We start from the raw sequence: 71,376 nt of genomic DNA, 5'->3' as shown, positions 1-71,376 counted from the left end.
TTCTGGAAGAAGACAGCACTGAGGTGAGACACTCATTACAGAAATATAAGTAGTAGTAATTAGTCTTGTCAGGAAGTGCTATTACATATTATATTAATAGTTTTTACTTGGGGAAAATACCATATAAGCTAAAAAAACAAAACAACGAATGAGTGTTTTGTTATTTTAAAACGTATAAATATAAATACAATCTGTCAAGGGAACAAGCTTAAAGTTGCTTGTTCAGATATCTTGAAATAAAATGTTTTATAAGTTATTTTTTCTAGAAATAAGATATGTATACTTGTCAATTTTTTGCAGTTATAGTAATATGAGACTGTAGATATAACCTGCATAAATAAACTTGAAGCACAGAAAATAAGAGTACTCATAATGGAGAACGACTCATTTTAGAATAATATAAATTCAATTGTGTAATTATAATTATTGATGATGGAGGCTAATTTCAATTACTTTACCATCTCATGGGTAAAGTTATCAAATTAACAAAAAACTGAATAAAAATTATCCAATTATATCTTTGCATGAAAAATGACTGAAACTGTCAAATGATAACTTGATTTTGACATGCAAAAGTCTTAATTTGTAACTTGAGACCAAAGCTCTCAGATAAATGTAGTGAAGTCAAGGTTATTAATCATTTCCCAGAACAGAAATCCTCACCTCTCTCTGTGTGTGTCTGCAGGTTTCCACAATGGAAAAGTTAATGTGCCAGAAACTGGACCAGTCCAACATCATCCAGTTCTTAGGCTGGTTTGATACCAGTGTTGGGAAGGCCATGGTGTTCGAGTCTCTCGACATCAGCTTGGAGGACTTCATCCGAACGGGAAAATGTCTCCCCATGCAGCTGAGTGATGTCAGTTTTATTATCCAGCAGGTAAGAACACACACAAACTCTGAAATAAACTATAATATATCAATATCTGAAATACACAGAGATAATGCAATGTTTCTCAAAATAGCTGCTGCATAAGAATAACAGTGCATGATTATTATTTGACTATTTATTTATTATTTTTTAACTATTTGGTTGTTTTAATTCTTTGTTATGTATCTGTAGACATTTTGTGTTATTTCTGAAAAAATATTTCTTTCTTATATTTCTAATTTTCATTCATTCATTAACCTTATCTGCTTATCCGCACTCCGGTTGCGGAGGGCTGGAGCCGATCCCAGCTGACATTGGGCGAGAGGCGGGTTACACCCTGGACTGGTCCCCGGACCATCGCAGGGCTTATATAATATAGATAAATAAATATAATTTATGATAAGAACACTTTAAACCATCGTACTTCCTCTGACACGCGTCCTTTTTGTCCTCACAGCTCGCCACGGCGTTTGACGCTCTAAAGGGCATCGGGCTGATTCACACTGACTTGAAACTCGACAACATAATGATGGTGGATCACACGAAACGACCTTTCGGGGTCAAACTAATCGACTTCGGCCTGACCATGCACCGGTCAAAGGCCAAGCAGGGGACGACCATGCAGGTGGTTCCTTACAGGTAAGACTGAGTTATCATCAGAAGAGAGCGAGCTGTCAGTCTGCACACCGTCTGCTCCGTTAGTTTGGATCCTTGAAATGTGGCCACGTCCTTCATTGTGCTGTTCTTTCACATTCAGGGCTCTAGAAATAATGTTGGGCCTCCCGTTCTCTGAGGCCATCGACATGTGGTCGCTGGGTTGCGTGATGGCCGTTCTGCTTTACGGCAAGGAGCTCTTCTCAGCAGACACCGAGTATGAAGCAGTAAGTCATCCATTGGAGCTGGACTCCACTCCGTCCCTGTTCTCCTCAACAGACTATTCATTCACAGCTTTAAGTTTTCTTTCAGTGTCACAGCAGGATTTAGTTTGATGTTTAGTCATGTAAAGAACATTTAGAGCAAAAGAGAAAAGTTGTTGCATGTGGTGCTGATGTGATGTTTTCTGTCCAGCTGCATGAAATCACTGCTCTCCTGGGTGTACCACCGGACCATCTACTAGAAAAGGGACGCAAGACTGGGAAATATTTCACCAAGTCTGAGTGCAACACCTGGAGACTGAAGGTACCACAATAAAGTCATTTCATCTCTCCTTAGCATGTCGACACGTCTCAAGATTTATCAATCTTTTAGAGGAATATTCATGCTGACTATCTTCTTTCAGACCCATCAGGAGTATTGGCAGGGACACGCAAACTCTCATCCACAGTACCAGCCAAAGGTGCGCTTCAGTCTGGACACCCTCAGGAGGGTGAGTGTGAAGCAGCTGCTGCTTTTTATCGTTTTGTTTTTTTTCATAACTCATTTGGATGACTTAACTGAGAGTTTGTTTCTTGAACCAGGCGCATCTGGAGAGTATTGACAAGTGCGAGGCCCTGCGGACAGGATGGGCCGTCGACCTACTAGAGGCCATGCTGAGCCTGGACGAGGCCAAGAGGATCACTCCCAGCCAAATACTCACTCATCCGTTTATCACCAGAGGAATATACAGCCACCTGTAAGTGTGTGTGTGTGTTTGACACAATTTAGTGACTGATTGGGTTATGGTGCATTAGGGTGAGATAGTGCAAGCAAAAACATTGTTTTTTCAGGCACTGTTTCTTTATGGTCATATATATATATATATATAAGTTAAAAAATGACTCTATTCACCTGTAGTGTCATTAAAGTCCTGTTTCCTGTTCCCAACCCAGAATCAAGAAGAGGTTCACCTGGAAGACACAGAGAACCACACAGGATCAAACAGAGGTTCCAGCAGGTGGTACCCTTAAGGAGAACATTCCAGCAGGTGGTACCCTTAAGGAGAACATTCCAGCAGGTGTGATCCTGGTCCGTCCTGCAGCAGCTGAAAACAGGCTGCTGCAGGACGGACCAGGTGGGATACTCCCAAAGAAGGACATTCCAGCAGGTGGTATTCTTAAGCAGGACATTCCAGCAGGTGGTACCCTTAAGGAGAACATTCCAGCAGGTGGTATCCTTAAGGAAAACATTCCAGCAGGTGGTACCCTTAAGGAAAACATTCCAGCAGGTGTGATCCTGGTCCGTCCTGCAGCAGCTGAAAACAGGCTGCTGCAGGACGGACCAGGTGAGATACTACTTGAGGAGGACATCAGGTAAGATTATCTTCTCTCAGAAAAAAAGGTGTTTCTTTAAAGAGGTCACGACAGCAACAGGGACAATACCCTAACTCCGTGTTTGTTTGTGAGTAAGTGAGGAGCCTCCTATTAATCCACCCTGACTGGTGGATATAGTGATATATTACTGTCTTCCAAGTCACTGGACTCCTTTGACAAAAGCAGTAATTTTAGCAGACAGAACACAGGAGTCGTTGTTTGTGGGTTTGGCTGTGGATAATGATTTATATGTAGCTAACATCATCATCCACAAACCTACATCAGGTCACGTGGGTGTAAGTTTCCATGAAAATGACAAGAATAATACACTAACTGTGTGTGTCTCTTTCTCTTTCTGTGTGTGTGTTTGTTTAGATTGCACAAGACTTACTGTGTGACAGTGACTGACACCGGGACTACAGACATGACGGCCATGACAACATCTCCCACAGACATTCCACCAGGTGTGATCCTGGTTTCGCCTGCTGCAGCCGAGAACACGCTGCAGCTGGATGACGAGGAGAGAGCAGACAGGTAAGACACTCAACCTGCCTGCAGACAGGAGTTTATGATGTCTTCCAGAAGATGTGAACATTTGCCTTTCTGTGGACATCATGTTAGGTCCGATCTCATAGTCACACAATACCATAAAGAAACTAGAAAATTTCCTCTGGGGAAATTTTGAAAGGGCCACGGGGGCTACTGCCGGTGTGTGTACACTATGATGAGACTCTTCAGAGATTTCAAACTATGCCCTTTAACCTCAAAATGTGTGTGTGCGTGTGTGGCAAAAATCGCATAAAGTTACGTGTCTGTGTGTGTGTGTAGCGAAAATCGTATGAAGTTATGTGTGTGTGTGTAATTAAAATCACATAAAGTTACCTGTGTGTGTGTGTGTGTGTGTGTGTGTGTGTGTGTGTGTGTGTGCGTGTGTGTTTGAAGCATGTGTATGCATGTGTGAGGAGTGTGAGCACTTACGCACGTGTGTGTGTGTATCTGTAACTGTATTCACATCAAAGATCAAAGCAATCAACAGAATTAACTGACACCTGCCAGTGACAGCAGCCAGAGGTGAACAGAGCTCCAGAGGTGGACTGGAATTTCTGGCCTCGAACAGAAAGCATTTTTGGCAAAACCATAATACCTATCACTGATCCGACTTCAGCGTCCTGAGTTCTTCGAGAACGTCTACATATGTTTTTTTTTTAAGAAAAATGAAAAAATGGCTTTGTTAGAGCGATCTAAAGAAACTGTTCGATTTCCCTTATTCCGAAATCTTCCTGCGTTTTTAATATGGGAGCCAATGAGGCTGTTGGTGGTTTTGGTGGCGCATCTCTGCATCGTACGCCCAAACTATAACTCTGACAGCTTTACCAGAGGATTGTGAGTGAGAAGACAAATTTTCCTACATTTCTATGCATAAATTATTTCTGTAGAGTGGAATTTGCGGCCTGGAGCGCAGTTTTCAAATTTATTTTTTGACAGTTTTTTCTCTCCCTCTACACTCTGGTGATGATGTCACACACTCTGACACGAACATTCCGTGCAATACGCACCCATTATAATCTCAGAATTTCTGCAAAAATGATCATGGTCATTGAACAGGGATTGATAAAAAAACTGTATGACCTATCGAAACATGGATTTATACACCGATACACAAGACTTGTGCCTACTGTTTAAAGTTTAAATGGAGTCTCTAGGTGAAATTATGCCGGAGAAGTAGACGTTTAAAAATCTCCAATTATTGTTCTTTTTCCCTCATTTTTTGTCGGCCGTCCCATTCATTTCAATGCAAAATTTTGAGCAGTTTTTCGCGACTTACATCGCGAAAAATTCTTAGTCTGTAGAGAAAAGTAATAGCACACCGAGCCCGATCAAACCGCAAGTTTTGATATATAATTTGTCCTGCAACTCTTTAAGTTGTAGGACTAGTAGCAGGACGAAAAGCGTCCGGAAGAGGAAGAAGAAGAAATCCACAGTATAACAGTAGTGCAGCACTGGTCCCTGCAGATATTGCTGTATGGGACCAGTGCTCGGTGCGATTGCCCTGAGGCCCTAATTAACTGGGCTCTATCCGGTGATGTAAAACTGCTGTTTTTGTCAATGGAGTCTGGTGTTTGAAGAAAGCATAGATAACAGCTTCAGTTCCCGTCAGAAAGAGCTGTCTGACCGCAGCTAACATTTAAACTAATATTGATACTTTTTAGGTGGCTAAAATCTGTTTATCTGCAGCCCTGTCCCCAGAAAAACATATCACTTTCTTCAAAGCAACCAGACTCCTTTGACATAAGCAGTAATTTTAGCAGACAGAACACAGGAGTCGTTGTTTGTGGGTTTGGCTGTGGATAATGATTTATATGTAGCTAACATCATCATCCACAAACCTACATCAGGTCACGTGGGTGTAAGTTTCCATGAAAATGACAAGAATAATACACTAACTGTGTGTGTGTCTCTTTCTCTTTCTGTGTGTGTGTTTGTTTAGATTGCACAAGACTTACTGTGTGACAGTGACTGACACGGGGACTACAGACATGACGGCCATGACAACATCTCCCACAGACATTCCACCAGGTGTGATCCTGGTTTCGCCTGCTGCAGCCGAGAACACGCTGCAGCTGGATGACGAGGAAAGAGCAGACAGGTAAGACACTCAACCTGCCTGCAGACAGAAGTTTATGATGTCTTCCAGAAGATGTGAACACTTTTTCTGTGTTATTTCACAAATATCCAACAACAGAAGTGATCAATGTGGCTGCATGAGTTCTTGCAGAGCAGAAACATGTCTAGGTAGCAAAACTAATCACAGCACAGAATGCCTTGCTTTGGACATCATGTTAGGTCCGATCTCATAGTCACACAATACCATAAAGAAATTAACTGAGGTCTATCCGGTGATGTAAAATTGCGGTTTTTGTTTGAAGAAAGCATAGATAACAGCTTCAGTTCCCGTCAGAAAGAGCTGTCTGTCCGCGAGGCAAAAAGGATAAAATATTATGAATACAGCTAACATTTAAAGTAATATTGACATTTTTTAGTTGTCTAAAATCTGTTTATCTGCAGCCCTGTCCCCAGAAAAACATATCACTTTCTTCAAAGCAACCAGACTCCTTTGACAAAAGGAGTAATTTTAATAGACAGAACACAGGCGTTGTTGTTTGTGGGTTTGGCTGTGGATAATGATTTATATGTAGCTAACACCATCAGCCACAAACCTACATCAGGTCACGTGGGGGGAGATGTCATGATAATGACAGGAATAATACAATAACTGTGTGTGTGTGTGTGTGTGTGTCTCTCTCTCTCTCTCTCTTTCTGTGTGTGTGTGTGTGTGTTTAGATTGCCGGTTGGACTTTACACAACCTACTCTGTGAAAGTGCCGGACAGAGACACAATGGACAGAGTTACGACAGACAAAGACAAAACGGACAGGACACATGGTGAGGAACATAAACGGTCACTTTTTCTTGAGTCTTCTGTTCATTTAAAGGACGTTTGAGGTGTTAACACTTTGATTTTTACAGACGGTGCCAGGACCCAGAAGAAGTCAAAGCAGAAGAAGAAGAACTGCATCCTTCGACTCTTCTCCTGGATGAAGAAGACCTTCTGCCCCTGCTGCACCGCCACCGTCCACCCATATGACCAGGACTACTAAGACAGAGAGGGACACAAGTGAAGCTCTGTGGAGGTTTTTTGTTAGCTTCAGCAGGGCAGCACTATGGGCACGGCAGGAGGTGCTGACCCTCCTCCTCCTGTCTGTGGAGAATCTTTTCTCTCACAATGACTACATGGGTTTTCTCCGGGTACTCCGGTTTCCTCCCACACTCCCAATACATTTTAGACTAAAAAAAATTGCAAAAACTCCACCATTTATTATAGAAAGACACTGTAAAAACAGATATTATTATTAATATTATTATGGAGTTTGAACTTTAAGACAGACACGACGGACAGAGACACGACGGACAGAGACAAAACGGACAGGACACATGGTGAGAAACATAAACAATCACTTCTTCTTGTGTCTTCTGTTCATTTGAAGGATGTTTGAGGTGTTTAACACTTTCATTTACAGACAGCGCCAGCACCTAGAAGAAGTCGGAGCAGAAGAAGCAGAAGAACTGCATCCGTCGACTCCTCCTGGATGAAGAAGACCTTCGGCTCCTGCTGCACCATCCACCCGTATGACCAAGATGACTAAGACGACGAGGGACGCAAGTGAAGCTCTGTGGAGGTTTTTAACTAACAACCTCCACAGAGCTTCAGCCGGGCAGCACTATGGGCACGGCAGGAGGTGCTGACCCTCCTCCTCCTGTCTGTGGAGAATCTTTTCTCTCCCGGTGACTGCGTGGGTTTACTCCGGGTACTCCGGTTTCCTCCCACACTCCCAATACATTTTACACTCTGAACCCCACCATGCCAAAACAATTGCAAAAACTTGGGGTTCAGAGGTTTAAAATGTCACCAATTTTGATCGGGAACAAATACAATTTGAAATAAATAAATAAATATTGATTGAACTTGAATGGAATAATGCTTCTTACTGTACATTCTGTATATAATATTCTGTATAGAATGTGTGACTATAGAAAACTGTACAAAGATATATTATGTGTTACTTGATGAACTTCATGGAATGTATGCTCATTCTGAATTTGCCATTGAGAATTCATGGATTTTATTTGATGAATATGTCAATAATTGACTCACTAATAGGACTAAGACTAATATATCCTATAAAAAATATATTTTTACATAAAGTCTATTTTTATGTTCAATTCAGTAAACATGTTCTTAAGTTTGCACCAGTACTCCCCAATATGATTAATGAAACATTTAAATTATCTTGATTCATTTTCCCTTGATACACAATAAAAAATAAATGATTTAGCAAAATTAGGTTGGTGATGTCTTATCAAAACAACCCAACAGAAATTTGATTAATATTTCCTTGACTGCGCCTAAAAAACCTCAGTGTAGGAAAATTTAGCCAGGGCTTGAAGACCTCCGGCACGGTGCCGGAAATCCGGCTCGGGATTTTTTTTGGTGTTTTTTTTTTTTTTTTTTAATCATGTTTAAAAAAAAAAAAAACACCAAAAACCCTTAGTTAGTTAGATCTGGGTATGACTGGGGAGGGCAGCAGTACAGTGGATAGCGTATAGCCTGCCGGAGAAGAAGGCGGCTCATCGGCGAGCGTGCTTTAGACCCACGTCATTACTATTTCTCAAGAAAGTGACTGGAGACAAATCCAGCGACTCCTTCTTACTCTCTTTTTAACGACCCGCTCGGAGGCCGGCTCGTTAAGAAGAGTTAGAGTACTGCTACAGAGTTAGCTCTCTAGCAGTACAGTGTGTATGTTGGATACAGGCTCGACTGCATCACTCCTTCACCCAGACCTCCTGCCAACTGGGACCGAAACCCAAGCCACTGATGTTCCACTCACCACAGTTACCGGAGATAAGGCTTCCATGCTGGGGAGGTGGGAGGCTCTGATTGAAATAGGGGCCTACTCAGCCAGCCAACCAGTCTGGGTCGCTGAAATAAAGGAGGACTGTCTGCTTGGAATGGACTTCCTGTGTGCGGCAGGGGTGACACTGGACTTCAGAGAACGGACCGTTAAGTTCGAAGACGGGACATCCATCCCCTTCCAGAATGACAGGAACAGTGACACAGAAGGGAACCCACCATGCTCTCCTGGTCCTCCACAATGGGAGGCCCCTTTTGCAAATAGCCCTCTTCCTCTGCCCGACGACAATCTCATGGCCCCAGAACCAGACACACACATCCAGTCACATACCCCTGCTGTCGTACAGACTGCAGGTGTGGTCGACCTACCCGGGGGAGAGTCAGCAGCCAATACAACTATCCGAGGCATCTGGGAAAAGAATAGAGAGGGGCTAGACTCTGAACAGCAGGGTAGGTTATGGAACCTCCTGTGTGAGTACCGACACAGTTTTGCCACTGGCCCCAATGACGTTGGCCAAATGCATCTGGTGCAGCACTCCATCAAAACAGGTGATGCACAGCCAATCCGCCAGCGGCCTAGACGGTTGCCCAAAGCCCGCCAAGCTGCTGCTGACCAGATGATACAAGAGATGAGGGACGCTGGCATAATCGAGCCATCGGAGAGTCCGTGGGTGTCGCCTGTAGTAATGGCTCCTAAGAAAGATGGGGGCTCAAGGTTCTGTGTTGACTACCGACCCCTGAATGACAGAACTGTGAAGGACTCCTACCCACTGCTGCGGATAGACGAATCCCTCGATTACGTGGCCGATTCAGCATGGTTCTCCTCATTGGACCTCCAGAGTGGGTACTGGCAGGTGGCCATGGCCCCAGAGGACAAACCCAAGACCGCCTTCACCACAGGACGCGGCTTGTGGCAGTTCACCACCAATGCCCCGGCCACATTTGAAAGGCTGATGGAAAAGGTCCTTGTGGATATGCCCCCTGAACGCTGCCTCGTCTACTTGGATGATGTCCTTGTCCATGGGCCATCTTTTGACTCAGCATTTGAGAGCCTTGCAGAGGTACTAGAGAGGATCAAGCATGCAGGCCTTAAGCTTCACCCTGGGAAATGCAGCTTCCTGCGGCAGGAGGTCTCTTTCTTGGGTCACAGGGTCAGTGGAGCTGGCATTATGACAGAGCCAGACAAGGTCGCAGCTGTCAGGGATTGGCCTACTCCTACCGACATCCACCAGCTAAGATCGTTCTTGGGATTTGCATCCTATTACAGACGCTTCGTGGCTGGGTTCTCTACTATAGCTGCCCCCATGTTTGACTTACTACGCAAAGAAACCAGAAGGCCGCCTTCCATGAGCTGAAACAGACCTTATGTAAGGATCCAGTGCTCGTTGCACCAAATATGGAGTTGCCGTTTATCCTGGACACAGACGCTAGCAACACAGGCCTTGGCACTGTACTCTCACAGCTGACCCCTGACGGAGAGCGTGTTGTTGCTTACCACAGTCGTACCTTGGATAAATCGGAGAGGAACTACTGTGTCACTCGCAAAGAACTGTTGGCAGTGATTGACGCAGTAAACCAGTTCAAACACATCCTCTGCAGCCTTCCATTCACCATCCGCACTGATCATGCTGCATTTAAGTGGCTCATGTCCTTTAAAGAGCCGGAAGGACAAGTCGCCAGATGGATCGAACAACTCAAGGCCTTTCAGTTCACCATACAACACAGAGCTGGTGAGAGTCACACAAATGCAGACAGCCTCTCCCGCCGACCGTGTGCTCCAGGCTGTCACCACTGCAATCGAGCTGAAGAACGGGAGGCAGCTAACCTACAGTCCAGAGAGGTGATCTGTCGAGCCCTATTACCCAATGATGTGAGGGGGTGGGGTGAACTGCAAACTGAGGACCCTGACCTTAAAATGGTCATGGGGTGGCTGGAAACAGACAACCGGCCACCATGGGGAGATGTGGTGGCCCAGTCAGCAGCAGTCAGAGGAAGGAGTCCTGAAGAGGCGCTGGTGTGAGCCGGCCACTGGGGAGCCACGGTGGCGGGTTGTCATCCCAAAGGACTTCCGGGACAAAGTGCTAGAGGCACATCATGAGGCACATCATCCCCGGAGTAGGTCACTTTGGGGTGATGAAGACATTGAGACGGCTGCGGCAGGCATTCTATTGGGGCCAGAGTCGAAGGGATGTTGAAGATTACTGTCGCCGCTGCGATTCCTGTACTGTCCGTTAAGGCCCCCAAGGTCAGTCCTGTGCACCTTTACAGCAGCATCGTGTCGGGGCACCCATGGACAGGGTGGCAGTTGATGTGTTGGGTCCATTTCCCCGTACCACTAGAGGAAACCGGTATGTGCTGGACGCTATCGATTACTTTACAAAGTGGGTGGAAGCATACCCCCTTCCTGACCAAGAAGCAACAACCGTGGCCGAAGCCCTGGTACAAGGAATGTTCAGCCGCTTTGGAACACCCTCCGAGCTCCACTCCGACCAAGGGCGGAATTTCGAATCGCAAGTATTCACCGCAATGTGTAGCCAGCTTGGCATTCGAAAGACCAGAACTACCCCCTTTCACCCACAAAGCGACGGGTTGGTGGATCGATTCATGCGGACCTTGGGTGCCCAATTAGCCCTCACCACCGCCCCAGATCAGAAGGATTATGCCAGACAGTTACAGGACCGCCTTGAAACAGCCCACGGGTTTGCCAGACGCCAAGCCCAGCTGGCAGGGGTCCGTCAGAAGCGATGCTATGACACACATGTCAAGGGGCGAGACTTCCAGGCTGGGGACCTTGCCTGGGTGTACGGACCTAAGAGGGTGAAAGGCCGCTGCCCCAAGCTGGACAGCAACTGGGTTGGCCCCTGCTATGTAGTGGAGAGAGTTGGCGAGGTTGTATATCGCATCAAACTGGCTCCCAGAGGTCGCACAGTTGTGCTGCACAGAGATAGGATGGCACCGTATCGGGGAAATCAGCAGCCCGCCTTCCCTTTGACAACCCCAAGAGTAAGAGTCAGGTCGTCTGACCCCAGGGGGATCCCACCAAGGTGACAACTGATTGTGCCTCAAGGAGAGGTGTTGACCCCACTTGGAGCTGTGGTACCAAGAGACATCGCTACAACATCTGGAATTCCGCTGTTGGATGGTGGAGTAAGAGGGTCACTGAGGGAACGGTGACTTCCGGGTCGTGTAGCGACCCTGCAGGACCATGGGGGGGACTGATGGGGAGTTTGTGGGGGGAAGGAGTTGCCCTAGTTCAGCCTGATAGGCCAGTTTGGGATGAGGGGGCGGGAAGCAGGAGAAAAAGAGAGTAGTTCGGAGAAACAGCAGAGGAGAGAGGCTGCTAAACGGCATAGTTAGAAAACCAGCTAGTGTTCAGCTATCAACGTTTCTTATTTTGGGCACTCTTCCAACCCCGTTCTTTGTCTGTTAAAAGAGGTAATAAAACCCGGTTAAACGTCAGCCACCGTGTCTTCATCCTTCTGCCAGCTAGCCCCCGCCGTGTCGGGCTGCAAACGCCACAATACGGTCCGTGCGTACGCTCTCCTACATTTCCGCCGCGGGTTTGCTCCGTCCTCTGCCCGGCGTCAGTTCCCACCAGGCGCGTAACGGCAGCGTAGCGAGCCAGCCGTATACACGCGAGATAACGAGAACACGCGACCATACGGGAGACCGCGAGATCCCGTGATAAACTGTGTATAAGGTAAACAACAACAACAAACAGCTTACTTTGCTTCTCCAACGTGGAAGATCTGTTGATCTGACCATCTATCCTTATAGAAAGAATATGTTATGTCATCAGTGGCGGACTAAAGTGCCTCTAGAGTGGTGAAAACAAGAGGAAGTGCCTTATTGGCTGCCCTTTACACGTGCAAAAAATTACCCTTTGATTGATTGATTGATTAATTGATTGATTGATTGCTGATCTGGTGCCAAGACGTAATGTTGATGTGAAGTTGTTTTAGGCTGCATGAACTGCGTATTGTTTTATTTTGAAAGGATTCAGTATTTTCATCTCGTTAACAAGAATGTCAGTTTTCCAGTTATGCCTAAGCATTTCTAGACAATTTAAGATTGTTGTTAAAAATCATCATTTTTAATACTTTTATATCATTTTTACATACCAAAATCCATGAACTGACGACACTAAGATGTCATTGTTGGTTCCAAAAGGTTCCCACAACAACTCCCTCCTGCTACTGTATAGTGCCACACATTAAAGATTTTATGGATCATTCATTTGTATGCATGTTAAACAAGTGTATAGATAAACACACATGCCATGTTTGTAATGAATAAGAATGGATAATATTTTGAAGCCAGAAGAGCACATGACTTCATGATTCACACAGATTATTTATTGAATCTCACTTTAAACGGTAAGACAAACACACAGTATAAAACGGACTCACCCTGCCTGGAAAAATCAACTCAGTATACTCATGTACAACAAGAAAGGAAATAGCTTATTCATGTGAAAAAACATAAATGCCAGGACTTTTATATGCAATGCACATGAATGCAAAATGTCATACCAGTAGGCTAAATATGTCAAACACACAGTGGCTTGGTTTGAGGCTGAAAAACGATGTCAAGACTAAAACAATCCAGTAGTTTTCTTCATTAACCACTGTCATCAAACGGCGTATCAGTTAATGTGTTTTTGCTTGAATTCACTTTAAGAAGCTTAGTATACAATCAACCTTTTTGTCCACCAGTTAAATGGCAAGTGAATGGTTATATTTTACGAGCCCTTCAATCACTTACCTTTTTACCACCAAATCTACCAGCCACTTATATGTTTGGTAACGCTTTATATTAAGGTCCTTGTAATAACCATTAATTAACAAGTAATAAGGCCCTTGTAAGTCCTTACAAGATGCTTATTAACATTATTGTGTGTTTATAAGCTTATATAAGTGTTAATAATGGCATTACAAACACCCATGACCCACCCATTATGTCTTTGCCATGCCTTTATTAATCTTATTTTGTTTGCTTATTGATATTAAAATATACTTTATTGCTCATCTATTATAAGTTAACTATGCTTTTTGCAACTACAGGATCTCAAGCGAGAACAATGCCTTATTACTTGTTAATTAATGGTTATTAAGGACCTTATTATAAAGCGTTACCGTATGTTTTACCAGCATTAGGCCAGTGGATGGCGCTAATTTTGTACCCTGTTTAGAAGTAGTGTGAGGTTTCAATGTCCGTGTTTATCTCTCATGAGCAGCAAGAGCTCAAGCTGTATCAACCAAGCTTTTATTTTAAAAATAACTACTGTTTATGCTGCACACTAAACGCTTGTGTCAGCAAATACAAAAGCTGCCAACGGCTATTGATCTATCTGAACATCTCCCATCACTTTATCTCAATACTGGCTATACTGAACGTGGTGTCACCCTCTCCTGCTGTCAGACCCATTCCATCTCATTGACCTTGGGGCTTGAGTCAGGGCTTGAGGGAGGCGTAATGAGACAGGGCTGTAAGGGCACTGTCTCCCCAGAGTCTTCAGCTCCTACCCCAACACAAGTCTGGGACACTCCTGCAAGGCGTAACACAGTCGTCCCCGCTGTGAACCCTGAGAGCCGTCGTGCCAGAGCTCTGGACGCCATCCTAAGCCCCCCTGCTCGTTTCCGTCTGGCTGATGCTGTAGCCATTTGCCGAGCTCCTGCCAGCTCCGTCAGAAACCCCAGGCTCTGGGACGGGAGGCTGTAGAGGTGAAGGCCGCGGAAAAGTTCTGGCAGCGGCCGAAAACCACCCGGAGGCTCAGGTGGAAGCGATTCAAACTGCACCAACATAAAGCGCTCACCAGCGCGGCCCTGTAAATAGTCTGCTAGGATACAGCTCAGTGAAGCAGTAAAAACATCGACACAGGGAGCAGAAGCAGTGCAGCCTCTCCCCGCCTCCTCTTCCTCCCTGGGAGTGTTTCTCTCCCAGCTCCGAGCTCCCCACTCCTCAGCCCTAATCCAGGCGGCCTGGGTTAGAACCAACACCACTTTGCCCCCCTGCTTTTGCAGTCGGTTTAGTCTTGAGTGGAGCCAGGGCACGGGCCCCAGTACGCTGAGCTCGGTCCGGCTCCACAGGTCCAGAGAAACGCTGAAGCCCAGGGCTTGGAGGGACGAGCCCAGGTGGCTCATCAGCTCCGGCAAAGCTTGGTCATCATCAGGTGGGTACAGCAACACCACATGACCACCACCAACAGCACCTGGAACACAGAGCAGTAAGACCTCTTAGAACATGGAGAGGAATAACTTTGAGTAATAAGCTTGAAAAAACAAAAAAACAATACCATGCTCTTATACACTACTGGTCAAAAGTTTTAGAACACACCAACTTTTCCAGAATTTAATTGAAAATGATGCAGTTTAATGTCTCAGTGTACTCTGAAATTAATGCACATTTGCAACATTTAAAATTCTTTATTGAGCATGATAGTGTTTTGAAAGTTAAAAAAAGATTCAAAATCACATTTTATGTTGGACTAAAGGACTAAAAAAAGACACAAGATGACCAAAAAAAGACACAAAATGACAAAAAAGACACCAAAAGACACAAAATGACAAAAAAAAGACACAAAATGACCAAAAAAAGACACAAAATGACTTACAAAGACATGAAAAGAATTAAAAAATAGACAAAATAGCCCAAGACTCCATAGAGTTAAGTTGTTAACCCATTTCTTGTTCCCTGAAAAAGGCCTACTTGTATCATTCTGAAATGTACATTATTTTTTACCTTTTTTTATTTACCTCTGGCCGTTCACCACTTACCTTTGTACCCTTTCAAGCTGATTCAAGCTTGATTTTCAATAAAAACTGGAAAAATTGGGGTGTTCTAAAACTTTTGACCGGTAGTGTATGTCAGTATAAAAATATAAAAAATGGCAGCCTTTCCTCTCTTATTTTGCAAACATGTCTGTGTTTTCTTCTGTAGAGACCAGATAGTGATGAGAGATACGTCCTGATTTTACCCAGAATATGCTGAATTTCATATTCATACTCATATTTAACTATACCCTTTTTGCTGAATTGCCTATTTTTTGTTATAGGATTTGAGTTCTTGAGCTTGAGACTGAGTCAATATAAACATGTAAAGCTACTATGAACACATGAGTCTGAGAAATGGCAATTTCAAATGCAATTTTAATCTGTTCTTCTGTCTATTTTGTGTGCTTTTTTATTTTTATATGAAACATGGAGGTATTCAGTATTTGTACATACATCTCCATTAATAAAAATGAGCTCACCATCTCGTTCAACCAGGTTCCATAAAACAAGTTAAATATAAAATTCAAGGCTTATTTTGGTTAGACTGACATATTTTTTAGCTAATTAGCTTCCATAAAGTAAATCCAACACAGTTTAAGCTCAGCTTCTATGATAACTTGTGCTTGAAACCAGTTTAATTTGCTCTATGTATGAATAAAAGTATAAATGTAATGTATAAAGTATAAAGGGCATGCAGAGAACAGTTGTGGCCTGGTATAAAATATAAAAAGAGTCAGGTTTTCTCATACCTTTAACATCATCTTCCTTCAACCATCTCCACATGTAGCCTAATGGAAAACAGAAGTACATCTTGAGTTATTTTGCTTTGGTAAGGTGCAATTAATACCCATTAATATTTTAATACTGACCTTTAAGGACCCCTTGAATGAAATAGGCTCCGAGTATGGACAAACACACCAGCAGCAGCCCAATCAGGAGCGGCAGGCTCCATCTCCATCGAGATGCTGGAAAATAAGTTAATTATTAAGTATGGAAGTCTTTCAAAAGCATGTTAACCCATAAGAACCTATGGTGACACCCTTGTAACAAACACTTTAAATCTTCTAGAATCTAAGATTAAACCCATTTAACAAGTCTAACCCATTAATAAGGTGTCCTGTATTGCATTTCACTTCTTCTGACCATATTTCCTGTCACAATTTTGATATATGTTATGGAGATGCAAACAAAAAGGCAAATGGTTATTTGATTTTATTTATTATCAATGTGTTACTTAAAAACAAATCTGAAAAAAATTAGTTGTTAAACAGCACTATTAATGTCACAATTTTGATAAATATTGTGGAAATGTGTGTTTCTGTAAGCAGAAAATGTCTTGTTTATTCATTTTAAAATAAGAAATATTATGAACACAAATACCATAAACGCCCAATGTAACGTTTATGTCACATCACAGATCTTTGACATTTAGAGCTAGTATTTATTTTTTTTAAAACATCATAAATGTGTTCTATGTGTCCACTTGGTCTGTGGTATATCCCCATAATTTTCCTTTAAGGATATTTGGGTCTGGGTTCTTATGGGTTAAACATTACGTCAAGTGAAAGAAGAAGAGAGTTTATTCAGCGCATTCTGATGAAAAATTTAATTTGTTTGAGTTGATAAGAGTTAAAAGGTAAACACACTTTTTTGGATAAATATTAATAGGCTCACTTGAAAATGGACAATAGGGCTTCAAGTATGAGTCCATCCCATCTATCTTTATCTGAAAAATGAGTGAAAGAGTTAAGCACAGTATGCACTGTAGTAAGAAGCAGAGCTTATTATTATATGTATCAGATTATATTTAATATTTTAGGGCAATAATCACCTGAACACAAAGCAGAGGATGTGACGAAACATTGAACTCTCCTGCTTTCTGAAAAGGAAATTAAGAAATGAATTAATACATTTTGACCAAGAAGACGTGAAGATTTTAAACATAAACAATAATGTAAAAATAAATGCAGTTTATAGTAAATAATAAAACATGTAAAACCACTATGGTCCCTGTGCTGAGACACAGACGTTATAGTTCTTTAATGTTGTTTTCTGTCTCTCTCTAGTCTTTATGCGTCTCTCCGCTTTCTGTCTTTTTGCGGCGATTTTGCGCCTGTTTCTGGTTTTCCTGTGTCACTACAGTTTTTTTTGGCATTTTAAGTCTCACCCTGGTTAGAACATTGTTCTTTAGGCGGGATCATGTTTGCACACTGTAAAAACAAACCTGTTGTTTTTACGGTAAAAAACCGGCAGCTGTGGTTGCCAGAACTTTACCGTAATAAATACGGTGCAACTTTTTGTAATATTACGGTAAAATTGTATTACCACTGTTGATTTCCCGTTTAAGATGCCATTTTAGTCCATATTTTAGCGTAAAAATAAAACGTTTTTCCATCACAAGAAACGCTGCTCTGCCATATAATTGACAAGAAATACTTTATAAATGCCAGATTTTACCATTAAATATTACAGTATATTTCTGTTGGAGATATGGTGTTTAGTACATTTAACAGTGAAAAAAAGTATTTTTTACAAAAAATAAATACAAAAATGACGGCTTGTATATATATTACAGTATATTTTTGCACGACAAACATGGTGCCAGTGTATTTTACAGTGGAGTACTGTATTTAAAAAAAAAAATGTAATACTAAATACTGTTTTGGCTGATATATACATTTACGATGTTTCATTGTTACTGAAACTTATTTAACCCATTTATCATTTTACGGTCTTTTACTGTCATGGTTCAGCAGTTTTTCACCGTAAAATCTACAGACATTTTTTACAGTGTAGTTGGGATGTCTAATGATAGATTAAATATTTAGATCCTGTACTTCAACTCACACTGTTGCTACAATATAAAGTGCTCAATGAGTCATACATTCAAAATGTCACAAATGTCTTTAAAATATCAGATGTAAAAGAAAATGTATTTATTTATTTATTGATATCATACTATATTTTAATGGGTATTAGAAGTACTTTACATTAAGGTTGTCAAAATCAATGCGTTGATCCCCACCATGTGACTGGAGGAAGGAAAACTTATTTTGACAACCTATTTAGTGTGCCTCGGACTTCTTTTTTTGCAGAGGCAAAGAGTAGCAACTGTATTTTTTTTTCCCCACATAAAGCAATCACATGACAAACCACAGAAAAGTGGAAAAAATAAACAAATAGCACAACACGCAGACAAGGAATACACCAAAATAAATAAATAAATAAATAAAATTTAAAAAAAATGAAATGAAAAATAGTAAAAAAAAAAACAAAAACATTTTTTTCATTAAAAGAAAATGTATATGCATCAATGTGTAAAAAGTACATTCATGTCGTATGTGGCTTATTAACTTCTAAAAAGTTACCATGCTTGATTATGATTGGCTTCAAAACTAAACTGTAAAATTCTCTATAAAAACTGTGCTTGCATTACATTATCAGTATTACTGCAGCTGACAAATTAAGAAAGAGAATGCTGATAAATGTGCAACTTGTGACTTATACTAGTTACTTTCACTGAGGATGTGAAACATAGTGTGTGTTGGTGTTTTTACCCAGTGTCCCCTGTTTGTTGCCCTCCAGTCTGGTTTGTGCAGCCTCTGTCTGGAGCCCGTCACTTCCTCACAGTGGTCTCCTGTCGGGTCTTTCTTGCAAAGCCTCACCTCTGCCTCCAGCCTGCAGGGGGCAGTCACGTTCCAGCTCAGGCCTGGGCCACCGTCCCTCCTCCGAGACTCCTCCACAGCAATAGAAACATTGTGCTGCATTCGTTCGAGTGCATCTGGAAAAACAAACGTTGCCATGCCGTTAAATCATAGGATGCAAATGAATCTCTCAGGTTGACCTCAGTGAACTTCCTTTACCTTGTTGGTTTTCGAAAGGGCAGTATTTATTGTTAAGCTCCTTTTCCTTCCACCGTACCTGGGGGAAAAAAGTTTGTTGTTTGTTCTTTTAAAGTATTTCCAATTAGCATCTAATTAAAAATGAACATGTCAGCTACCTGGAAGCACAGGCATGGTGCGATACAGTTTGACGAAATGACTATTTCTGTCTCTCCTTTTGGCTGCAAAAGTTAAACAGAAAGTTACAGAGATATGCACAGACAGACAGATTAGATTTTTGCCTAACAGAGCAGATCAATATGAATAGTTTAGCAGTGACTGACCCATGCAAGAACTTCTCGATGCATTTCATTCCAAAACATCTGACACATGAGTTCGTCTTGTCTGGCATCAGCGTCTTCCAGTTTTAAGACGACCACGTTCCTCTCAGGATCGGTCACAGCTCGGAGTCTAGGAGCTGAGACATTAGACATGACACATTTTTAACATAGCTGTCACTCTACAAGTAATTAAATCAAACCTGTGGCACTGCCTTGTTCATCAGCACAGACAAACCACAACCTTGCTTATATAAACAATATGTTTGTCTAGAGCAATAGTTCTCAACCTTTTTGAGTCGTGACCCCCAATTTAACATGCATGTTGTCCGCGACCCCCGCTCACTGAACACAATCTCACACGCACAGTTCAGATCACCCAAAAAAGAAAAAATGACCTAAAAAAGGAAACAAAATGACCAAAAAAGACACAAATTGACCACAAAATGACCAAAAAAAGACACAAAATGACTAAAAAAAGACACAAAATGACCAAAAAAGAAACAAAATTACCAAAAAAAGACACAAAATGACCAAAAAAACACACAAATTGACCACAAAATGATCAAAAAAAGACACAAAATGACCAAAAAAAAAAAGTCATTAAGTGACCAAAAAGACTAAACCACATGAACACTTTAACACAGTGGAGACAGAGCTGACTTCCAAAATGATTTGGCGACCCCCAGAAATCATCTCGCGACCCCAATTGGGGTCCCGACCCAAAGGTTGAGAACAGCTGGTCTAGAAAACCAACAGGTGAGATTCTATTTGTCGTTTCAGCCACATCGTTTAAATTCATGTACATTCATGTATGACATGTGCAACATGCTTCATTTTTACTGTAGAATATGTGCAATAAGATTTTTCTTTGTGTGACATGTGCAATAAGTTTTTCCTTTACAATGTGTCGCTTTTTACAATCTCTTACTTTTGTGATTTGTCCTTTTTTCCGTTTGTTTGTTTGATGGGTGCATGCCTTGTTTGGTTATTTATTTAATATTTATCTTTTTTGCACTGACGGGAGAGCTGTGCCTCAATTCTTTTGTGCTAACATATTTTTTATACTACTGTGCAATGACAATAAAGACTCTTTTCTTATTCTTTTCTATTCAAGTTAACAACATCTCTTACCATCACATTTCCTGATAGTGCGTTCCGGCTTCACGGAGCAAACTGAAAGAAAAGAAAGGAGTGCATGAGTGGCATTTGCAGTTTACTATTCAACATTTCTTTGCCTTCATTACAGTGCTAACCTCACCTTCTGTTAAAGATGGAATTGTGATATTTTGAATGTGGTGTGTTCCCTTTGAATGTTGGGGGATGTGGACCACAATCTCACTGCCCAACGGCACTTTCTCTGTCAACAGCAGCTGTATTTTGTAGAAAATATACATACATATTGTAAACTTTAATTATATAAATCACTCAGTGACAACTTGCAAGCTAAATGATACATAACATGAATAAAAGAAACTGGAAACTCGTCACTGTGCACTTGAAATAGTAGCTGTGCACGACAGTGCTTTCAGATTAATTCCTTTAAATTATCATAGTTGAAATGTATTTATTTATTTTTTAAAAAGACTTCATAGTTCAACACATTTTTATTTTATTTATTCTAATCTAATCTAACAAATAAATAACTCTGTAATTATGTTTAATGCATGTCTAATATGTTTCTAATACATTCACACATCCTCTGCTGTAAATTAATAATAAAAATAAAAAAATCCAAAGGCAAAAATACTATACAATGATATATATTTGAAGTATTGTGTAAGCAGAATTTACTGTTGAAGCTGTTCAAGACACGTGTGTTTTATCTATTTTAGATACAGTTAAGTACTTTTTGTCGTGGCTCCTGTGGTTCTATTACATAAATCTGTTCAGTAAACATAAACATTTTCATTAAATGTTTGTTTTTTGTGAAATAATGGAAAAAGTTACCCCCTCTGGCCTCAAACAGTGATTTAAATTAAAGCATCCAAAGAATATAAAGATGAAATGTTTCTTTTCGTGTGTGCCCAAACCAGATTGCTTTTTCCTAAAGAGTCTAATCTTCACATTAACATTGCTTTATTTTTTAAGATTTTCATATATTTCTAAGGTAAAATCTTGATCTACAAAATAACTGGCAACTATTTCTGTCAAAATAAATGCAGTGGAGCACAATATTTCCCTCTGAAATGTAGTAGAGTACAAGTTACCAAGTTGGATCAGTTTTGGTCTTTCCATTTCCTGTTTTACTTTGAAATAGTAACTTTCCATCTGTCTGATTGTCTGAATGTGTTCATGCCACAGCCTCAGATTTCCTTGCTTCGCCTTTTTGAGTATTCCTTGCGAGATTGATTTTTCTTTGTAGTTTATTATCAGTTTAGCACTAGGATTTAGTTTCATTGTTTCTCTTGTCAGCTGTTTTGTTTCCCTTTTGGAGTGATTTTGTGTTCATTATTTCCTTCCTTTATTCTATTTCCCAGTTCATTGTAGAGTTTTGTAGATTCCTTTGTTTTCGCTATCAGGTTTGGATCCTCCCTTTTGGAGCGCCTTTTGTTTGTTTAACCTTTTATTTATTAGTTTATCACCTTCCGAGATTAGATATCAAGCCTTGTAATTCGAATTAGGACCTTTTTGTTTTATTTGTTAGCGTAGATTGTTCATTGTGTTTTTCCTCCCTCTGAGTGTTTTTTCTCTGTTTTTATTTTCTAGCTCAGCTTCAGGAGTTTCATAGCCTGTTTGGTTTCACCTTGTGTGGATTTCTCTTGCCTCCTTCTTTGAAAATAAAGAGAGTTCAGTTCACATTCTCTGCATCTGAGTCCTAATCTGAGCCAGGCCTGACATCAGTACTGTAATGGAAATAAGTGCCTCGAAATTTTTACTTGAGTAAAACTCTCTGGAGACTAGCTAGTGAATTATTAACAACTAGATGAGGTAATTCCCTCACAACTGGCCCGTGTCACACTGTAAAAAATGTTTGTAGAAATAACAGTAAAACACTGTCAAATTGCATCAGAAATAGGTCGTAAAATTAAACATTGTACATCACCGTAGTAGATACTTTTAATTACTGTAAATCAAAGAATAGCATAAAACTTTAAATTCTACTGTCATAAACTGTAGAAAACACACAGTTTTGCTGTAAAAATATAACATTTTCATGTCAAATTAATGGAGAAATACCATGATGAAACAATTATCCTAAGTAATGGGATTATCCAGTATGAATTAAAGCTTTTGCTGATATTTACATTTACATACGCTCACTGGAATTTTTACGGTGAAGTTCTGGCAACCACAGCTGCCGGAATTTTACCGTAAATTAAACAGATTATTTTTTACAGTGTAGTTACCTGATGTGTGGGCTGTTGAGAAGTGGTTTTGTCTAAACCGGAGGAGTTCAGTTTAAACTCAAGTGTCTTGCAGATCTCGCTGGAGCCTGGAGAGCTGCGACACACCGTTATTGAAGCTGAAACACAGAGAGCAGAGAAGAAGAGTAAACTGTGTAATCAGAATGAGAAAAGTATGAAAAGTCAATCCATAGGGTACAATGTTTGTGTGTCACCTCTTAGCTCAGGCTGCCCACTTCCTGCTGCCATTTCAGTCATGCCAAATATGTCGTCTTCATCACTATTGTCCCCAGACTCATAAACCTCTTGTGTAATATTCCCTTCTGCAACAACAAAAGCAGTCAGTGAGTCAGACAGACGGCTTTGGGGTCATAAAACATTGTGTTCCTTACTGTCAGACGAGTCAAACAACTCTAAAAAAATGCAGGAAACAACTACTCAAGAGATGACTTGACAATAAAAACACTCATCGTGATAAGGAGCAGGAAAACATCCAGTTACGACATCCTTACTGGCAATGGCAAGGAGGAAATATTCATGTTAAAGCTACCTTGGACTGTGATGATAGTTTGCAGGCATGGTTCACAGTCTTGTGTGGCCGAGCAGCACAGAACGGCTTTAAGCTGCAAATGTGTAACGTCTACTGTGTCATCGGGATCATCAACAGGAAACGGAGAGACTGTGGAAACAAGTTTCCACCTTAGACAAAGGAGGTTATTAATGTGATATGACATGCACGATGTGTGTTATTTGAGTTTTACCTTTGCTCATGTGGCAGCCGGTCAGACCCTGAGGAAAGAGAAAGAATTTGGATGAGAAATGAAAGTTCAAGAAATGAAAAACATCCTCTGAGTCATGCAGGTGTTGACAAAGGTATTCAGATCATTTAAATGAGTAAAAGCAGCACTTCTCCATGAAAAGATTGTGATAATGTGACTATAGTGTATTATGTATTATTCCAATTACAACATTGTAGTCAATAGATTTTAGATTTTTGAATGCAAAGCCAAATTGGTATCTGATTTTGCATAGCTGTCCCCCAATTCTTCATTAAGAATTTGAATATTTTATACACTGACATGTCTAATATGTATACACTACCAGTCAAAAGTTTTAGAACACCCCAATTTTTCCATTTTTTTTTTTAAATTCAAGCAGTTCAAGTCAAATGAACAGCTTGAAAGGGTCCAAAGGTAAGTGGTGAACTGCCAGAGGTAAATAAAAAAAGGTAAGCTTAACCAAAACTGAAAAATAATGTACATTTCAGAATTATACAAGTAGGCCTTTTTCAGGGAACAAGAAATGGGTTAACAACTTAACTCTATGGAGTCTTGGGCTATTTTGTCCATTTTTGAATCATTTTGTGTCTTTTTTTGTCATTTTGTGTCTTTTTTTTGTCCTTTTGTGTCTTTTTTTTCATTTTGTGTCTTTTGGTGTCTTTTTTTGTCATTTTGTGTCTTTTTTAAGTCATTTTGTGTCTTTTTTTAGTTCTTTAGTCCAACATACACTGTGTTCCAAATTATTATGCAAATTGTATTTAAGTGTCATAAAGATTACATTTTTTGTTTTTCAATTAAACTCATGGATGGTATTGTGTCTCAGGGCTCTTTGGATCACTGAAATCAATTTCAGACACCTGTGATAGTTAGTTTGCGAGGTGAGCCCAATTAAGGAAAAACTACTTAAGAAGGGCGTTCCACATTATTAAGCAGATGACCATTTCCAAGCAATATGAGAAAGAATAAGGATCTCTCTGCTGCCGAAAAGCGTGAAATAGTTCAATGCCTTGGACAAGGTATGAAAACTTTAGATATTTCGCGAAAACTTAATCGTGATCATCGTACTGTTAAGAGATTTGTGGCTGATTCAGAGCACACACGGGTTTGTGCAGATAAAGGCACAATGAGGAAGGTTTCTGCCAGACAAAAACATCGGATTAAGAGAACAGCTGCTAAAATGCCATTACAAAGTAGCAAACAGATATTTGAAGCTGCTGGTGCCTCTGGAGTCCCACGAACATCAAGGTGTAGGATCCTCCAGAGGCTTGCAGTTATGCGTTATTCTATCAGTTATTCTATTGGGCCACCCCTAACCAATGCTCACAAGCAGAAACGGCTGCAGTGGGCCCAGAAATACATGAAGACTAATTGTCAAACAGTCTTGTTCACTGATGAGTGCCGTGCAACCCTGGATGGTCCAGAAGGATGGAGTGGTGGATGGTTGGTGGACGGCCACCATGTCCCAACAAGGCTGCGACGTCAGCAAGGAGGTGGCGAGGCATGTTTTGGGCCGAATTATGGGGAGAGAGCTGGTCGGCCCCTTTAGGGTCCCTGAAGGTGTGAAAATTACCTCTGAAAAATATTTGGAGTTTCTGACTGACCACTTTCTCCCATGGTACAAAAAGAAGAACCGTGCTTTCAGTAACAAAATCATCTTCATGCATGACAATGCACCATCTCATGCTGCAAGGAATCCCTCTGCATCATTGGCTGCTATGGGCATAAAAGGAGAGAAACGCATGGTGTGGCCCCCATCCTCCCCTGACCTCAACCCTATTGAGAACCTTTGGAGCATCCTCAAGCAAAAGATCTATGAGGGTGGGAGGCAGTTCACATCCTAACAGCAGCTCTGGGAGGCTATTCTGACATCCTGCAAAGAAATTCAAGCACAAACTCTCCAAACACTCACAAGGTCAATGGATGCAAGAATTGTGAAGCTGCTATCAAATAAGGGCTCCTATGTTAAAATGTAACTTGACTTTTTAAGATGATTTTGATTGAAATAGCTTTTGATTTCAGTAAATATGACCTCCAAATGCTGGAAAATCCAAAAATGAGCATTTTCAGTTCTTAAAAACCTATAAAATGTTATAAAACTCTGTCGTGCGTAATAATGTGGAACAGTGCATTTTAAGTTTTTTATTTTTTTTAAAATACTGTTATCATTGAGAGGTTTGTCCAATCACATTACAATTCATTAAACTAATGGTTGATGACTTAAATTATGCTGACTGTCATTTGCATCGACTATTTAGGAAAATCGGAGAAAAAACTCAGTTGCATAATAATTTGGAACACAGTGTAAAATGTGATTTTGAATCTTTTTTTTACTTTCAAAACACTATCATGCTCAATAAAGAATTTTAAATGTTGCAAATGTGCATTAATTTCAGAGTACACTGAGACATTAAACTGCATCATTTTCAATTAAATTCTGGAAAAGTTGGTGTGTTCTAAAACTTTTGACCAGTAGTGTATATATATTGTTTTTTTTATTAATCCCACAATGGGGAAATTCAACCTCTGCATTTAACCCTTTATCCTTTTTTACACACAAGTGAACACACCATGCAAGGAGCAGTGGGCAGCTGTGCAGGGGGGTTAGGTGCCTTGCTCAAGGGCACTTCAGTCCTTGAGCTGTCAGTACTGGGATTCGAACCGGCGACTCTCCAGTTACAGGCCCGATACCTAACCTCTATACACTGTAAAAAAAAAGTTGTTTTTACGGTAAAAAACCAGCAGCTGTGGTTGCCAGAACGTTACCGTAATAAATACGGTGCAACTTTTTTCTAATATTACGGTAAAAAGATATTGACACTGTTGATTTCACGTTTAAGATTGCATTTATTCAATTTTTTACCGTATAAATAAAAGGTTTTTAGATCAAAAGATTTGACATATAATTGACAAGAAAATACTTTATAAATGCTGCATAAATTAAAGATTTTACCATTAAATATTACAGTATATTTCTGTTAGATATGTGGTGTTTAGTACATTTAACAGTGAGAAAAAGTATTTTTACAAAAAATAAATGCAAAAATTACAGTGATGCTTTTTGTTACAAACACGGTGCCAATGTATTTTACAGTAATAGAGTAATGTTTGTTTGTTTTTAATTTAAAACCTGTAAAAATACTGTTCTGGCTGATATATACATTTACAGTGTTTAATTGTTACTGAAACTGAATTAACCTATTTATAATTTTACAGTCTTTTACTGTCATGGTTTAATAGTTTTTCACCGTAAAATCTACAGACATTTTTCACAGTGTAGGCCATGGACTGTCAAAGCATTTAATTTGAATTCTTTGTCAAAATGCTCTTTAAAAGAAACTTTACAAAAGCATTTGACGGGTCTGAACTGTTGTTTTTGTTGTGTTTACAATAGAGACGTCGGTAAGTTTTGGTTAGGTCAGAGCTATGAAATATTAAATGATCCATCTTTTTTTACGACATGTCATGAACTTCTTTTAAAATACAAAAATGTGACATTATCGGTTATTGATATCAGCTGAAAAAATACCCATAGTAATAGCGATGGAAAATACAGACAGGTGACAAATTAAATGATGTATAGTTTTTTCAGTAACCACAGTTACCAAAGTGACATCTACATTCAGAGCTACTTTTGGGAGCATTTTTGAAACCCAAAATGATGCTTTAGTCCAGGAGTCAGCAACCTTTGGCACAGATGCCACAATTACCATGCAATGGTTTAACCCAGCTATTCTCAACCTTGGGGTCGGGACCCCAATTGGGGTCGCGAGATGATTTCTGGGGGTCGCCAAATCATTTGTTTTAGTCTTTTTGGTCACTTAATGTCTTTTTTTGTTCATTTCGTGTCTTTTTAGGTCATTTTGTGTCTTTTTTTGATCATTTTGTGGTCAATTTATGTCTTTTTTGGTAATTTGGTTTCCTTTTTTGTCATTTTGTGTCTTTTTTGGTAATTTTGTGTCTTTTCTGGTCATTTTGTGTCTTTTTTGGTCATTTTGTGTCTTTTTTTGGTCATTTTGTGTCTTTTTTTGGTCATTTTGTTTCTTTTTTGGGTGATCTGAACTGTGCGTGTGAGATTGTGTTCAGTGAGCGGGGGTCACAGACAACATGCATGTTAAATTGGGGGTCGCGACTCAGAAAGGTTGAGAACTACTGGTTTAACCAATGGTACACAAGCAAAAACTGTGCAAGAGAGTTTTTTGAAAATGTTGAAGTGCCGTCTCATTTGCATGCCAAATGACCTCTCAGATAAGGATGGCTGCATTCTCATATAGGGCTCATATTTCTGAGTTTTTTTCCCCTAATTCTCCCTTTTTGACAGATGAAATGGGAACTGTGCATATAATTTGTAATCATGCAGGTAAAAAAAAGTACAACTACTTGTGAAGTTTATTTGCTGATGAACAAGATTGCTAGAAGGTTGGTAGGGTCAATGATTTCAACTCTAAAATATGTTTTCATAACCTATAAGTGCCTTCAAAAGTACCAGATGAACTAATTACCCGGTTCTTTTTCAGTCTAAATGCAGCTTTACACCCTTAAAAACCAAGAAACGACCCCTATGTTGGGAGCCATTGGGTTACAGATGTTAAAAAAACAAAAAAAAACAGGCTAAATAAAACAACAGATTCATTGGATATTTAAATTTTAATGTAGTGTCAAAAGAAATATTTAATGTTGAACATAATGTTGATATGGCACACTGATTAATGTAATAATGGCACTAAATATCAAAAAGCTTGCAGACCCCTAAAAGTCAAATTCATATAATTTTATTATCATACTGAATATAGTCTGAATGGGTTTAAAGGGATTTTATTCTTAAATCTTTTTGTTTTGTGTCACTTTATACTCCTACTTCACTTGCGCTATGCTTGCATGTATATTTGATACTACACCAAGTATAGTGATGTTCTTCCTGGTTGATTTACAACCCTGAAACAAAATTCTTAGAAAATTCAAGCTACAAAAGCTCTCCTTGGAAATGGAGCCACGGGGTAAGGTGTCAGGCATCATAGTAAATAAATAATGGACATTAAACTCTGATCCCTCTCTCTTTCTCTGTGTCCGTCTTGTATTCCTAATTTACCCCAAAACCTGAAGCATGCGGGTTCATTTTAGTTTGGGCCTATAAAATAAGGCGATAACACACTTAATTAAGTAGCAAAGTCCACATATTATCTATGAAGTAAAACTTAGTGTAGCTTTTATGTAACACAACATAAATTGTAAAATGCAACATCATATCCTGGTTTCAGGAGCCTGATTAAGACCTTATCCCGGTTTTGTTAGCTGGAGTAATACTCTGATAAAAACCAAGATACTGCAGTATTTAAACACCTTATCATGGTTTATTTGAAGCTGCAGAACATAGTGAGATGGCGAGAAACTAGAAAGAAGAAACTAGATGGAAACATGGATGCTGATATCCATGCCACAATCCTGAATCTGATCAAAAAAAGGGATACTGGTACACTGTAAAAAATAATCTGTTTAATTTACGGTAAAATACCGGCAGCTGTGGTCTTCTACTGTAAATTCAAATATAAAAATCAGCAAAAACTGTAATTTAGACTGAGTCGTGCCTTTATGTTTAGGGTGATTGTGTCCTTGTGACATTATGGTATTTCTCCATTCATTTTACATGAAAAAACTGTGTTTTCTACAGTCTAAAAGTTTTGCATTATTCCTTGATTTATGGTAATTACAAGCATCTACTACGGTGATATTACATTTTTAATTTTACCGCCTATTTCTGATGCAATTTGACAGTTTTACTGTCATTTTTACAAACATTTTTTACAGTGTGCGTATAAACGCAGTCTTAAGACTTGTTACCTGGCTGCAGCTGAGTTCAGGTGCGTCTTCAACCACCTCCAGAGCTCCTGCGGACATGAAGAGCCAGAAACGGAGCAGTGACAGCAGCAGGAGAGACACCTGCGGCTCCCGGAGCAGCCGGAGAGCCATTTCTTGGAGAGCGCGTCTGCGCCTGGCGCAGGGGAGTCCCTCTCTGTCTCTCTCCGGCTCGGCTAGACTCCCCTCACCTCACCCGGAGAGCGCAGGACGGTGTGTTGAGATCCAGCAAGCAGCTCAGCATCACAGCGAAGAAACCAGCACAGTGCTTGTCTGCTCAACTCCAGACTACTTGTGGCGCTCCAGGGATTTTGTTGCGTCCTTCCCCATGATTGACAGCTCGGGAGTTGGGGCGTGGCGCAGCTTCGGTGGAATGGGCGAAATGTTCCACCTGCTTTTACTTCTTAGTCATAAATCATGATTCATCACATCAGAATTAATAAAAATATTATTCTTTCACAACATAAACATAGGCGGGCGTGTTTGGTAGCATGCATGATGATTAATTGTTGTAAAATTGCAGTTGTGCTGCCAGTGATCAGATGCAGTTAAATATTTCTGGAGATGGTATCACTCCACTTGTGTTTACTGGCAAATCAGGTTAAACAGGCGTTATTTGTCTTCCTTGTATTTTTATAGGCAACCAAGCAAAACTAAGTTGGTCAAGGTTCAATTGATGTGATGAACTGTATCAGGCTGTCAACATATTTATTTAACATACATATCTATTCTCAGCAATTGAAAACTGTGACTCTTTGGTGTCAGGATTAAGCGACTCCATTAACTTTTAACAACCTTTGCACCGTTTAAGGCTCAGAGGCTGCTGGAATGTTTTCAGTTGGAGAGCTAAAGTTTAATTATTAACTTCTATCCAAGTGGATATCACATTCAAATCCACTGATGGTTATAGTGTGTATTGTTGCTTATCAGCTTTATGTTACCACCTGTGTTAACTGTGGGCCTGTTAGTGTGAGCAGCCATACATGTGCAAAATTATTGTGGATCTTAAATACATTTGGCTGTTTCCTCAACGACCCTGAGACAAATGAACACACTCTACAACTACTCCCATGACTAAACTGACCTATAGGAGATGCAATCTTTACATATATTTTTTTTAATTGATACTGTATTTGCAAAATAAAATAGAATTTTCACATTATATTTTTACTTTGTGTGATTTACCCCTTGAATTTACATCTTACATTTTTTTCTACCTAATAAGTTATAAAGGGTCTGGTTTGGTTCTGTGGAAGTTTCTCTCCTAACTTTTACATGCTGAACTTTTGGCATTAGCTTAATGGGCGGTTCAAGTGTGACATCTACTGTAAACAGCAGCATACTTCCTTAATAATCCTGTCAAGCAGGTCTGCCAATGTCTGAATACCAGAGTCTGTCAATGCTGTGGTCTTAAGTGACACTCAAGGAGTTAACTTAAGGACTCAAGGAACTACTGCTGCCTCCTTGAGTCCTTGAGTCCTTGAGTTAACTCTCTTGAAAACCTCTCGGGTTGATAACAAACACCCCAAAGCACCGTAGAGGTGGCAGATCAACATTACTTCCTACTAAACATGAAGGTTTCTGTTTCAAACATGTTGTGAAATGTTCAGTTTCGTTATGTAAGGCTACAAAGATAATTTTCCTCTGTATCAGGGATGGGCAACTTAAATGCTGCAGGGGGCCACATTTTTTCATGTTCACTACCACAGGGCCACATATAGGAGCATCACTTCACCAGATATGATGAAACTGACATTTTAAATATGTTTACAGTGCAGTAACTTAACATATTTCATACTCAAATGCATGTATAACAGTATGAATAGGAATACAAAAGGTTTGAAGCAAATAAAAAATAACCACTTACTGTGATTTTTTTTTTCAGTGCAAGAACAGCAGACCAACATTAATTGCAAGAAGTCATTTTGTGCATTTTTACACTGCACTTTTAAGATTTCATGCTCAAATGCATGTAGTTGTACTGAGGGCCACTTCAGGTGAGGGTGAGGGCCGTATGTGGCCCCCGGGCCTCCAGTTGCCCATCCTTGCTCTATATACTCTCTATATAAAAGAGAGTTACAAATAACAATAAATGCATGTAATCACCAGATGGGGGGTAATAACATGTGACGGGTGTAAGTTATGTTACATTACTTAAAAAAATCATACAAATAAGTAGCAAAAAGTAAACAACTTTCCAAAATAGTTGGTACGTTGCGTAAAACGTGATTAAAAGAGTGTATACACGGACAAAAGCAAAGAAGTGATAGACTGAATGCTGGAAAAAAAAACTTCAGGAATATAAAAGCAGTTTGCATTGGCAATTCTTGTAAACAAAAGCCATTTCCGTTTGAGAAGCATTTTTTTATTTTATTATTTTCCATACAAAATGTTCTAATGCCAACATTGTTGAACAGTTGCAATATTTATAAAAGGGACTTATTAAATGTTGACATGCAGAATGAATGAGGGAAACAACAAAACATTGATGATTAATACCTTGTTTAAAGAGGTAGTATGTGTGCACATATTTAATAATAGGTCTCTTTCACTAAAGGCCGTGACAGATGAATGATGACTGAATTAACTGCCAAATTGTCGAGCGCACCTCTTTGTAAATCAGTTTATCTTTACACCTGCTGCACTGGAACACTGGAAGCCATAGAACCGCTCTGGTTTAACGTCCCTGTTTACAAACTTCGATGCAAATGTACAACTTCCTGTTTTCTGCAGTCATAAAGTAGCTGTTGCTCTAACTCTTTCTCAGAATAAATGCACTTATGAAAAATGTGAGGTATAATTTGCAAACTGACACTCTGAGAAGATAGCATATTTACATACGGCAGACCAGACAGGTGTTCACTATGGCTTCAGTCAACATCGTAACAAGAAAGGCCCCTGTTAGAGGCTGAACGCAGGAGACTGGGCTCAGTGTTCAGTCTACCTATTCCCAATAAGCAAATTGAGTGGTGCATTTTTTTACATGATGGTGTTGTGCAATGAAAAGCTCATTATGGAACACCAGCTCCCCTGTCTCATGTGAACGTATCAAGTTTCAAGCTGAACAAAAGTCTGACACGTGAAACCTGAGATGAAAGTTTCTCCGGTCACCATGGTGACGCGTGTAGAGGCTCGTGCTCTGGTGCAGGTCCTGGCCGTGCCGTGTTGGCCTCTAGTGGCAACTTGAGCCTGCTCTGCCTCTTACCTGGCAACGTTTTCAGTGATGATGTGAAACTCTGTCCCTGCATTTTCTTCCCGTGCATCTGGGGCAGCAGTGTCTGCAGTCTCTGAGCCAGCTGCCGGGCCAGCCATATGGACAGCACCTTGGACAGGAGTCTGGGCCAGCAGTGCCACCTGAATTTACCCGTTTTAGTCCGTCTTCTCATCCCTCCCAGCTCCTGTATCAGACCCCTGACATCCTGTGGTAAGCAGAAGCGAGGGACCCCTCTTAAGGCTTTGGGGATGTCCCTGCTGTGGCAGAGGCCCTGGAAGTAGACCAGAGACACTCCTTGACCTTTGCACTCCTGCAGCGCCCCCTCCAGGCAGGCCAGAGCAGCTCTAAATACTGGTGCTATCACTGTAGAGGGCTCCCTCTGGTTATTCCACTCTTTATCATCAAATAATTTCATATTTTCTTTTTTTCTTCCAGCTTTCTCTTTTTTGCATTTTCCCATTCTTCTTCCATTTGGTTTCAAATCCTCTTCAACCTCTACTGCCTTTTTCTCATGTCTCACCTCTTCTTTGCTGTAATCTTTCATTTGTTTCTCGTTCTTAACCACATTCTTCCTCTCCTCCCTCCACTTCTCATAAGTCTTTGTGGCTTCAGGACTCCAAATAATCAGCACTTTTCCTTGTGCCCTCCGCACGGTGTCCCACTGGCCGTACAGCCAGGGAAGTGGACCCAGATCTGCCACTCCAGTTCCAGCCTGTGTTTGTGAGCTTTGGGCCCACAAAGCCATGTGCACTTTGGCGCTTAGCTCCCCCTGCAGGATTGAAGCTAATGCACACACAGCAGAGACATGAGCAGTCTGCTCTGATGAGCACACCAGCAACACTGGCTCCTGGATACACAGCCAACCTAAAAATATGGGGGGGAAAAAGTTTATTATTTGTTGGCTAAATATTCATTTTTCCCATAAGATTTCAAATTTAGCCCAGTTGCAGTCAGGTAGCAATCACATAACCCATTTTGAGGCAGTGCAATAGTGGAATAAAAATAATTTGAAATGTAAACAAAGAGACAAAAGCTACTGCACCAACCTGCAGCTCCACTTTTGGTGAGACGGTGGATGAAAATTCCAAGAAAAACAACAACAACTGCAAACACCAAAGCTCCCACAGCATACATGCCACATCTGTTGTGCGTGTCTGCAGAAACAGAAAAGCTGTCTTTAAATATTTGCATGAGTTGTGTGTGCATGCATGCATGCATGCATGAGTTGTGTGTGTGTATGCGTGCATGCATGAGTTGTGTGTGTTTATGCGTGCAGGCATGACTTGTGTATGCTTGCATGCATGCATGCAGTCACGACAGTCTTGTGAATCGTGACTATACTTACAGTCCGGGCACAGAATTCTTCTCCCATGAAGAGCTGGATCTGACTGCCACACCTACAGATAAACAGTTTGTAAGAGTGAGAAGAGAGAAAAGGTAACGCACCATGTTCAGAAACACCTTTCTCAGGTGTTAACTTTACCTGCAGACACGGCTTCTCAGCAACAAAGTGAAGAGGCACAGTGATCCTCGACTCAGTATTCCCTTTCTGTAAAATAGGTTTAAAAAAGCAATTTATTTACTTACATTACCATTCAAATACCACATATTCAGCTCTTTTTCTCTCAGAAATACATGCTTATGCTTACCATTGTCACTGAGTGGACCTGGCCAATGGGTAAACACTCTCTCCTACTGAGGACACAGAGTTGAGCTGAGAACTTTGCAGGAACAGAAGACCTGAGATACAGAAACACACTCTGCCTGCCCGGCCCATGATGTACCTCCCATGAAGACTTATCTGTGAAGGACGAGGAGAGAGGGAGATACATTATTACAGATACATTCAGACTCTTTACAGCTATAAAGGGAAACAAACTTTTTTATTTATCCTGTTTGACTCACCTGCCTTGAATGGGCAAGATATATTGTGGCTCCCTTGTAGAGAAAACTGTAAAAATGAAACAAAGACATGTGAATCTGCAATTAAAACAGATAACTGGACATTTTTACTGTATTTAAAAAGAAAGAAATATGGCCCCCCACTTTTGGAGGACAACTTTATTTTTATTTACAGAACAAAAAGAGGTCAAACAACTTAAACAGGTAAATAATCAAAAAAATAAAGAGTAGATATTTAAAACACCAGTTGTTGTTAACATTGATTTCTGATATTTGAGAGGTAGGAGGAGGGTTATTGTGTGGCCAGACATGTCTGCTGATAAGCAAATCAGCAGACAGACAGTCAGACAGATAGACAGACAGACAGACAGACAGACAGACAGACAGACAGACAGACAGACAGACAGACAGACAGTCAGACAGATAGACAGACAGACAGACCAATGGGGGAATTTTATGTAAATGCTTTAGATGCGTTTGTGTGTAAAATCCAATGCAAATTTAGCTAATTCTCACCTGCACACACATCTGAGGGTGTTTGTCCACTGCAGAGGTGTTGAAAACCTGTGAAAGAGATGTAAGCATTATTAAAATGAGACAAATCCTGAATAACAATCCAATGAAGGATTTCTGTATAATAAAAAATATATTATTTTGTTATTGGGAATTTTTAGCTGACATCCCCCTGGAAATTTAAAGTAACAAAAGAAGGTTTAAAAAAAAAAAAATCAGATATTTAATATAGCATTCAAGAATAACATACCAGGTTCAGCATTTCTTCTTTCTCCTGCAGAGTGGAGTTGAGGACAGGTGTGCAGACGTGTTCATTGTGCTTCCAGCAGAGGGAGGCAGAGACTCTCAGGTAAATGGCAGGACACAAGGAGCTCCACTTCAAACCTGAATCATACAGCGTGACTTCAGAGGAGCGCCAAACATCTGCAACATCTGTCGAAACAATATGGACGCAGATGTTTAAAACTTTAAGGTGCTTGAGAAACTATAGAGCAAAAAAAATAAAAAATTAGACTGACAGACAGATTACTTTATTCATTCGGTTGTCACAGTAGTCAGGTATTTAAGTACAACAAAAATACATCAGAATAAAATACTAAGGTAGAGTAAATAAAAACAACAATAGAAAAAACACAGAATAGAACAAGGACACTTAAGAAGTTAAAAAGAAGATCAGTTGGTAGGTAAGATGATCATAATTATATTGATGATATGATGGTAATAGATGGTTTCAACATGTGCTTTTAAACTATTCTAGGCCTACTTCTTATTTCAAGCCTGATTTGTGTACTTTGGCCTCTTCCTGTTTATTTCCTGTGTTTTCCAGTCATGCCTTGAATGTGAAACACCTTTGATCACATTTTGGAGATTTGGGCAATAACTTAATCTGACCCTTCCACAGGAATTTGATAACATACTGCACAATCTAACATCATTAGTGTTTTTTTGTTTTTTTTAAGATAATTTGGCCATTTTTCAAGGCTTTATTTGATAGTGTGAGAGAGAGAGCTACTGGGGCGCCCCTCATTAGTGTTTTGGTAACACTTTACAATAACCATCATTTATAGATGGTAAATAGACCATTTATAAATGGTAAACAGACAGTTTATTAAAGTTTAATCATCATTTATAAACCATATATAGGCCATTTAGAATGGTAAATAGAAAATGTATTAATGTTGAATTATAATTTATAAATGCCAAATAGATAGTATTTTTTTACATTACATTACATTACATGTCATTTAGCAGACGCTTTTGTCCAAAGCGACTTACAATAAGTGCATTCAACCTGATGGTACTAGACATAGACCACAGGAATCAAGTAAGTACATAACTTTAAGAGCTAACTGTCATTGCTACAGGAGTGCTATATGTTAAAGAAGAAAATAATAGAAAAGAAGAAGAAGAAGAGCAATTTTTTTTTTTTTTTTTTTTTTTTTTTAATATATATATGTGTTAGGTGACCATGGCTTAACCGAGGTATTGTTGGAAGAGATAGGTCTTCAGCCTGCGGCGGAAGATGTCCAGGCTGTCTGAGGTCCTGATGTTGGTGGGGAGCTCGTTCCACCATTTGGGAGCCAAGACAGAGAAAAGTCTGGAAGAGGTTTTGAGGCGAGTTGACCCACGGAGGGTGGGAGTCGCCAGCTGTTTGGCTGATGCAGAGCGGAGAGGACGGGCAGGGGTGTAGAGTTTGACAAGGTCCTGGATGTAAGTAGGACCTGAACCGTTAGCAGCAGAGTACGCCAGAGCTAGAGTCTTGAAGCGTATCCTAGCAGCCACAGGTAGCCAGTGCAGGGAGCGGAGGAGGGGTGTTGTGTGTGAAAATTTGGGAAGATTAAAGACCAATCGAGCAGCTGCATTCTGGATGAGTTGCAGAGGTCGGATGGCTTTGGCAGGCAGACCTGCCATGAGGGAGTTGCAGTAGTCCAGGCGTGAGATGACCAGTGCCTGGACCAGGACCTGAGCTGCCTTCTGAGTGAGAAACGGACGGATTCTCCTGATGTTATGCAGCAAGAATCTGCAAGATCTGGTGGTAGCGGTGATGTTTGTGTTGAGGGACAGTTGGTTGTCAAGAGTCACGCCAAGGTTCTTGGCGGTTTCTGTAGAGACAACCACTGTGTTCTGGACAGTGATGTGGAGGTCAGAGGTCAGAGCCCTTCCCTGGGAGGTAGAGTAGCTCGGTCTTGCCCAGGTTGAGTTTGAGGTGGTGCGAGGACATCCACTGGGAGATGTCGGCCAGACATGCAGAGATACGTGCTGCTGCCTGTGTTTCAGACTGGGGAAATGAGAAGATTAGCTGGGTGTCGTCGGCATAGCTATGATAGGAGAAGCCATGCGAGTGGATGAGGGAGCCAAGGGAGTTGGTGTAAATTGAGAAGAGGAGCGGACCAAGGACCGAGCCTTGAGGGACCCCGGTGGTGAGTAGACAGGGTTCTGAAACAGAACCCCTCCAAGTTACACGGAAGGTGCGGTCCTTGAGGTAGGATTTGAGCAGAGAGAGGGCAGAGCCAGATACTCCCAGGTGGTGAAGGGTGGAGATGAGGATCTGGTGATCCACAGTGTCAAAAGCTGCAGAAAGGTCCAGTAGAACCACCACAGATGAGAGAGAGGCCGCCTTCGCCTTGTGAAGCTGTTCAGTCACAGCGAGAAGGGCAGTCTCTGTTGAGTGGCCCTTCTTGAAACCAGACTGGTGAGGGTCAAGGAGGTTGTGCCCATGCAGATAGCAGGATAGTTGGTTGAAGATAGCCCGTTCCAGAGTTTTGGAGAGGAACGGCAGGAGAGAGACGGGTCTGTAGTTGTCCACTAAGGATGGGTCGAGGGTGGATTTCTTTAGGAGAGGATTCACCCTTGCTTCCTTCAGAGAGTTAGGAAAGCAGCCAGTAGTCAAGGAAGTGTTGACAAGATGGGAGAGGAACGGGAGGAGATCAGGAGCAATAGACTGAAACAGGTGGGAGGGAATAGGATCCAGCTGACAAGTGGTAGGACGGGCAGAGGTTACAAGGCTGAGCATTTGAGGAGGAGACAGTGGAGTGAATGCTGAGAGGGAGGGAGACGCTGATGGGGAGGGAGGAGAGGCAGGTTGTGAGACTGGATGGGTAAATGACGAGCGTATGTCCTCAATCTTTTTCAGGAAGTGGCTGACAAAGTGGGTCGGTAGGAGGGAGGAGGTAGGAGGAGGGGTTGGAGGGACCAGGAGGTTTGTAAAGATTGAGTAGAGCTTCTTCGGGTTGGAGAATGAAGATTGAATCTTGGCCTGATAGAAAGAGCTTTTTCCAGCTGAGATCAGAGATGAGAAGGCAGCAAGAAGAGATTGGTAATTGCGTAGGTCCTCAGGGTGTTTAGTTTTCTGCCATTTCCGTTCTGCTGCCCGTAGGGGAGCTCTGGTGGCGCGCACAGAGTCCGACAGCCAAGGGGCAGGGGAGGACTGGAGCACTTTACGAGGAGTGAGAGGACAGAGTGAGTCAAGAGAGGAGGAGAGGGTGGCAAGGAGAGTGTCGGTTGCAGAGTTGGGCTGCAGAAGTGAGAATGAGTCCGATGAAGGGAGGGATGAGAGAACAGTTGAGGCCAGAGCAGGAGGAGAGAGAGAGCAAATGTTGCGGCGGACCAGTGTGGTATCTGTCGGTGAGGGCAGACAGTCCGATCGGGAGAGTGGGAGGGAGAACTTGATAAAGTAGTGGTCGGAGACATGAAGTGGGGTTACAGAGAGATTGGTAGTCGAGCAACTCCTGGTGAAAATGAGATCAAGGAGGTTGCCGGCTTTGTGAGTAGGGGGTGATGGAGTGAGCAAAAGAGCGAAGGAGGAGAGTAGAAGTAGTAGGTCTGCTGACTTCTCTGGCTGGATGTTGAAGTCCCCGAGAAGGACAAGTGGTGGACCATCTTCAGGGAAGTTTGACAGTAGGACGTCAAGCTCCTCCAGAAAATCTCCAAGTGGACCAGGTGGGCGGTAGAGAACAACAATGGTTATTGGTGAGGGAGAGGTTATGGAGACAGCGTGGAATTCAAAGAACCGTGGAGAGAACTGTGGCAGTGGATGGAGGGAGAACTTCCAGTCACGGTTGATAAGAAGACCTGTTCCTCCACCCCTACCAGTGTGTCTAGGAGTGTGAGAGAAGGAGAAGGCAGCAGAAAGAGCTGCAGGAGTGGAGGAGTTGGTTGGTGTTAGCCATGTCTCGGTGAGGGCAAGGAAGTCCAGTGATTGCTGAGCAGCAAAGCCAGAGATGAACTCAGACTTGCGGCATGCAGACTGACAGTTCCAGAGCCCACCCTTGACAAGGCGCTGAGTGTATCTTGATCGGGGGGGCTGAACAAGGTTGCAATAGGTATGATGGGCTGAGCGAGGTCTGAAGAATATTTTAATGTAAGTTGATAGTAACTTTACCATTAACAAACAATTAAATTATAATTATAAGTTTATTAATAGTTTTGCACTCATTATAGCATTTTTAACACCAATGTTAAGTATGTAAATTAGTTCAAAATGATTCATACACCTTTAAGAAATTTTCACACTTGTGAAAGACTTCAAGCCACCACTCAACAGATGAGGGGGAATACCCATTTTGTATTTCTGAATCATGAGATTGAATGTCTCAGTCGTCATTTACAAATCAGTGGTAAAATAACAAAAATTCCCATACAAGATGTTTTGATTTTCAGTCTGAATCTGACATGAATCATCAATCACACTTACTTGCAAGGCTCTTATTTTGAAATGGGCAATGTGTGCGACGCATGGAATCCGGACGGGTGTAATATACCTGTCAATTCAGACAAGACAGGCATAAACAACTCACTCTCCACAATCATAATTTTGCCTGTGTTAAAAAAAAATATGGAGCTGAAAGTACCTGCATGCACAAACAGGGCAGCAGGTACGTTATGTTAAGAAGAGCGGAGCGAGACTGAGATGGATCGATCTGAAAAGAACATACAAATATGTTAGAGAAAGAAAACAATCTTGCATACTTTGTTTCAACACATATGCAAATAAATGTGCCTCTGATAATTACAGTAATCCTGGGGGAAATTGTATGGTCGTTGCAGTTCCCGGCATATTTTTGGTAGCACAATCTGGCGTAGACTTTGTCTCCAGGCTCCACGGTGACAGAGACGGATTCAGACGACAGGTTCACAGAGAGGTCAAAGTCTGGAATGGGATCTAAAATCACACACAAACAAATAAACAGAGGATATAATAATCACGGCTGACAGGTTAAAACAAACAAGCAGGTAAAACACTGAAGGAAAACCTTGGATAAGTGAGTGAAGTTGAGAAATATGACAAATGGTTTGTGTCCACCTGTCACCTGGTCGATAGACGGCATGCAAATCAAAACAGTTATTCTGATACAGTGTGTTTACAGCTTAAACAATGTCCCCATTCATAGTGCATGAAGGGTGACTGAATGTTTTGCTCATTATGAAATTTTGGCAAACGTGCTGCGTGGGTGGCAAATGCAGCACATGTTTTTTTATATGTTTTATATATATGTTTTATATGTTATGTCTTTTACTTAAAAAAAACGTACAGTACAGGCCAAAAGTTTGGACACACCTTCTCATTCAATGTGTTTCCTTTATTTTCATGACTATTTACATTGTAGATTCATCAAAACTATTAATGAACACATGTGGAATTATGTACTTAACAAAAAAGTGTGAAATAACTGAAAACATGTCTTGTATTCTAGTAAGCAAAGGGTGGTTACTTTGAGGAATCTAAAATACAAGACATGTTTTCAGTTATTTCACACTTTTTTGTTAAGTACATAATTCCATATGTGTTCATTCATAGTTTTGATGCCTTCAGTGAGAATCTACAATGTAAATAGTCATGAAAATAAAGAAAAACGCATTGAATGAGAAGGTGTGTCCAAACTTTTGGCCTGTACTGTATATACAAGTGTATAATGACACTTTTATGTATGTTTTTATTATAATCAATACAGTTAGAAGTTGGGAAGCATATTTTCACATTCCATTTTTGTATCTTTATTTAAGATTTCCCAGGTATTATTAAATACCTATTACTTATTACTATTAAATTAAGATCCCAGACATGTGCAGACATGCAAAGTGGTGATTCAATGCAGCAAAACTTCTATTACTGGGGAAATACCACCATCTATTGATCCACCGCAACACAGTCATTACATTACATTACATTACATGTCATTTAGCAGACGCTTTTGTCCAAAGCGATTTACAATAAGTGATTCAACCTGATGGAACTAGACATAGACCACAGGAATCAAGTAAGTAGTAGTCATGGGGGGCTGTTCTATGCCATGACTACTAATATGCTTTTTCCTAACGAAATCTATTACTATTGAGTAAATTTTCTTTTGTTGCTCTAATATTTCTTTCTCTTATATTTTCTTTCTTGATTGCAATTCTTTAATTTCAAACCCTTTGTTTGGATTTTGAGCGGTTCCGATTATTATAGGATGGATTCAAATGTAGCAGATTTGTCAGCTAAATATTCATTCTGTGAACTCTACTTCAACATAGTAGAACAAACATATATTTTAACCCATAAGAACCCAGAGCCAGGTATCCTTAAAGGAAAGTTTTGGGGGATATACCACCATTTCTGATGTGTTTTCAAAAACACTATCCCGAAATGTCAAAGATCTGTGATGTGACATAAACATTACATTGTAGTATTTATGTTTATAATATTTATGTTTATAATATTTCGTATTTTAAAATAAAATAAAAACTAGACGCAAATTTGACTTTTTCTCTGCATCTCCACAACATCTATCAAAATTGTGATGTTATTAGTTCTGTTTAACAACAAATTATTTTTTAGATTTGTTTTTAAGTAGCATAATAATAATAATAATAATAATAATAATAAATCAATAATTAATGAATACAAAGAACCATGTGTCTTTTTGTTTATCAAAATTGTGACATTAATTTGTTCAAAACAAGTTACATGCAATACAGGACAAACTATTAACGGATTAGAATTGTTAAATGGGTTTAAACTTAGCCTAGTAACAAAAAATAGAAGATTTAACATGTTTGTTACACGGGTGTCACCATAGGTTCTTATGGGTTAGGATTAGTGTGACAAATTAGTATTCGGCACAAAATTCGTCATCCTTAACATTTATTGGGCTGTGGTTGGAGAACAATTAGACACAAAATATCCTATTTTGTCCTTTAAGACTCAGCATGATGATGATTTTCCCCAAATTCCCCAATATTTTTGGGCAAAATGTGTCAGACAGTGCTCTCCATCACCATCATCATGACGCCAAATGAGAGAATATGTTTGCAACAATTTATTTGACGCCTCCAGTAGTGTTCAAATTCTTTCACAAAATATACCGAGAAGTTTGTGGTGGCGGTGCAATATGCTTCCTGACACACTTATTTGAGGGTGTTTTCCTGTAATTTGTCACCCAACTGAGACAGGATATATCACACCCAAGTTTCATATTTCTTAGCTGCTTTGATGGAGAAAGACTCAGTAAGAATTTTATTTATTTATTTATTTATTTAACCTTTATTTAACCAGGAAGTCCCATTGAGATTCAGAATCTCTTTTTCAAGAGAGACCTGGCCAAAATAACAGCCAAACTCAACAAAAGTGCCCAAAAAAATAACATGTATAAGAATATACACTACTGGTCAAAAGTTTTAGAACACACCAACTTTTCCAGAATTGAATTGAAAATGATGCAGTTTAATGTCTCAGTGTACTCTGAAATTAATGCACATTTGCAACATTTAAAATTCTTTATTGAGCATGATAGTGTTTTGAAAGTAAAAAAAAGATTCAAAATCACATTTTATGTTGGACTAAAGGACTAAAAAAAGACACAAAATGACCAAAAAAAGACACAAAATGACCAAAAGTACACCAAAAGACACAAAATGACCAAAAAAAGACACAAAATGACAAAAAAAGACACCAAAAGACACAAAATGACTAAAAAAAGACACAAAATGACAAAAAGACACCAAAAGACACAAAATGACTAAAAAAAGACAGAAAATTACCAAAAAAAAAAAAGAAAAAAAAAGACACCAAAAGACACAAAATGACAAAAAAAAAGACACAAAATGACAAAAAAGACACCAAAAGACACAAAATGACTAAAAAAAGACACAAAATGACCAAAAAAAGACACAAAATGACTTACAAAGACATGAAAAGAATTCAAAAATGGACAAAATAGCCCAAGACTCCATAGAGTTAAGTTGTTAACCCATTTCTTGTTCCCTGAAAAAGGCCTACTTGTATAATTCTGAAATGTACATTATTTTTCAGTTTTGGTTAAGCTTACCTTTTTTTATTTACCTCTGGCAGTTCACCACTTACCTTTGGACCCTTTCAAGCTGTTCATTTGACTTGAACTGCTTGAATTTCAATGAAAAACTGGAAAAATTGGTGTGTTCTAAAACTTTTGACCGGTAGTGTATAAGAAAGAGAAAAAAACAATTATAGTAAAAATAGGAAAGATGAAACCAAACAGGTTAAACACGAGGCTTGATGACAGAAAACATAAACCTTTACCTGGTACGGTGTAATTGACGCTGCAGGTTGATGATGTTGTGCTGTAGGACACAGTAACAACTCTCCCTGCTACAACTTTGACACAATCATATACCAGCTCCCACTGGAAAAAACAAGCAAAAAAATACACCAAAATCAATCAAAGTCAAAATCAAAATTAATTTGTTTATCCCCGAGGGGAAATTCAGTGAGTCTGTTAGCTCTTCAGTAAATTATTGAAGAATGAGACTGCTACACTGCTGTTATTTTGCTCCATAAAGGTTTTGTGTAGCGGGAGATCAAGGTATTTCAAGCAGTGGCGGTTCTAGACCAATTTTACTTACACTGTAAAAAATTTCTGTAGATTTTACGGTGAAAAACTGCTAAACCATGACAGTAAAAGACCGCATAATGATCAATGGGTTAATTCAGTTTCAGTCACAATGAAACACTGTGTATGTATAAATCAGCCAAAACAGTATTTTTTACAATTTAAAAAAAAACAAAAAAAAAACAAAACATGACTCCACTGTAAAATGTAACTGGCACCATGTTCATAGCAAAAATATACTGTAATATATATATATATATATATATATATATATACACAAGCCATCATTTTTGCATTTATTTTTTGTAAAAATACTTTTTCTCACTGTTAAATGTACTAAACACCATATCTAACAGAAATATACTGTAATATTTAATGGTAAAATCTTTTTTTGTCAATTATATATTCTGTTTGGCAGAACAGCGTTTCTTTTGATGGAAAAACTTTTTTTTTTACGGTAAAATATGGAATAAAAGGGCAATCTTGAACGTGAAATCAACAGTGCTTTACCGTAATGTTACAAAAAGTTGCACCGCATTTATTACGGTAAAGTTCTGGAAACCACAGCTGCCGTTTTTTTACCGTAAAAACAACAGGTTTTTTTTTTTTACAGTGTAGGGGCCAAGGAGGGGCCAGTGTTTAATCAGAGGGGCACATTAAAAATCGTCAAAATGATATTTAAGCATTCAAAACCTTTATTTTAGCTAAAAGTCTCATATTTGGAAGAACTACATTGATTGAAACAATGAGACTTACCAACATTAACAGTTATTTTTGTACGACAATGACATTTCTCATTTTTGTGCACAATTACTTTTTTTTATTTTGAAAGTGCAGTACAGTGAGAATGATCTTTATATTTAGCTTTTATTGCACAATTAAACTATTATACAATGTACACATTCTGGGTTCCTTTTGTGTACAATGAGATATTGTTTGAACAAAAAATAGGTAAAGAATTGTTCCATTGTTCATCGTTATAAATTGATCATTTTATTATTAATTTGACACAGGGGCCACAGCAGGGGCCAAGGGCTTCTTCACAGGGGCAGTGGTCCCTGGAGGCCCCTGTGTAGAACCACCACTGATTTCAAGATGGCCTCCAACATCCTGACAGTGCATCTCTCCACCACCATCATCATCATCATCATCTGAATTGTCTAAAAATAGCAGTTTGCTTGAGACTGAAACAGGAAAATGAACCTTACCAGAGACGTTCTGGGACCTCTGGGACATGTGACACGCTTTTCACCTTCATTTCTTTCATTGTCACACTAAGAAAGAGAGAATAGAGAAAGAGAGAAGTGATCCACGCTCTTGAACTACGAAGAACTGTATGCTCTAATACTACTAATAGGGTTTAAGACATGTGTAAAAAGAATAAAAACCTTTTTTGGGGTTTTCTTTTTTATAGGCCTTATTATCTCTTGATATTTTGAGAGAATTTCAATCTTCGGGGCCTTACAGAGGTCTGGAAGAAAGTAAAGAATTATAAGAAAATATATTTATCTGACTTGCGACAATGACAGCTTTAACCCATAAGAACCCAGAGCCAGTTCTCCTTAAAGGAAGTGTTCTATAAGTGGACCACATAGAACATATTTCTGATGTTTTAAAAATAAAAATACTACCCCTAAATCTCAAAAATCTGTGATGTGACATGTACGTTACAATGGGCGTTTATGGTATTTATGTTTATGATATATTTTGTTTTAAAATGGAGAAAAACTAGACACATTTTCTGCTTACAGAGACACAAATTTTCCTTTTTGTTTTGCATCTCCATAACATATATCAAAATTGTGACTTTAATTTGTTCGGGAAATATGGTCAGAACAAGTTAAATGCAACACAAGACAAACTATTAATGGATTAGAATTGTTAAATTGGTTTAAACTTAAAAAATACGCTTTTTAAAATGAGCTACTTTTTCACATTTCTGTTTCCAGTCACACAGTATACGTCTCTTAGGGATTTAATGAGTTAAAGTGAAGCATAAAGCTGAATATGGGAGATTCTAGAAGATTTAAAGTGTTTGTTACACGCGTGTCACCATAGGTTCTTATGGGTTAAAGATGATGAAATGTGGACAATCATGTGGATATAAACAATAACAAAATGGGATTTACAGCTATGGTTTGACTCGTACCGTCAGACTTTATCCAGACACGGACAGTGACACATTCAGAGTAAGGTTCCCTTAAGTCCTTCTCCGGGACTCCGGGGACCAGACTGACAGGACAGGGTCCCTGAACATAATCTGGACAGACAAGTGAAGAACATTAAATCACACATGAACTCACTGATATGATGCTTCTTTGAGTATTTAAAACCATTAATTATAAGTACAAAACCTACCAGTTTGATTTCCCATCTAAATTAAGGACAGAAGAAAGACAGAGAAATATCAATTAGGAAATTAAAATTTGGAGGTACATGAAATTTACTTGAGCATTTCCATTTTATGTAACTTTATACTTCTACTCCACTACTTTTTGAGGTAAGTCTTGTTTACATTTAGCTGCCAGGGTAAGATTTAACATTAAAAAAAAGATAAATCTATAGTGATTAGATTTTTTTTTAAATTAAACCTCCTTACAGTACATTGACTGGTTAAAATTAGCTCAATTTCCACACAATTAAAACTGCTTACATGAATGCATCAATACAAATAAATATATTAACTATTTTTAGAGTTTATATAACAATCTGAGTGTCTCCATTCTGCAGAAAGAGTACTTTTACTTTTGATACTTTAAGTACATTTTGACGCTGATACTTTTATTGAAGTACGTTTTGAATGCAGGACTTTGACTTGTAGTAAGAGATGTGAAGACATGTTTCACCACTGATTAAAAATCTAATCTTAAATACATATTAACAGAGATGTATGATGGTGTTAAACTCACCTTACATATTGTGAAACATTCCAGCAGCACAGGAAACACCACGACGGCAAGAAATGCCAGCGCGGTGCCAGAACAACGTGTTTCAAACATTTAAAACACATTAAAAGCAGGGAAATGTTGCCACAGTTAAAATCCATGATTTAGTGCCATCGCGGAGCTGCACTTGACTCGCTGATCCGGTTGGTTTCTGCTGGTGAGAGCAAAAAAACTTGCGCAATCTATCTTCTGTGATCCGCAGTTAAAGTGTTAAAGTGCGCTCCAAAAACTCATCTACCTGAAGAAACCTAAAGTTATTCTGGGTTCCCAGGCCTGCCAGATGACTAAACCTTCAGGGCGTTTGTGTAAAAAAAAAAAAATAATGTTGCATGAATAGTCACTCAGCTCCGCCTCTTGTCAAAGATCCGGAGAGCTGAGGAGAAAAGAAAGAAAGCTCTGGATCCAAGCCCAGTTTTCCTCCCTGGCAGGAAATAATAATAATAATAATACTGTAATAATACTCCCAGAGGAACCTGTAGTGCTCGGAAGATACTAAATATGATGTCTGAGGGGGAGGGGTGAGAAATATGCAGCATGCATGCATGTCTTCCAGTGGCTAGACCAGTTTTACTGTGGGGGCCAAGCAGGGGCCAGTGATTTATCAGAGGGGCACATTAACACATTAAAAAATGGCAAAGATGATATTTAAGTATTCAAAATCTTTGAATGTCTTGAAAAAGACACAAAATGAGAAGACAGATTAACCAAAAAAAACCCCACAGAAGACATAAAAATGACAAAAAAAGACACAAAATGACCATAAAAAGACACAAAATAACTAAAACAGACACATAAATGACACCAATGACAAAAAAGACACAAAATAAATAAAAAAGACACAACAACAGACACAAAATTACCAAAAAAAAGACACAAAATGACTTGCAAAGACATGTAAAGACATGAAAAGGATTAAAAAATGGACAAAATAGCCCTGTAAGACTCCAGAGAGTTAAACTATTATACAATGTAACATTCTGGTTCCTTTTGTGTACAATGAGATATTGTTTGAACAAAAAAAAGGTTAGAATTGTTCCATTGTTCATTGTTATAAATTGATCATTTTATTATTAATTTGACACAGGGGCCACAGCAGGGGCCAAAGGCTTCTTCACAGGGGCAGTGGCCCCTGGAGGCCCCTGGTTAGAACCGCCACTAATGTCTTCTACACTGAAAAAAATTGGAGTGACATTTACTTTAAAAAAAAAGCTAGGCAAGTTTTTCACACAGAAACACAGAATATCTTTACTCAGGCTGTTTCTATTATTAATAATAGTAATACTTATTTAATAGAACCACTTTTTTTTAAATGAAAATACACAAGTAAATTGCAGATTCACTGATGTCCCTAAATAACATTTTACTTGGAAATATCAACTAATTAAGCCAATGAACTGGTTTAGTGAATATTACTTGGAACGAATGATTCAATTTACAAACAAAACTGAGGACGCATAAAAACAAACAATCACACTAATGAGCTACATAAAAACTGCTATTTTAAAGTAAAAAGCACTGATTTCAGATTTCTTTGTAGAATATATATACCAGTAGATGAGTTAGCTTTTAACTGATTATTTTACTATTTATTGATTTATTCTCCTATTTGGCTATCTATTTACTTATTTAGTTGTTCATCACATTGTTTATATATTCTTTCCCGTTGTCTTTTAGTCTTTATCCTGTCCTGTTGTCTTTTAGTCTTTTAGTTTTTATCCTGTCCTGTTGTCTTTTAGTCTTTTAGTTTTTATCCTGTCCTGTCGTATTTTAGTTTTTATCCTGTCCAGTTGTCTTTTAGTCTTTATCCTGTCGTCTTTGTCTTTTTTAGTTTTTATCCTGTCCTGTTGTATTTGCCTTTTAGTTTTTATCCTGTCCAGTTGTCTTTTAGTTTTTATCCTGTCCTGTTGTCTTTTAGTTTTTATCCTGTCCTGTTGTCTTTTAGTCTTTTAGTTTTTATCTTGTCCTGTTGTCTTTGTCTTTTAGTTTTTATCCTGTCCAGTTGTCTTTTAGTCTTTTAGTTTTTATCCTGTTGTCTTTGTCTTTTAGTATTTATCCTGTCCTGTTGTCTTTTAGTTTTTATCCTGTCCTGTTGTCTTTTAGTTTTTATCCTGTCCTGTTGTCTTTTAGTTTTTATCCTGTCCTGTTGTCTTTTAGTCTTTATCCTGTCCTGTTGTCTTTTAGTCTTAGTCTTTATCCTGTCCTGTTGTCTTTTAGTTTTTATCCTGTCCTGTTGTCTTTTAGTCTTTTAGTTTTTAGCTCCAGTGTTTCCTCATGGGGGCCTCCTCACTGGGGGGTGTGTTGGGTCTGCCCGTGGGGATGTGGTCTTGGAGACTCCCTGGGCCCGGGGGACTAGGCGGCTCTGCACCATGTGTGGAGTCCGCCTCGGTCTCCCCGGGTCCTGGTGGTCTACCCGGGTCCTGGTGGTCTCCCCGGGTCCTGGTGGTCTCTGTGACGGGTCCTCTATGGCTGTGGGCTCTGCCTCCTCTCAGTGTGGGGGCTCCCTCAGGTTGCTTTTTCCTCATCTGGATCCTCGGTGCCTTGCCATGTCTCTACACTGTCAATCAATATGTGCTGTGTGTGAGTCTGAGTGTGTGTTTGTGTGCGTGCATGTCTTTGTGCGTGTGTGTGCATGTTTGTGTATGTGGGGGAGGGAGGGGTGGGTTTTGTCATTTTTATTGTCTGTTTTTATTCTTATTTTTTGTAAAGCACTTTGTGTTGCATTTATATGTATGAAAAGCGCGATATAAATAAAGTTTGATTTGATTTGATGATTGAAATAATAATTACAGGGCCAAAAAAATCTCTTTTTTTCAGTGTAGCATGTTGTGCAGGGGTCAGCAACCTTTACTAGCAAAAGAGCCATTGTTGGCCAAAATAGGAATGAGGCTGCATACCTTATTTTGAGCCTTAGAATGAAGATTAATTAGCATACCAACCACCTACCTACCTACCTACCACATGATTGTCAGAATGCAGAAGTGCAAATCAGAGCCCGGAAACTGAAGAAATATCTCAGGAGATTTGGAATAAAAAGCTAGACTAGCTAGGGAAATTCAAAACTAGACTTGAAGTTGGCAAAAATGTAGAGGTAACGGGGCCTGTAGACTTTTATGAGCTATGAAGCACATTTTAGTTGACTAAAAATGTTTTTAAAGCATTTTTACTACCGTATATCATCTACACATTTTTACTATTGAACAATATAAATGACTTTGGGCCTAAACCAATGATAAATTTAATTAAAAATGTAAAGAAATAAACATTTCATTTTGTATAATTTTTTGTTACCACTGCAGATGGCTTGAAGAGCCACATGTGGCTCCGGAGCCGCAGGTTGCCCACCTCTGATGTAGTGTAATGCATCTTACTTACTTACTTACTTACCGCCTACTAGCCCTTCTGGGGCTTAGGCCGCCAACAAGAGTTCCCCAAGCATCTGGGTCCTGGGCCAGCATCTCCAGCTGTCCCCAGGTGTAGCCCATTTTCTTGGCATCCGCCTCCCAGTCTCTGCGCCAGGTGTTTTGTGGTCGACCTCTCTTTCTTTTCCCTTGGGGATTCCACTTGAGGGACTGTCTTGTGGTGTTGGTGGCTGGTTTGTGGAGAGTATGGCCTCTCCATCTCCAATGCCGTTGGAGGATCTCTTCGTCCGCTGGCTTTTGGTTGGTGCATTTCCTCAGTTCTTCGTTGCTGATGGTGTTGGGCCAGTAGATCTGGAGGTATTGATGAATGACTGGATTTTGTTTGTAGTTTTGACTGTTGTCCTCCATGTCTCGGCACCGTAGAGTAGGACTGACTTCACATTGCTGTTAAAGATCTTGATCTTTGTTGTGGTGGTCAGGTCTTTTGCACTCCAGATGTTCTTTAGTTGGACATATGCTACTCTGCCTCAAGGTTATAATAGTTTTGGATTTTTCATTAGTTTTAGTTTTAATTTCGTTGTGAATTTTTGTTTTCAAATTCAGTTAGTTTTTAGAGTGAGTTTTCTAGTTTTAGTTTAGTTTTTATTAGTTTAAGTTTTTTTGTAATGGGCTATGTGTTGGGTGCCAGATTCAAAGAGGTCATAATAAATGTTTCCTTTATTTCCTTTGGTTTATCATCTCAGCCCCAATAAGGTTATTAACTGTTTTGTATTTTGGTTCTAGTGTAAACATCCCAGTCTCAGTAAACATATTCACCATGTGTTGCATGTTCAAATAGAAACACTGAATTATGAATGAAAAAAGTTGACAAAAACGAAAACTAAGGACATTTCCACTATAATTTTAGTTAGTTTTGTAACCACACAATACAGTTTCAGTTAGTTATCGTTTTTTTAAAAACTCTAGTTTTTATTTTTATTTCAGTTAACGAAAATGTTTTTTCAATTCTAGTTTTCGTTATTTCGTTAGTTTTCGTTAACTATAATAACCTTGGTCTGGCCTTGCCAATCCTGACTCTCACATCTATATCTGTGCCACCTTGCTTGTTGACAATGCTGCCAAGGTAGGTGAACTCCTCAACCTCCTCCAGAGCTTCACCTTCCAGCATGATGGGTGCAGTGCTGGCAGAGTTGACTCTCAGGACTTCCCTCTGTGGATGTTAAGACCGAGGCGAGCAGAGTTGGCTGCGAGTGTAATGCATCATGTTTTCTCAAATCTAAGATGTTTTGAATGCAGGACTTATTTGTTGTGGAGTCATTTCACAGTGAGGTATTGGTACTTTTACTTTAGTAAAGGATCTGAATACTTCCTCCAGCGTTGGTTTTATCTACCATAGGGGCATCCATGAGGACACCTTTGCATAGTTTTGTGTGGGGCTGGCCCTCACCCCGACACCTCCCACACAAAATACATGTTTCCATAAGAAAGCACGCCTGTTAATATGACACTACACTGGTGCAGTCAATAGGTTTCACAAGTCACATTATCAGTGAGAGCAGTCTGGGATTTTAAATGGATTGTATAAATACATCTCTATCTGGAGATTACCTGCTGTTCCACTATCTAAATCATGGATCTCAAACTTGCGGCCCGCGGGCCAATTGTGGCCCTCATGACAATATTTTGTGGCCCCCACCTTGATATGAAAGTTTAATGTGAGTTTTATATGAATGGCACTTTACCGTGTTGTGTGTGGAAGGTCCCTTTAATTACTTTTTTGGGTAATTTTGTGTCTTTTTTTGGTAATTCTGTGTCTTTTTTTAATAATTCTGTCTTTTTTGGGTAATTCTGTGTCTTTTTAAAATAATTTTGTGTCTTGTTGGTAATTCTGTCTTTTTTTGGTAACGTTGTGTCTTTTTTTGGTAATTGTGTCTTTTTTGGTAATTCTGTGTCTTTTTTTGGTAATTCTGTGTCTTTTTTGGTAACTTTGTGTCTTTTTTTTGGTAATTGTGTCTTTTTTGGTAATTGTGTGTCTTTTTTAAATAATTTTGTGTCTTTTTGGTAATTCTGTGTCTTTTTTTTGGGAATTTTGTGTCTTTTTTAAATTGTGTGTCGTTTTTTGGTCATTTTTTGGTAAGTCTGTGTATTTTTTGGTTTGTGGTTTACTTCTATCTATTAAATACAATCTTCTTCTAACCACAGTGAACACACACAGATAGCACGTACACAGATAGCAGGTGCTGCTGGGTATAGAGCAGATGTGGGAAGCTACTGTACAATGAGAACGGAAGTTAAAACGGCTTTGGTAGAAAGAAAAAAAAGTTTCCACAACACGATAAGGTCATGGGCTCCTGTGCTGAGTGAGTTCAGCTGAAACCACTGACTGATGTTTATCAGTTGTTTCCACATGTTGAGTGTTACTTGGGGCAGGAAATAAGGCGCCTTTACTCAGAGGGGTTGTCGGTTTGGTTCCAAGTCTGCACACATGAATGTTACGGTGAGTGGGTGTTCCAGATGGGTGGGGGATCTTTATCATGTACGGAAAAGACTAATCAAAAACTCTAGTTTGAGGGTGAGGAAATTCACATTGGTTGTCATCACAAGCTTATAAGGGACAGTTAATGTAAACACTTAGTCAGCTTACAGTAAATGCAATTACAATGATTTTAAAATCTATTCATAAAGTCCCTGAAATCACAGTGGCATGGTTTGCGTCTTCTTTTAAGACCCTTTACTCCAGGGGTGTCGAACTCAAATACACAATGGGCCAAAATGTAAAACTTGAATAAAATCGCGGGCCAACATTGAACAAATAAACCTTTTAATATATACATAATATTAACATGTTTTGCTTTAACATTAAATATGGAACCAGCAACGCTTATAAACATACAATATATAACTAAATAGTGCAGACATGCAAAATCAAATTTCAAATAAAAAACACATCAATGTCATTAATTTATTAAATAAAAATCGCCTCTTTTCTATTTTTATCCTTCTGATTTAAATATCAAAATAAACTTTTTCAACAGGTTAATACATTTAAAAATAAAATAACAATAATAAATCTAGTATTAGCTGTAAATGCGCCGTATAATACCGGCGGGTCAGCTTTTATTGTACAATAAAAATATAATAATTTGGTATTGCCTCGCGGGCCAAATAAAATTACACTGCGGGCCAAATTTGGCCCACGGGCCGGAGTTTGACACCCCTGCTTTACTCTGTTTAATTAATTTAACCCTCTATGGTACGGTGTTGCCCCCTTTTTTGGCCTGTCAGATTTCTACAATGCATGTTTTTGAGTGATGGGATGCTTTAAAAAGAGGGAAGAGTCTAGGGAACCAATAGCAATGCTTTAATCTGTCACATGACCTCCAGGCGGCCATATTGAAACACTTTTTTGCAGACTTTTCCAAAGGAAACAGTTTTACCATTTTGCGCCACAAAAAGCCACAAAAAAACACTCAAACGTCGTTTCATGGCCCTTTTCCATCTGGAAAAAATATATTCCTACTGATAGATGAGTAAACCTTCTTTTTTGATAGTTTCATACACTTAGACTGTTCAAGACATTCATTTCAACGGGTCGTTGGTTCAATGGTACAGACAAGAAACGGGTAAAAAAGTTCCTTTTATAATGTTTTTTAAATTTAAAATGTTTTGAATTGTTCCCTGTTGAACCTACTGAATATTTTACACATGTTTATTAAATAAATAATGTTAAAATTAATTTTAAAAACTTTCTTTTTCACTTGTGCACCGTTATGGTACAATGTTGCCTACGGGCAACAAACCCCAAAAACTTCCCAAAATTTTTTTTTAAGAAAATTTCTTCAGAATATGTTAATTTAGTCTATTTTCAGACAAAAAACACTCCAAACTTTTTTTTCCCCAACTGGCATCATAATGCATACCATAGAGCAGCTGTTCTCAACCTTGGGGTCGCGAGATACACTGTGTCTTTTTAGTCTTTTTGGTCACTTAATGTCTTTTTTTGGTCATTTTGTCTTTGTTTTTTTTACTCATTTTGTGTCTTTTTTGGTCATTTTGTGTCTTTTTTTGGTCATTTTGTGGTCAATTTGTGTCTTTTTTGTTATTTTGTTTCCTTTTTTTGGTAATTTTGTGTCTTTTTTGTCATTTTGTGTCTTTTTTGGTAATTTTGTTTCTTTTTGGGGTAATTTTGTGTCTTTTTTGGTCAATTTGTGTCTTTTTTGGTAATTTTGTGTCTTTTTTTGGTCATTTTGTTTCCTTTTTTTGGTAACTTTGTTTCTTTTTTGGGTGATCTGAACTGTGCGTGTGAGATTGTGTTCAGTGAGTGGGGGTCGCGGACAACATGGATGTTAAATTGGGGGTCGCGACTCAAAAAGGTTGAGAACTACTGCCATAGAGGGTTAAAAATGCAGTTATTATTATTTTATAATGCAGTCAAAAGTTATTGCTGTATCTGGGATTATTATGGACATTTAAAATCATAATTCACAAGCACCCAAATCACAATCTTAACATCTGAACTTTTACACAACACACAAGATTTATCTGGCACCTTCTGCAAACAGACAGTCATACCAATGTGTCCTGTGTGTTTGTGTAAAGGTTGTCCAACCAGTGGAACCAGTGTACAGCAGGACTGTGCTTTACATCGCATAAAGGACTACACAATGCAAGAAGCCGAAAGACATGAGAGGAAGAGACATTTACCTCTCGTAGGTATGATGATGGCATCCTGCGGGCTGAACAAAGTGTCACATGTTGGGACACAAACCGTCTTTACTGTTATTAGAAAAGAGGAAGTTCAAGCTAGTCAAAGGAGTAAATTACTATACTCCCTCTTCCCCATTAATATCTTCGCTATTTATTATATATTTATTTACTTTTTAGGTATTAGGGCTACGTGCAAGGCAAGATGCACTTTATATTCTTAACCCATAAGAACCCATGGTGACACCCTTGTAACAAACACTTTAAATCTTCTACAATCTAAGATTAAACCCATTTAACCTGAGTCTGACCCATTAATAGTGTGTCCTGTATTGCATTTCACTTCTTCTGATCATATTTCCTGTCACAATTTTGATATATGTTATGGAGATGCAAAGAAAAAGGCAAATTTGTGTTTCTGTAAGCAGAAAATGTGTCTAGTTTATTTATTTTAAAATAAGAAATATTATGAACACAAATACCATATACGCCCAATGTAACGTTTTTGTCACATCACAGATCTTTGACATTTGGTAGAATTTTTTTTAAAAACATCATAAATGTGTTCTATGTGGTCCACTTGGTTTGTGGTATATCCCCCATAATTTTCCTTTAAGGATTACTGGGTCTGGGTTCTTATGGGTTAAAAATGGGTACTCCCAATATCATAAAATGACCATTGCTGGTATTTAATAAATGTAATGTGTATTGATTATCGTGCATTTAAAATAGCACTTTACATTTACTGTGCAATCGGGCAATCTGCAATATAATTACGCACCTAAAACACTTTAACACTTCAGCACTTTAATTAACCCTTTGATATAATAAACATAGCGTTTAACACTAGTGAAATACGTTTGGTCCCCTGACCCTTGACCCTTGACCCCTGACCTGTATGTTCCATGATCCACTACACTTTTCATTGTTCTTGCTTCTCTTTACTTTTCTGTTCTATTGTGCTCAAGGACACGTTTTCTCTCCTCCTGCTCATTCTGGCCATGAAGGCCAACTGTCAACTTGTTGTTATCGATGTTTTATTGTTTTTATTGTTATTGTTATGGTATTGACATCAACCTGCTAAAGGGACTAAAGATGGAAATTAGCTGTTGGCTATAATCTTGCATATTTACATGTATATGTTCATTAATATGTATTGTCCCTGTTTTAAATAAATAAACTCAAACTCAAAATAAATGGTGATGGAACAATCTCAACTGTAATGGAAATAAGCCTCAGGGCTTTATTGTGTCATCCCTGACTATGTTTTTAAATGTATATAATGTATGGCACAGGTTGCTGTTTCATATTTTTATATAAAGAATGGTCAAATAAAATCAATCAATCAATGCCTTTATATGGCATACATAAACAAATGGGACCATCAGCAAAAAGACTGGCTTTTTTTATATAGTTTTTCTGAATGTTTCCATTTTCTCAGGAAAAGTTTAACAGTGAGTCGTACTTTAGCCAGATAACAGGAAGCAGAAGGAGATTTCCCTGCAAAGAATTGTACTTTTGGAGTTATTTTAGTAATAAATAATAAATGGGCAGGGATAGAGGATGGGCGAACAACCAACCCAACAACCTTGGTCATTCAATCAATAGAGACATTTTTGAAATTTGAAATGAATTATTGAAATGGTTAATTTCAAACTTGCGGCCCGCGGGCCAATTGTGGCCCTCATGACGATATTTTGTGGCCCTCACCTTGATATGAAAGTTTAATGTGAGTTTTATATGAATGGCACTTTACCGTGTTGTGTGTGGAAGGTCCCTTTACTTAGTTTCACTTGTTTCTATGCCGACGTCAACAAAAAGAAAGGCAGCTGCTACCGGAGCGTTTATTATCTGCCGCGTTGTTGTTTCCGGAAGAAGTGGAAATGTTATGTAATGTAATTTTGTGTCTTTTTTTGGTAATTTTGTCTTTTTTTTTAATATCCTGTCTTTTTTAAAATAATTTTGTCTTTTTTTTATTTTGTGTCTTTTTTTAAATAATTTTGTGTCTTTCCAAAATAATTTTGTCTTTTTTTTGTAATTTGTGCCTTTTTTGGTAATTTTGTGTCTTTTTTTTGGTAATTTTGTGTCTTTTTTTGGTAATTTTGTGTCTTTTTTTGGGTAATTTTGTGTCTTTTTTTGGTAATTTTGGGGTAATTTTGTCTTTTTTTGGTCATTTTGTGTCTTTTTCAAGTAATTTAGTTTTCTTTCTGTCTTTTTTTGGTCATTTTGATGTTTGAGTTTGAGAGCCCTGTCCCAGACAGATATTTTATGGAATACACATAGACTATATAAAATACAATCAGTCTCCATGATGTCAGCCAAGGTTTCAGAAGAGCTGAAAGCAGGAGGCTGCAGCAACCAGCCTGACTCCTCATTAATCAACACAAGTTCCATGAGTCACATTTTCCTTAGAAAAGGATTTGGAGTGAACAAACAAGGATGTTGTAACAAAAACAACCCAGCACTCTCAGAAGAAGACGCACAGTGACAACAACAACAACCAACAAGTTTAAAAAACTCAATTATTTTTTATTAAACTTCTATCTTTATGCAATCTGTATATATAAAAGTTCTAAAGCCATCAGCCTGAGACTAAGACAGACAGTGAGACGATCATGTGTTTCAGTTTAGTCCTCATTATTCTTTGACCGGCGGTCTGTGTGACGGACGTGTGTTAACAAAACCGTATAAACAGGAGACATGATGAACACATAGTGACGAAAACCGTAAACGAAAAGAAAAAGGACCACACAATGATGTCTTGTGTAGCAGGAGTGATTAGAAGTAGTCCATGATAAAAAACGAGCTTGTGGACCTGAAGAAGGAGTTAGCTGAATAAATAACATTAATGTTGCCCACAGGTCAGGCTGCAAAAGTCTCTTTGTGCTCCACGGACCACTGACTGGACGCTAGCACCAGAGAGAGCTGGGCTGTGGGTGTGACGGCGTGTTGGGGTCCTGGCATCTGCAGCCAAATGATTCATAGTGTAACACTGTGTTCATTATTTAAGTCTGTAAACCATCATGTCATTTGTTATTTAACCCTTTGATGCACAACATGGGTCTAAAGTGACCCAACAGAGTTTTTATGTTCTATATCTTTGCAATAAATTATTTTCATCATTCAGTATTCCAGGTTTTCCTCAATTAGTTTGTTTTTGATCATCATACATCCTATTTTTATGTTTTCCGTTATTAAATTTCGAATAAAATCCCTTTTTGTGTCACTACTCTTCTAATGCACAATATGGGTCAAAAATGACCCATATCCATTTTTTAGCTAAGTAGCGTGCTAAGCTAACTACTTAGCTAACTTCTTGGCTAAGTAGCTTGCTAAGCTAACTACTTAGCTAACTTCTTGGGTAAGTATTTAGCAAAGTAGCCTGCTAAGCTAAATACTTAGCTAACTTCATGGCTGAGTAGTTAGCAAAGTAGCCTGCTAAGCTAAATACTTAGCTAATTTCTTGGCAAAGTAGCCTGCTAAGCTAAATACTTAGCTAACTTCATGGCTGAGTAGTTAGCAAAGTAGCCTGCTAAGCTAAATACTTAGCTAACTTCTTGGCTAAGTAGCTTGCTAAGCTAACTACTTAGCTAACTTCTTGGGTAAGTATTTAGCAAAGTAGCCTGCTAAGCTAACTACTTAGCTAACTTCTTGGGTAAGTATTTAGCAAAGTAGCCTGCTTAGCTAAATACTTAGCTAACTTCATGGCTGAGTAGTTAGCAAAGTAGCCTGCTAAGCTAACTACTGAGCTAACTTCTTGGGTAAGTATTTAGCAAAGTAGCCTGCTAAGCTAAATACTTAGCTAACTTCTTGGCTAAGTAGTTAGCTTAGCAAGTTACACAAAACAGCATTAAACAACTTGGGGAATGAATGCGGGTCGTTTTGACCCGTGTTGTGCATCAGAAGAGGGGTCAACATGTTACGCATCAAAGGGTTAACATCGTCCACATACGAGAAATATTTTTGATTGGTGATTCTGAACATAGCACATTTTTCATCCATCATTATTATTAATTCATTTTTTTTCAAATCTCTTAAATACAATATTTTACATGTCAGATTGAATACGGCTTAGTGTGCATGATGTTTGACTTGGGGCCAACGTGGTGGGTGTTTTTCCCCACTCTGTGTTACTGGCACTGGTTACTGTGTTCTGTGATGGCTAGCTGGGCTCTCCATAGAGAAATGTTTACTCCACCAACACATCAGGTGTGTGTGTGTGTGTGTGTGTTTTCAGTCACTGTCACTGGTCTCGCTGCTGGGGTCTCCCTGCACCTTGCTGCGGTGCTGCATGGCTCGGTGGTAGGCCACCTGCACCGACTTGCGGATGTTGGATTTTCTTCCTTCCAGCATCTTCTCCTTGTCCAGCTCCTGGTCCACGCCGAGCGGCACCAGCTTAGAGCGTGGAAGCCACTGCCTGGAAACACACAAACACAGACTTGAGTGTTACATTTTTGCAGTTGTGAAGGGTATTGAGAGGTCCTTTAATGAAATGTGGGCTCCTCTCCTTAACCCTCTATGGCAGCTGTTCTCAACCTTGGGGTCGGGACCCCAATTGGGGTCGCGAGATGATTTCTGGGGGTCGCCAAATCATTTTGGAAGTCAGCTCTGTCTCCACTGTGTTAAAGTGTTCATGTGTTTTAGTCTTTTTGGTAATTTTGTGTCTTTTTTGGTAATTTTATGTCTTTTTTGGGTCATTTTCTGTCTTTTTTTGGTAATTTTGTTTCCTTTTTTTGGTCAATTTGTGTCTTTTTTTGTCATTTTGTCTTTTTTTAATAATTTTGTGTCTTTTTATAGTCATTTTGTGTCTTTTTTGGTCATTTTGTGTCTTTTTTTGGTCATTTTCTGTCTTTTTTTAATCATTTTGTGGTCAATTTGTGCCTTTTTTGTCATTTTTGTTAATTTTGTGTCTTTCTGGTCATTTGTGTCTTTTTCTGGTCATTTTGTGTCTTTCTTGGTCATTTTGTGTCTTTTTTTTGTCATTTTGTGTCTTTTTTTATCACTTTGTGTCTTTTTTGGTCATTTTGTGTCTTTTTTGGTCAATTTGTGTCTTTTTTTGGTCATTTTGTGTCTTTAAGTAATTTAGTTTTTTTTCTGTCTTTTTTTGGTCATTTTGATATTGCCTCCAGCGGCCCCAGGTAATTTGAGTTTGAGACCCCTGTCCCAGACAGATATTTTATGGAATATACATAGACTATATAAAATACAATCAGTCTCCATGATGTCAGCCAAGGTTTCAGAAGAGCTGAAAGCAGGAGGCTGCAGCAACCAGCCTGACTCCTCATTAATCAACACAAGTTCCATGAGTCACATTTTCCTTAGAAGAGAGAAGGATTTGGAGTGAACAAACAAGGATGTTGTAACAAAAACAACCCAGCACTCTCAGAAGAAGACGCACAGTGACAACAACAACCAACAAGTTTAAAAAACTCAATTATTTATTTTTTATTTTTTCCCTTTCCAACGGGCCACAAACCAATGGGTGACGTCACGGTGACTACGTCCATTATTTATATACAGTCTATGGCGCTATCCCAGCTAGCTAGCTATGCTAGTTTTCATGACGCAAAAATGTAACGTTAAGGAGTCGACTTTAAATAGGCTAATAAAATGGTAATTACCTATCAATAGTACTTTCTATAAAAACGTAAATGTTAAGACTCCTTTGACTACATTAATGGGTGATGTGTGTATATATATATATATATATATATATATATATATATATATATATATATATATATATAATATGGGGAGGGGCTTCTGTCTGTGTTGTGAGGGTGGAGGGCAGGTAGTCAATTGGAAGTCATTTTACCTGTTGAAAATAGATGGATGGCATTTTTTTTTTTTTTTATTTCTATTATTTATTTATCTAACTCTGTTACTGACATGATGGCAAAAGGTATGTTCTTGTGTTTCTGTTGAAAAACATAAAAACATAACAATAAAAAAATTGTTGAAAAAGAAAAAGTAAACTTAAAACCTACCTAGTTAGCGAGGCATTTGAAAAATAATGATTTACAGACTATTTATATTATTATTTTATTCATTCATTCATCCATGTTGTTAAATTTATTTTATTTCCTTAGTTACTTTATTATCCCTCTAATTGATTTTATTTGTCTTTGTTTCTGTCTTCTTTTTTTTTAAATCAAGGTTTTTTTCTAGTCTTTTATTTATTTATTGCCATATTTGTTATTATTTTTATTATCTTTTTATCTATTTTTTAGCATTTCGTATTTTTATTGTCTGGCATGCATTAGTCTTTTTATTTTGAAATGTCTTTTTCTATCATTTTTATGGTCTTCAACTTTAAATTTAAGTCTTATTATCGGTTCATCAATCTTCTGTTAAGCACTTTGAACTATTCTAACCTTTATGAAAGATGCAATGTAGATAATACTTTGATAGATTGTTTAAATCATTTTGAATTAAGCACGGGTAAAGTACATTTTTGTTAAAAAAAATATAAAAATCTCTGCAGGCATTACAAGTCGAGTCATTTCATGTGCATAAATTCAATAAAGGAGTTAACTCTTGACTCCATGCATGACCTGAAAGAAGTTCATCTTCTGATTTCTCTCTCAGAGGATCATTAAGGAGGTTAAGAGTAACACTGGCTGTCGTCATTATGTTTCACACAGTTTTTTCTTCAAAGTTAAAAGCAAACGTTGAACAGATGTGATTGCACAGCACACGTTGACCTGAAACACAACCTGTTGTTTCCCTCCTCCTCTATTCTCAAAAACCACATTTGCCCTATTTCAGCTAGACGTCCTGTCTTCAGTACGAGGAGTGCAGTTTTCTTTTGAAGTCCTGCCACAAAGATACTTGCTCACACACATCCAGTAACAACAGAAGTTTTTTTTGCTTGCGTCTTGTTTTTTTTTTTCTACTGAACTCATCATTAAAAAGAGACAGTAATAACAAAAAAACCAGAGCGTAACTAAGAATGATGACTGACAATACTAGTCAGGCGGCTTAGCCAAATAAAGGGGACACGTCGGACAAAAGCTTCACATTTTTTCCACCTGCTCTCTATCACCATAGGTTTCAAATTCTAGTAGATTGTGGATCGGAGATGGCAGCCATATAAAGTCTATGAGAACCAACATATCTTCCAAGACACTCAGAAGGTCAATCTTGGTGTCAAAATATACATTTTCTGGGTCAAAGAATCATTTAAAGCTATTGAGAATATCACTACATGATCAAATAGATATGTTCATTTTCACCCAGACTGGTAGGTCTTCAAGTGCTGCAGCAGGGAATCCTGAGCTGAAAATGAATCTATGTTCACGGGAAAGTGCGGATTAGCTGCTCAAAAAAAAAAAATCAAGGGAACGATTTAATCTCATGTCAGATCTCTAGTGATATTCTCAATAGCTTTAAATGATTCCTTGACCCAGAAAATGTATATTTTGACACCAAGATTGACCTTTTAAGTGGATTGGAAGATATACTGGTTCTCATAGACTTTATATGGGTGCCATCTCCGATCCACAATCTTGATGAAGTGGCTCCTACCAAAAATTGAAACCTTTGGTGATAGAGAGCATGTGGAAAAAATGTGGTACTTGTGTTATTTTTCTTTGAAAATGTAGTCATTTAAGTTGAACTCTTCGGTGTATATTGTTCTTTATTGTATACTTTATGTTATCACGTTGGTTTGTGTTGTTTTGACCACAAATATAAGTTTTATGGATGTTTTTAGTTTCACATTTTTGGCGTGATTTGGTTCTGTGTGGCCGTGTTAGCTGTCCTTCTCCTGGTGTTAACAGTGTGTTTGCATGTTTAGGCAGCGGTGATGCAGAGGAGGAAGCAGAACATGTCAGAATGTTATTATGTCTTCTGCAGGTATGTGTTTTCTTTGTTAAGTTATGGATTTTGTTCATTTTGTTTAGCTAGCTCACCCCACGCTCTGTGCTGGTTTCGCCACCAGGTGGCATTGTTTGTTCCTTGTATGTTCTTTTATGGTTTTGAGATGTTAAAATTAACTGATAAAATGTTTTGTGAAGTCTTTAAACTCTGTGACAGTCCCTGTTTGTGTTGGTGATGCAGAGGAGGAAGCAGAACATGTGAAAAATGTCATTATGTCTTCTGCAGGAGGAAAATAAACAGAGAAAACAGTGCAAGCGACTCATCCTTCATTCCCTGACTGCACACAGCCGTTACATATACAGTTGAGACGAGAGAATCCAAAGCACTGACCAAGTTCTCTTGTTGTCGAAGAAGAGGACCAGGAACAGGTGCTCCCTGGCCTCCTGGGTCATTTGCTCCCCTAGTTTCAGCACATCCAAAGGGGGGACGGGAATCGGGACGCCCCGGTGGAAGACCCCCTCCCTGGGCATCTTGGGGTCAATTATCTGAAGGCAGACGGTGACAGGAGAAGAGTTAGACTTACAGTCACTAACCTGCGGGGCGTCTCGACTTTGCCACTTGCAGTGTCCACTTGTGTCTCACCAGAGCCGGATATGAAGGATAGCCTCTGCACTTGGCCCACACCAGGTCCAGAGCTTCAAGAGAAGAATAATCATCAGAGGTCATCCAGCACCCTGACCTGGCCCGACCACGCACCACTGACGGTGAAGAACACAGGAACAGGATCAACTGTCACCATTGTGTACACTCACTTCTATCTAGAACAGTGGTTATTTAGATAACTGCACTGTTGTCAGGGTTTATTAGAAGATACGCGCGTGGTTTATCAGCTCCAACAAGACTGGGTGATTGCTGGGTTAGGTGTCCTAAAATAGGGACTCGTTTTCATTTCAGCATGAAAATTCAGCACTTCACATGGTGACTGCCAATCCCTTCATCTACATTTTCTTTGGTTACATTTTCATTTTTCATTTCCCCCCCATGTCACAGAAAACAACTACAGCAGCTGCCATGATGATGATGTTGAGTCTCAGCTTTAAGTTTTAGTAGCTTTGGGTTTTTAGTTTTTACAGGATACTATTGCAACATCAAACACAGACAAGAAATACAGTACTTGCATCCTGCCACTGCATGTCATAATATATTTTCACTGCATCACTTTGCAAAAATATGGTCGTTCTGTTTGGATACTTTGCACAATAGGACCAATATATATATATATATATATACACTACTGGTCAAAAGTTTTAGAACACCCCAATTTTTCCAGTTTTTTATTGAAATTCAAGCAGTTCAAGTCAAATGAACAGCTTGAAAGGGTCCAAAGGTAAGTGGTGAACTGCCAGAGGTAAATAAAAAAAGGTAAGCTTAACCAAAACTGAAAAATAATGTACATTTCAGAATTATACAAGTAGGCCTTTTTCAGGGAACAAGAAATGGGTTAACAACTTAACTCTATGGAGTCTTGGGCTATTTTGTCCATTTTTGAATTCTTTTCATGTCTTTGTAAGTCATTTTGTGTCTTTTTTTAGTCATTTTGTGTCTTTTTTTGGTCATTTTGTGTCTTTTTTTAGTCCTTTAGTCCAACATAAAATGTGATTTTGAATCTTTTTTTTACTTTCAAAACACTATCATGCTCAATAAAGAATTTTAAATGTTGCAAATGTGCATTAATTTCAGAGTACACTGAGACATTAAACTGCATCATTTTCAATTAAATTCTGGAAAAGTTGGTGTGTTCTAAAACTTTTGACCAGTAGTGTATATATGTATATATATATATATATATATGAATATATATATATATATATATATATATAATATATATATATCTTTCCATGGATTCTCTTCCCACCACAGTTTAAAAAAAGCACACAGAAAAGAGTCAGAGGGCAACCTTTAAGAAATGTCAGATCATTTTGATTACTGGTACTCAAACACTGAGTCAGATCTTATCAGACCAAATAAATGCTGACTGTGAACTAATCAGGGTGGTTACAGGCTCAGACATATTGCAGCTTGACTGTACTGAATAACCATTTCCATTAACATTCAACTCATTCTGAGAAGACACTCTTCTCTGTCTGCGTCTACATAAATAGCAAGTGAAAGTATGCTTACAATGTGAAACGCTCCGCGATCCTCCGACTGAGTAGGAATCATTCTCGGTGCCCGACGTCTCCTCGCTGCTGTCCTCCTGGAAGGCAGAGCGAGAGAACGTCTTCCCTCTGCCCTGCTTGGAAGGAGTCGTACTGAGAAAGAAGAGGCACAGGACAGATCCATTACACTTTGAAACTTGTGTTTAGACCTTATCACCATAGAATACAGCTTACCATAGTTAGTAGTTGCCATACTAACTGTTGCTGAGGAACTCCCTATTTTATCTTGTTGCTTTGTCTTTGTATCAGTTTAGAGCTCATTAAAACACTAAATGTTAAACCACAGCATAAAAGCCAGAATACCCCTGACATGACACTAATGCTACAACATATCTGGAAGCACTTGAAAGGAATAGTTTGACACTGTTTTACTTCCTGTGAGTCAGAGGAGAGATTTTAAGATCTTACTGCTGGTCTACAAAGCTCTGAATGGTCTGCTTGATCTGCTCCCTCTCTACGAAGCATCCAGACCCCTGAGGCCAGGGGTGTCAAACTCAAATACACAATGGGCCAAAATTTCAAACTTTAATAAACCTTTTAATATATACCAAACATGTTTTGCTTTAACATTAAATATGGAACCAGCAACGCTTATAAACATACAATATATAACTAAATAGTGCAGACATGCAAAATCAAATTTCAAATAAAAAACACATCAATGTCATTAATTTATTAAATAAAAAATAAATAAAAATCGTATGCCTCTTTTCTATTTGCATTTTTTTGATTACATAATCACCTTGTACTGACTAATTCCTAAAAGAAGTCTAGTACTGGTTGCTAATAAAGATGATTTAGTTTAGACGTGCGCCCAGTGCGCTCCGAACATATAAAAAACAAAGTGCAATAATGTTTACAAAATATCTCGCTGATTTATTTTTCCCGTCATACAGCGGCAATGACTTTAACTCAAAATATACACATGTAACGAAAACAACAAACCGAATTGTTCCTTATATCAAAGACCAAAATACTAATACATACTAGGCACAAACTGGCCATAAACAGGGCATAAACTGGGCACAAACTGGCCATAAACTGGGCATAAACTGGGCACAAACTGGGCATAAACTGGGCATAAACTGGGCATAAACTGGGCACAAACTGGGCACAAACTGGGCATAAACTGGGCATAAACTGGGCACAAACTGGGCATAAACTGGGCACAAACTGGGCATAAACAGGGCACAAACTGGGCATAAACTGGGCATAAACTGGGCACAAACTGGGCATAAACTGGGCATAAACTGGGCACAAACTGGGCATAAACTGGGCACAAACTGGGCATAAACTGGGCACAAACTGGGCATAAACTGGGCACAAACTGGGCATAAACAGGGCATAAACTGGGCATAAACTGGGAATAAACTGGGCATAAACTGGGCACAAACTGGGCACAAACTGGGCATAAACTGGTCATAAACTGGGCACAAACTGGGCATAAACTGGGCATAAACTGGGCATAAACTGGGCACAAACTGGGCATAAACTGGGCACAAACTGGGCACAAACTGGGCACAAACTGGGCACAAACTGGGCACAAACTGGGCATAAACTGGGCATAAACTGGGCACAAACTGGGAATAAACTGGGCACAAACTGGGCACAGTCGAAAACTGTTTGCTTCCCAAATCAGCAACCCCGGTGTCTGGGTTTCCCAGGTTAAATGGCCCAACCCAGCTGACCCGAGGTCAGCTGAGCCACACAGCAAACACAGCTCCCCCCAGTGGCATGGAGCCAAATTACATGAAATACAAAAATGAATATGGCTCATACACACCTGGTTCTGTCAGAAGCTGCACTGCTGCTGCTGCTGGTTGTGGACTCTGAGTCGGAGCTGGAACGAGGCAGACGAGACTCACTTCTGTACACGCGGAAGCTCTCGGTTACAGGCTGGTTTCCTCCATCAAAACCGTTACTTGGCAAACCTGAGGGAAAGCCAAAAGAGTCCAGTGAGTGGAGGTGATGCTAAAATGGCATGTTAATGTTTATTGTGCATTGGTCTGCTGCAAGGTTATAATAGTTTTGGATTTTTCATTAGTTTTAGTTTTAATTTCGTTGTGAATTTTTGTCTTCAAATTCAGTTAGTTTTAGTTAGTTTTTAGAGTGAGTTTTCTAGTTTTAGTTTAGTTTTTAGTTTTTGAAAATGCTTAGTTTTAGTTTAGTTTTTATTAGTTTTCGTTTTTTTGTAATGGGCTATGTGTTGGATGCCAGATTAAAAGAGGTCATAATAAATGTTTCCTTTATTTCCTTTGGTTTATCATCTCAGCCCCAATAAGGTTATTAACTGTTTTGTATTTTGGTTCTAGTGTAAACATCCCAGTCTCAGTAAACATATTCACCATGTGTTGCATGTTCTAATAGAAACACTGAATTATGAATGAAAAAAGTTGACAAAAACGAAAACTAAGGACATTTTCACTATAATTTTAGTTAGTTTTAGTTAGTTTTGTACCCACACAATACAGTTTCAGTCAGTTATTGTTTTTTTAAAAACTCTAGTTTTTATTTTTATTTCAGTTAACGAAAATGTTTTTTCAATTCTAGTTTTCGTTATTTTGTTAGTTTTAGTTAACTACACTGTAAGACTTTGCTGTAAATTTACAGTCAAATTCTAACAGTAACTTGCTGTATTATGATTATACAGCATATTGCTGTGAAAACAATGCATTGTGGGAGTTATCATGATTGCTCAGGCATTCCAACGGTTTCTTTTGACTTTTTTTGATTTTTACAGGAATTTACTGTTTTCAACTGAGCATGTAGGGAAAATAAAGCCGTTATTTTTGATATTTTTGTCTGGGCTGAAATAATCACAATGTGTTGTTTTTCCAGTAAGCCTAATATAGAGTTTAAATGGATTAGTTATAACATAATTTAGAGTTAAACATTTAAACATCACACTATTTTTTTTCTTCGTTACGAGACAGTTTGTCAGTAAACGGACCTGTATTTCTATAATGCAGTAGAGGTACTGTAAGTTTTAAAGTAACTTACTGGTGAAAGTGCTGCCAGTAATTTACTGTAATTTTACAGTAAAAAGTTTTACAGTGTATAATAAACTTGGTGTGCTGTACCTGGGAGCAGGTCGTCGTTATCGCTGTCGCTGTCGGAGCTGGAGCTGCTGCGGGGGCTGCGGGGCCTCTTCCTCTGCCTGTTTGGGGACAGCAGGGGAAGCTGAGGGGGTCCGATGGGGCTTTGGCCCAGCCCCGCCCCGGCGTAGCCAGCATCCCTGTTCTTCGGGGGCCGTCCTGGCCTTTTGGGGGGTCCGGCCATTTTTTGGTTCTTCTTGGAAAAGAGGACGGACGTTCGACGGCCCACCTCTGGAGCCAGGGCAGACGAGGACACGCTCAGATCTTGAAGAGGAGAGAGGTTTCTACGTTAAAATGCCAGCACATTTTTTAAAATGTTTCATGTATTTTTAATAGGGTTGTCAAAAGTATCGATACTCAAAAAAGTATCGATACAAGATCTTTGTAGACAGTGAATTAACACATTGAGCATGGATTAATTGTACCTGTCTTGGACCTCTTATGTACTTATTTTTATTTTATTGTTTTATTTATTTATTTTTATTTATGTTTTATTATAAGATTGTGTATCTTAATCTTGCCCCTTTTTTCCTTTTTTTTTTTTTTCCCCTTTTCTTAATTGGTTGCTAGTGTGGTCTTGTAAAAAAATTTAAAAACTCAATAAAAGTTGAATCATAAAAAAAAAAAAAAAAAAGTATCGATACTCAAAAAAGTATCGATACTAAAACGTTGTATCTGGATACGATACTCATTTTCAAAAGTATCGATACCTAGCCAAGGAATGAACACTTAAGTTATTTTTTTAATCAAGCTTGCCTAATATTGTGCACAGCATACAACCTTAAAATATTCTTCTAATTGTTATTGTTTATTGTATTTATTTATTTTTTGCACTACCTCAGACCTGAAGCTTGTTATCATAGTTGCAGTTTCTTTTTGCACAACTGTTATATATATTATATTACTATTATAAATATTTAACCTGTGGTTCTGTTAGTTTTTACATGTTGCATTTTTTTGTTAACCCTCTATGGTACGCATTGTGATGTCAGTTAGGAAATGAGTGTTGTTGTTTTTTTGTCTTAAAATAGACTAAATAAACATAATCTGAAGAAATTTTATAATTTTTTTTGGGAAGTTTTTGGGGTTTGTTGCCCGTAGGCAACATTGTACCATAACAGTGCACAAGTGCAAGTGAAAAAGAAAGTTTTTTGAATTAATTTTAACATCATTTATTTAATAAACATGTGTAAAAGAGTCACTTCAACAGGGTCCAATGCATAACATTTTAAATTTAAAAACACTGTAAAACAAACTTTTTTTAACTGGTTTCTTGCAAAAACATGCATTGTAGAAATCTGACAGGCCAGAAATGGTTATGTTGTCTGAGGGCAACACCGTACCATAGGGCAGCTATTCTCAACCTTGGGGTCGGGACCCCAATTGGGGTCGCGAGAGGATTTCTGGGGGTCGCCAAATCATTTTGGAAGTCAGCTCTGTCTCCACTGTGTTAAAGTGTTCATGTGTTAATGTGTATTAGTCTTTATGGTCATTTTGTGCCTTTTTTTGGTCAAATTGTGTCTTTTTTAGTAATTTTGTGTCTTTTGGTCATTTTGTTTCTTTTTTGGGTCATTTTGTGTCTTTTTTTGGTCATTTTGTGGTGATTTTGTGTCTTTTTTGGTCATTTTGTTTCCTTTTTTTGGTCATTTTGTGTCTTTTTTTTGGTCATTTTGTTTCCTTTTTTGGTCATTTTGTTTCCTTTTTTGGTCATTTTGTGTCTTTTTTGGTCAATTTGTGTCTTTTTGGATCATTTTGTGGTCATTTTGTGTCTTTTTTGGTCAATTTGTGTCTTTTTGGATCATTTTGTGGTCATTTTGTGTCTTTTTTGGTCATTTTGTTTCCTTTTTTTGGTCATTTTGTTTCTTTTTTGGGTGATCTGAACTGTGCATGTGAAATTCTGTTCAGTGAGTGGGGGTCGCGGACAACATGCATGTTAAATTGGGGGTCGCGACTCAAAAAGGTTGAGAACTACTGCCATAGAGGGTTAACAAAAATATTTCTGTTAAATTTTGGGGTCTTTGTTTTTATCCTGGTGGTATCGAAAATGGTACCGAGCATCGAATATTTTCCTGAGTATCGGTATCGAGTTGAACATTTTAGTATGGTGACAACCCTAATTTTTTCCATCTTCCTAGACAAACCTTTTCCACCAATCTCCTGGCTGCTGCTCTCTCCTCCCTCGTCGTGGTGTCCTGAAGAAGATGGATGATGCGGGAGGGAAGACCCCCGGTCTCCTCCTCCAGCAGACTCACGGCCCCCCATACCGGAGCCCCCCTCCCGCTGGTGCGCTAGCTTCCTCTTGATGACGCTGATCTCCTTCCTCAGAGCTTTGGCTCTGCGGGACTGACCGATGCTGTGCTTCCCTGAGCTGACCTCGTCCAGACGCGCCTGCAGGTAATGCAGCTGCTCCTCCAGCGGTAAACGCCGCCGGTTCTCTGGCAGCAGCAGGTCTGAGAGAGGAGAGACAGGCTGGTAAACTCCTTCAGAGGAACAAAAAGTCAATTACTATGAAGGAAGTTAACCCATAGACGCCGGGAAAGCATTATCGCATTTCTACCATTAAAACCGGGAGCGCTGTTGCGTCACTCTACCATTAAGGCCGGGACAGCGGATACGTCATTTTGTAGTATTTGTATTTTTTTCCACCTATTTTCGGTCTCTTGGCCAATGAAATGCATCAGAACATGATCAGAATACATGCGGGAGTGTCGCAATGCATCATGGGACTTTTCCAGAACTTTGAAATCATGGAGGAAGACGACTATAGCGGAGGCATATCTGTATATATATATATATATATCTATAGCGGAGGAGCTCAGCAGGAAGTGACGGGAGAGATCTGATGAAAACAGCACCGATGATTTTATTGCTGATCTGGACTTTGAACCCTCGGAACCAATCGACCGGCATTTATGGATGAGGAATATGTTTTTAGACGACATATTTTCACCGAAGAACAGACAGATTTGTGGCCATCTGGAGATAATAATAATATTATTAATAATATATTAATAATAATAATAATAATAATTGATTGTGGTGATGATATAAGAAATCATGACTGTTTATGTCTTATATTACTTTATGCGTCGTTGAGTACCCTGAAAAGTGCAATATATAAAATGCATTATTATTATTTATTATTATTATTATTATTATGATATATATATATATATTTTTTTATTACAGTAGGCTAATGAGAACTATGTCTTGTTCTTCCAATGGTCATATCATGTTAGCATCTTGCTAATGGGCATGTATTAGTATTATGCATAGGATTTTTTA

General features: G+C 38.9%; 5 protein-coding genes across 7 annotated transcripts in view; 2 read left to right on the top strand and 3 right to left on the bottom strand.

Annotated features, from left to right (window-relative positions):
• The window catches only part of LOC131972150 (homeodomain-interacting protein kinase 2-like), a 1,995-nt gene extending 612 nt beyond the window's left edge, over positions 1-1,383 (top strand). Inside the window, exons 1-2 of the mRNA XM_059333930.1 lie at positions 1-23; positions 686-1,383. The exon at positions 1-23 is cut by the window's left edge and continues 612 nt beyond it. Of these exons, the coding sequence (XP_059189913.1) occupies positions 1-23; positions 686-973 (311 nt within the window). The 3' untranslated portion in view covers positions 974-1,383. The remainder of the gene's footprint in view (positions 24-685) is intronic.
• Positions 1-7,551, top strand: part of LOC131972142 (uncharacterized) — a 39,701-nt gene extending 32,150 nt beyond the window's left edge. The window contains exons 5-8 of one of the 2 annotated variants that reach the window (XR_009394436.1): positions 3,472-3,630; positions 6,439-6,539; positions 6,624-7,091; positions 7,175-7,551. Coding sequence is in view for 1 of the 2 variants with exons in the window: in XM_059333919.1 (XP_059189902.1) it covers positions 3,472-3,630; positions 6,439-6,539; positions 6,624-6,754 (391 nt within the window). In the remaining variant the exon portion in view is untranslated. Of the gene's footprint in view, positions 1-3,471; positions 3,631-6,438; positions 6,540-6,623; positions 7,128-7,174 lie in introns of those variants that run through there. The other variant, XM_059333919.1, reaches the window with a different exon arrangement.
• A 5,067-nt stretch (positions 7,552-12,618) lies between these two features.
• Positions 12,619-29,746, bottom strand: wu:fl23c11 (interleukin-17 receptor C). The gene is made up of 16 exons (XM_059333936.1): positions 29,459-29,746; positions 23,606-23,633; positions 23,392-23,523; positions 23,060-23,164; positions 22,848-22,963; positions 20,759-20,870; positions 20,632-20,673; positions 19,504-19,637; positions 19,339-19,401; positions 19,202-19,259; positions 18,896-19,119; positions 17,170-17,217; positions 17,013-17,064; positions 16,208-16,303; positions 16,088-16,126; positions 12,619-14,776 (listed from the first exon to the last, which is right to left on the bottom strand). The coding sequence occupies exons 1-16, from the start codon at positions 29,585-29,587 to the stop codon at positions 13,983-13,985; spliced, it is 2,172 nt and encodes a 723-aa protein (XP_059189919.1). The 5' UTR covers positions 29,588-29,746; the 3' UTR covers positions 12,619-13,982.
• Positions 29,747-31,951: 2,205 nt separating this feature from the next.
• On the bottom strand, positions 31,952-47,149 carry LOC131971578 (interleukin-17 receptor C). The gene is made up of 16 exons (XM_059333086.1): positions 46,858-47,149; positions 46,098-46,224; positions 45,337-45,419; positions 45,157-45,222; positions 43,639-43,741; positions 40,115-40,263; positions 39,953-40,021; positions 39,796-39,862; positions 35,353-35,534; positions 35,106-35,153; positions 34,593-34,638; positions 34,337-34,488; positions 34,171-34,236; positions 34,033-34,084; positions 33,734-33,841; positions 31,952-33,551 (listed from the first exon to the last, which is right to left on the bottom strand). Exons 1-16 carry the CDS (start codon positions 46,945-46,947, stop codon positions 32,581-32,583), a joined length of 2,379 nt encoding a protein of 792 aa, XP_059189069.1. The 5' UTR covers positions 46,948-47,149; the 3' UTR covers positions 31,952-32,580.
• Positions 47,150-58,743: 11,594 nt separating this feature from the next.
• brpf1 (bromodomain and PHD finger containing, 1) overlaps positions 58,744-71,376 on the bottom strand; it is a 30,785-nt gene continuing 18,152 nt past the window's right edge. Inside the window, exons 10-16 of one of the 2 annotated variants that reach the window (XM_059333876.1) lie at positions 70,233-70,541; positions 68,077-68,355; positions 66,780-66,927; positions 64,959-65,089; positions 63,420-63,535; positions 63,168-63,322; positions 58,744-59,373 (exon numbers count right to left, since the gene is read on the bottom strand). In XM_059333876.1, coding sequence (XP_059189859.1) covers positions 59,190-59,373; positions 63,168-63,322; positions 63,420-63,535; positions 64,959-65,089; positions 66,780-66,927; positions 68,077-68,355; positions 70,233-70,541 — 1,322 coding nt within the window. In that variant the 3' untranslated portion in view covers positions 58,744-59,189. The remainder of the gene's footprint in view (positions 59,374-63,167; positions 63,323-63,419; positions 63,536-64,958; positions 65,090-66,779; positions 66,928-68,076; positions 68,356-70,232; positions 70,542-71,376) is intronic. The other variant, XM_059333877.1, reaches the window with a different exon arrangement.

Source organism: Centropristis striata, chromosome 5 (assembly GCF_030273125.1).
Source record: "Centropristis striata isolate RG_2023a ecotype Rhode Island chromosome 5, C.striata_1.0, whole genome shotgun sequence".
Taxonomy (NCBI): domain Eukaryota; kingdom Metazoa; phylum Chordata; class Actinopteri; order Perciformes; family Serranidae; genus Centropristis; species Centropristis striata.
The sequence above is the reverse complement of the archived record's forward strand: the minus strand, read 5'-3'. Positions and strand labels throughout refer to the sequence as shown.

Excerpts from the sequence above, each read along its gene's own strand:
- wu:fl23c11 (XM_059333936.1), bottom strand. The coding sequence starts at position 29,587 with ATGGCTCTCCGGCTGCTCCGGGAGCCGCAGGTGTCTCTCCTGCTGCTG. Across the intron at positions 23,524-23,605 it reads CGGCTGCCACATGAGCAAAG|TCTCTCCGTTTCCTGTTGAT; the intron begins GTAAAACTCAAA and ends TTGTTTCCACAG. Across the intron at positions 23,165-23,391 it reads TATCATCACAGTCCAAGGTA|GGAATATTACACAAGAGGTT; the intron begins GCTTTAACATGA and ends TTGTTGCAGAAG.
- LOC131971578 (XM_059333086.1), bottom strand. The coding sequence starts at position 46,947 with ATGTTTGAAACACGTTGTTCTGGCACCGCGCTGGCATTTCTTGCCGTC. Across the intron at positions 40,022-40,114 it reads CAATTTCCCCCAGGATTACT|ATCGATCCATCTCAGTCTCG; the intron begins GTAATTATCAGA and ends TGTTCTTTTCAG. Across the intron at positions 35,535-39,795 it reads TCAAAATAAGAGCCTTGCAA|ATGTTGCAGATGTTTGGCGC; the intron begins GTAAGTGTGATT and ends TTGTTTCGACAG.